Raw genomic sequence first — 69,475 nt, forward strand, 5'->3', positions numbered from 1 at the left:
CTCCACACCATCTCAGATTGTCCCGCCAATCCAGCCCCCTCCTGACTCTTAGAATTGGATAATCTAAAAAAAAACAAAAACAAAAAACAAACAGAAAGGAACACATATCTACATGACTGGGTGTACATTGTCTAGTTTGATTCTCATCAAGTCATAGGTACCAATTAAAGAGGATAAAGCTAGTGTTCCAGGTGGGGTGGTCAGTTGTCTCAAATCACTCAGGTAATGAGGAGCGAATCTTGCGTTCAAACCTAGGTATCCACAATTCCAGGCCAGTGTTCTGTTGCCTTAGGTTCTCTCTACTCCCTCTAGTGCTGACCTTTGTCTGGGAGAATGCAGGGAGGGGGTGCACTCAGGCAGAGGATGCTGCCAAGAAAATACTTGTGTGAGTGTGGATGGCTTCAGTCAGGTCCTCTCTGCTCCTGGTGGGGGTGGAGATGGGGAAACCTGGGGGTGGGAGACTCCACAATGTAGAGCTCCCCTATGCCCCATCCTAAACACATGGTGGGGAGGGTCTCCATTCCTAGGCAGGCCTTCTTTTCAATCCCCGAACTCTGCACCCTTCCATCATTTCATGCTCCCTCAGCAAAAACCTAAGGTGGAGAGAAGAGGTCTCATAAACACTTAAGCCTCCGCATCTGTAACCCTCCTCCAGCCAGTCAAGCCAGCTGTGCAGACTCTGAGCCAGAGTGAGGGAACCAAACAGCCTTCTCAACCAATACCCCTCTAAGTAACAAAGAGGAGAACCCCCTACCCAGTCTGGGCAAGATGCCCCAGGGAGAAGACACTAGTCCAAGTCTCCATCGTCTATCCCTGGAGCCCATCCTGAAGCTTAAGAAAGAAGAGCTAGCAGCCGGGGACCCCAGAAGGGAGGGGGTCAACTCTCTACTCCAGGCGGCTCCCCTCCCTTCCCTCCTCCTGGCTAATAGGTATTTCCTGTTTATGAGGCAGCTAAAGCTGAGCTTTTGGGAAGGGATGAAGATGGAGCCCCTCCCCTCCTAGGGCTGGGTTGGGGAGTCCTTGAAGTGTGACTGAAGGTTGGGAGGCTCCTCCCAGGGGAAGGAGTGTTCCTTACATTGACCATCCATATCATCTCCCATCCAATCCCCCACAGCCCACAGCCTCTGCCTCTCTGGGTTAGGGGGCACTGGAGGGGCCTGTTTCCTGTTCTCATCTCCGAAGCCCTCAAAGGAGAGCAGCTTCCAGGCAGGGGGATCGGAGGCGGTGGGGTTGGGGGGTTGGTACGGAGGTGACGGCGCCAAGGCTGGAGAAAGGGGGGAAGGGAGGAGAGTGTCTTGACTGATGCGTCAGTCTGCAAGGAGGAAGGATGGCCTTGTATTGCCCCTCCGTAATCCAATCTGGTGGTCATTCCGCAGCCCCCTCCCCCCAGCAAAACGCAGATCCCAAGCCCTTAGGCGAAGGAGGGCGGGGACCCCACTTAATTAACCCTTGTAGTTCTAGTCCCAACTGGTTTCGCAGTCAAAGGAGTGGTTAATTTAGGGAGGGGGTGAGTTGAGGGGTTGCTACAAGAATTAAGAGAATGCTTCTTTACCCACCCAGCTTAGGGTAGGGACGCGAAACAAGGGGCCTCCAGAAGAAGGCTGGCATCTCAGCAGGGAGCACGGGCAGGGGGTCTGCAGTCCCTTATCCCTCCCGGAGCGCAGTCCGGGGTGGAGAGAGCTACACCACACTGCCCACCCCGGCTCCGCCTCCCCCAGCCGCGGCTCCCGCTCCGGCTCAGCCAGGATCCCCACCCGGCGGCACCCGGAGGACGGACACCGAGCGCGCGGCTGCGCCTCCAAGCCCTCCCCTTCGCCCTCCCCTTCGCCCTCCCTCTCTGGGGTCTCTGCCTCCGTCTCCTTTTTTAAAAGCTGCGTCACATGCATGCCGTTCCCCGGGCGCTCCCAGCCCCTCGCCGCCCGCCCGCCGCGCGGCGCACGCACGTCGTCGCTTGCTGCGCGCTCTCCTGGGTCACTTTGACACGGCTCTCCCCTCCCACTAGCAGAACAATTAGCATATTAATAAAGCCCAGCCCTGCCCGGCTTGGGCTGGGGAGCCGGCGCCGGCGCGAGGGAGCGCGAGCGCGAGGGCGGAGAGGGGGGCGCTCGGCGACGGCGGCGGGAGCGCACAGACACGCACACGCACACGCGCACACACGGACACACACTCCGCGGACTCACACCCGCGCGCACACACGCAGAGGCCGCTCGCCTTCCTGCCTGGCTTCCTTCCTGTCTGCTCCGCGTCTGACAGGCCCCTCGCCGCAGCCAGCGGCCGCCCGTACTGGGCCGAGGCCGGGCCGGCCGGCGGCGAGCGCAGCGGGGGCCGCGGGCGGCGGCGGCGGCTCATGCCCGGCCTGTCCCCGCGAGGGGCGGGCACCGTGACTCGGCTGGGCCCCCAGCGGCGGGCGATGTGAAGATGTCAGTGGGCTGTGCCTGTCCTGGTGAGTGGGGCGCGCGGCCACTCGGCCCCTTCCTGCCCAACCGTCCCCGCGGACCCCTCACCCCGTGTTTGTCGAGAACTTGTCTGGGGGGTTGTCGATGCATGGGGGAGGCCAGGAGCTGGAAGGGCTACGCTGGGCCTCAGGCCGGCGGGGAGGGTTTTCCCCAACCGTGTAAATGCGCAGCAGTCCAGAAACACGGGGAGGAGACGCTGGGGGTGGCTTATGTGTATGTTTTTTGGGGGGTAGGCTAATTGGAGAGAGGTTTGGGGGGGGCTGAAATTCTCAGAATTCCAGGTTGTTAGCCAATCAGAAGTGACTCTGGACTTTTGACCCCCCCCTTAGGTCACCATAGAGTTGTGATTGGCTGGTTTGGGCTGCCCCCCCTTCCCTGCTGCCCATTGCCTATTACCTATCCTGTGACATCCCCCCCATGCTGTTTCTGAGTACCGTGTTTGCAGGGAGGTATTTAATGGGGCCCATCTTGCCCCCCCTTCAACTTTTCCTGCCTGCTGCCAGGGAAGGTTGACCCTCCTGAGGCACCGATGGTACTCCTAAGAGATGCCAGATAATTGGACCCTTGGGTATCGCATCTCCGCCCTAGTGGGAGGGCAGGCTAGAAAATAGAGTGATTTGTGGAGAGGTAAGCTGGGGGAGCAATACTTGACCCAAAACCGAGAACTTGAGAGAGGACCCAGGCTCAGATCCCTGCCTCCCCAAAACATATCAGCTCTTGCCAGGGATAGCCTAGGTCTGAGTTTTTTTCCTGAGGGGCTGGTAGAGGCGTGGCGGGGGGCATCTACCTCACTGCCAGGAGGAAAGAGAGAAGCCATGCGACTGGAGAGGTAGTCTACAGAGGGCCTCACGGGCACACTGTCTCCATCCCAGGGACTCTGGGTCCTGGAATTGGCCCTCCTGCCCCAGACTGGAGTCAGCTTTCTCCTGGAAGTCAGTGTCCTTGAATGTAGCCCCCTTTGGCTTCACAACTGGACACCCCTCACTCCCCCACAGATCCTCACGGGAAGCTACCAGCGCGGAAGCTTCCTTGAAAATCATGTGACCCAGGCCAAGCTGGGCTGGGCAAACACTTCAGGTGCCTGCTGAGGCTGATATTTAAGGGGCATGGGTCCCAGAAGGAGGAATAAGAGAACCTGAGAATCCTAGAATATCCGAGTATGGGAACCACTGGCTCCTGCTGCAGAGGGTTGGGGAGAAGAGAGGGAAGAGCTTGCCAAGCTGGAATCCTGCCTGGCCCCATCGTCTCTTCTCCTACCAGCTTGGTGTACATGTTTATGTGTGGATTTTCTCCTTTATAATTGCCCCATGCTGGGTACCCCGTTCAGATCCATCATGTTCTTAGCCCACCCCAGGGCCCTGACCCTCCATCACGGCACATGAGCAGAGCAGTTAGACTAAGGATCTGAACAAGCTAGAGGGATGAGTCTTAAATTGTGATTCTTAGTTCCTACAAATAACGGATAAGCTAGTATGTATGTATGGAGGGGTTGTCAGGCTGGAGGTGGATGGGAGGTTGGCCCTGAAGTTGGGGCAGGGTGCCTGGGTCCAGTGGTAGGAGAGAGAAAATCTCTTCTTCTTAGTCTCTGGGAGCAGAATGGGAACAGGAAGAGGGCCCAAGCCCAGGGGTTTGTGGGTGGGTGGAAAGACAACTTCAGTCAGTGCCCCAGAAAGCATGTTCCTTTTGTGTCTGGTGGTCTGACTGAGGGAGAGAGGGCAAAAGACAGGGAAGAGTGGGGAGTCTTTTTCCAGATCGTGAAGAAGTCTTGTAGATTGATGCCACAGAGGATGGATGGAGGTTAGACTTTAAGGAGAACCACATGGGGAGGGCTTCAGAGTAGACTGGAAGTGGGGAATAGTAGCAGTTGGGGTTAGAGAGGGGACCTGACTTGCGACTTGCTTGGATGGGGGAGCACAGGCTTGAACACGAGGGCAGCATGGCAGCATGTAGCAGTCCAGGCCTGAAGACTTCCCCCACCTTGAGCAGCCCTGGGGTGAGGGCTGAGGCGCCCTGGCAGGCCGCCTGCCGCCTGCCTGCCTGCCTGCCTGCCTGTCTGAGTCTCTCCTTTGTGCTCTGCTGTCTCCGGGCTCCTCCTCCTCCCCCAGCCCGGCAGAGACAGCACATGCCCCACACATGTGACTGAGGGAAGCCAGAGCGCACACAGACCCACACACATGCACATGCAGAAACACCACAAGATACACACATACACACGCCCAGCTCCCATAGTGCTTCTGGGGTGAGGACCAGCTTCTGGGGCTGGAATGGCTGGGAGCAGGGAGAGCCTCTGCTAAAGGGCATCACCCTGAGCAATATGCTGAGGGGGCCAGGGCCTGTCTGGGGCAGTATGTGGCTCAGAAGGGTTAAGGCAGGGAGGAGTAGGGGGAGGGGAGGAGGCAGCAGTGGTGGCGGCTGGGAGCCAGGAGAGGAGGATGGCAGAGCGCCAGGCCAACGGGAGGCCGGGCACAGACAAAGGAAGGGGGGCAGGCACACTGGAGGCCTGGGTCAGGGAGCCCCAGGGGCCCGAGCAGGGGGCAGTGCTGGTACCTCATCCTGTGGGCTGGTGCTGGCTACTGTCCTTTGAGTCCCCACCTCCAGGAGGAGTACTTCTCATCATCATCTTTGTCATTCTTTGCTGCTCCCTCCACCTCACCACCAATTCTAAGGCCTTCTAACTCAGACTTGCTCTTTTTAGCTGGACCTGTTCTGGCCCTGTGCAACTAGGTGGATCGGGTCAGAGCAGAGAAAGGAGCAGACTTCCTGGAGAAGGAGAACTAGAAGGCCTGTTTTGAATGGTTTGCCAGTCTTGATACATCTTGGCATTTAAGGGCCCCTCCACCCTACAGCAAGACTGGAGGGCCCTTGTAGTCCCTCCTGTCTGAGGAGACAGGCTGGGTCGGGGTTCTGAGCTCTGGGCTGGAGGCAAAAGCCAGAGCGCATTCCCCCTCCCCATATGGATAGTGATTTGAGGCCTGGCGGGGGAAGGGAGTAGGAATGGCTGCAGTAGGAATTGGCTTATATCTGGTGGATTTAGAAGTGCAGGGTCCAACCCACCCTGGTCATCCTGTCTCAGTGGGTTCTGTTAGGATCTCACTGTTAGGATATTTGGCCCTATGTGCTATGAGGATCTCTTGAGGTACTGCCTGTGAATGCACTTTGGAAAGTTTAAAGGCAGTGGGGGAGAACTGGGACTACCCCAGAGGTAAGCTGTAAATTTGGGAGTCAGTGGGAATGTCTTAAGTCCTGGTGATAGGCTGTATGTTGCAGGGTCTGGCTGAATGTTATAGATTTCAGTATGTTTATAAAAGCTGGGGTTTCTTCTATGGCCAGGCTGTGATGAGGAATGGTATGCAGGTTTCAGAGAGGGTGATTTATATAGGTTAAGTCCTTGCATAATAAATGATCAGGGTGTGTATGTAATAGGCTGTCACAGGTTTAGGGGTTATGACACAGTTTTGGTGTGTGTATTGAGGTCAGGATGCGTGTCGTAGGTCCCAGTGTGTATGGCTTAGACTGTGTGTGTGTGTGTGTGTGTGTGTGTGTGTGTATCCAGGATTTGGGTATATTTAGGATTTGAGATATATCATACGTTGATGGCCAGGTGCGGTGGCTCATGTCTGTAATACTAGCGCTTCGGGAGGCCAAGGTGGGTGGATCACCTGAGGTCAGGCGTTCGAGACCAGCCTGGCCAACATAGCGAAACCCTGTCTCTACTAAAAATACAAAAATTAGCTGGGTGTGGTGGCATGCACCTATAAGCTCAGCTACTCAGGAGGCTGAGGCAAGAGAATCGCTTGAACCCAGGAGGTGGAGGTTGCATTGAGCCAAGATCACGCCACTGCACTCTAGCCTAAGCAACAGAGTGAGATTCCGTCTTGGAAAAAAGATATATCACAGGTTGAAATGTGTATCAGATACTGATTTATGTGAAAGTGAGATGAGTTATTTATGTGGAAGATGTTCACAGAGCCAGGTGCAATATTATTGCACAGTTGGCCGGGCGCGGTGGCTCAAGCCTGTAATCCCAGCACTTTGGGAGGCCGAGACGGGCGGATCACGAGGTCAGGAGATCGAGACCATCCTGGCTAACACGGTGAAACCCCGTCTCTACTAAAAATACAAAAAAACTAGCCGGGTGAGGTGGCGGGCGCCTGTAGTCCCAGCTACTCGGGAGGCTGAGGCAGGAGAATGGCATAAACCTGGGAGACAGAGCTTGCAGTGAGCTGAGATCCGGCCACTGTACTCCAGCCTGGGTGACAGAGCGAGACTCCGTCTCAAAAAAAAAAAAAAAAAAAAAAAAAATTATTGCACAGTTAACTAGTGAATATGTCATGAGATATCCTGTCCTTGGAGTTACGTGTGAATATAGTTGAGGGTAGGGGGAAGGGAGTAGAGAAACAGACACTCAAATTGCAAAGAAGGAAATAGAAGGTTTGCGCTCCCCCTTCCCGTGTGTGTGTGTGTGTGTGTGTGTGTGTGTGTGTGTGTGTGTATGTGTGTGTATGTGTGTGTACACTATGTGTTTTCCTTTTCCTATCGGTCCAAGAGTAAGGTCTGGACCACTACCCAAGTTTTAGAAATACCCCCTCCTGCTACAACAAAATTACCTTAGGAAAAAAAATAGAAATACCTGCTCCCTCGGGATGCCCCTGCTGGATGGGAGAACAGGCCCTATCCACTAACCACACCTTTTTTTTTTTTTTTTTCCTGGGGTGGTGGGGAGGATTCAGCAGCACACTAGGCTCCTTCTGGGGACCCTTGGATGGCCAAGTTGGCTTTCCCTAGCTCTGACAATGCTTATTTCCCTGGCACCCACTTGTCTTCAGTGGTGGTGGGGAAGGGGGCTTCCTGTTAAGGGGGATCTAAGTCAAGGCTTGGAACTTAGCTGGGTTGGGGGCAGGGAAGCCTGGAGTGTCCGCCTCCCTCCAATCAGTGTTTACAGGCTGATGTCAGAATGTGTGTCTGTCAAAAATAACCCCCTGGAGCCTCTCCCCCCAGCTTCTCCCGGATTTCACCAGGGGAGCCCAGGGTGGCATCCCAGGCCTGCCTTCAACCTGAGTGATCACAGGGGCGAGAAGGATTTGGGGGAGGTTTGGGAGGTGCTTTGAAGATCTTGGAGTCTGCAGAGAGGAGCCCGCCCTTCTCCATCTCTGCCAGTGGCTTTAGCCCTCCTGCTCACTCCTGATCACCTCGCCTAGGGCTCAGGGAAGGCGGGCTGCGTTTCGTTCCTGGCCCCCACAGGCTTCTCCTCCATCCAGGTCTCTCCTGGCCCAATCTGATCCGTCCCCTGTCTCTCCCAGTCTCTGTCTCTCTTTTGTTTTTCTCAGCAGTCCCTCCGTCCCAGCCTCCCTCCCTCCCTTGCTCTTCCTCTTTCCTCTCAGGGAGGGGGCGGGGCCGGTGGGGGCAGCTCCACCCTCCGCCCGCCCTGGGGCCTCATTCTGAGAGAGGCTCGGAGAGAGCGAGCGGGGAGGGAGGGAGGCAGGGAGAGAAAGGGAGAAAGGCAGGCAGCCGGCGGGCGCTGCGTGTGTGTCTGAGTGTGCGAGTGTGAGTGAGTGTGAGTGCCGGACCCTGCCTCTCCTGGTGCTCCCAGCAGAGGGGCCCGGTGGCCTGGGGAGGGCGGGCGGGCTGCTCGGAGGCAGAGGCAGCGAGAGGCGGCGGCGGGGAGAGCTGAGGAGGAGGAGGAGGAGAGAGGAAAGAGCGGAGCAGCCATTGTTGAGGGAAACCTTGCAAACAAAGAAGGCTCCGGACTCCCCGCGGTCCCCCGCCCCCCAGGCCGGCCCCCTGGCCCCCGGCGCCCGGCCCAGTGGCCATTGTAACTTTCCCCCGGGGCTGCGGCCGCCGCGGGGCGGGCCGAGGCTGTGCGTGTGAGTCTTTGTGCGGCCGGCGGAGTGGAGCTCCCAGCCGGGCCTGCCTGTCCCACTCGGGACATGAGCTGCTGAAGTTGTCCCCTCCTCAGCCCTCACCCCTGCCAGGACTCCTCTGGGCTTGCAGTCGCTCCCCGCACCTCTCCTGGCCCCCTCAGTTCTCCCAGGTAAGTCTGAGCACCCTGCAAGCCTGTTGGGGGGTGGGCGGAAGGCCCTCAGCCCGGCCCAGGCCTGGTCTGCGGGCTAGGGGAGAGGTGCCCCAGCTCAGAGCCGGAGGGGCGCTCAGGCCTGCTGACCTGTGGCCAGCCCCTAAAGGGAGGGGGCCTGCCCTCTGGTCAGCCTGGTTACCATGGCAATGCCCAGCTGGAGGTGCCCCCCTCAGCCCCGGGATGCAGCTTCCACCCTGAGAAAACTTTACTAGTTCTGGGCTCTTCTCTCCCCCTTCCTAAAGGCTTCCAGATTGCTAGAGGTGGGAGGGGGGCCATGGCTGATTACAGGGCTGGATGACACATCTCCCCACCCACCCACCCCCGTCCCCCCACCTTGCTCCCTCTACTCCTGCTGCTGGGGACAGGCAGCAACAGGGACAGATGGTCTGGGTGATGTCCCTCCCCTTCTCTACTCACTCCCAAGCCCTTGTGCTGGAGCTACTGGGAGTTGAATGGCTCTGGAGAGATGCTGAGTTTGTGTCCATTCGCTGGAGGTGTAAATAGAGGCCGAGAGCTTTGGGCTTTAGCTCCTCAGAGCTATTTACCCAGGCCCAAACAACACCTGTTCATTTTCTAGAGAGAGAAATGGAGGCTCTGAGAGTTTTTTTTACAAAATTGGAGAGAAACCCAGGCATCCTGCCTCCTTTCTCTTCAGGTTCTTGAGCTGACACATTTCAAGTGGCCCCTAAACTGAGGAGGCAGGGGTGGTTAAGTTATGGGAGAAAGGATGGCCTAATTGGAGGATGAGGGCCAGGTCTGAGAATCTACTCTTGGGTTTATTGCCCAGGCCTGGTCTCTGGTGGGCCGTGTGAGCTTGGGCTTCCTGTGTGGCCTTAGTCTGCCTGTCTGTGTAGTGGGGAGACTTAGTGACTGAGTGGGGACTGTCTTTCTGGAGACACAGGCTCAGTCCAGACTGGCATGTGAAGGCTGTGTGTGCTGTTCTTGGAGCATATGGATGTGGAGCTCGTGCATGGGGTGAGGGCCTGTTGTGGGCATCTGAATCTGCCTGGGGCTGCTGGGTTCCAGCCCTTGATAGGCATGTTAGGGCGAGCTGAGGGTGGAAGCCTGCTAGGCAGGATGAGGCACACGTGTGTGCAGGCACACACAGGCTTTGACTCTTGGCACCCTCAGAGACTGTGCAGTCTGGGACCCTCCTTTTGCCTGCATTGTGAGGATGGGGCCCTGGGGAGAGAATAAAATGACACATGTTGGCACAGGGTCTTCTTTTGTCTCTTCCCCCCAAGGAACAAAATAGGTTTTGCGTCTAAGTTGGGGAGGAGATATAGATACAGCCAATCTAGCTACCCTTCCAAATGCAGTCAAGTTTTAGGGACCCAAGGAAGCAAATGTGATTGGAGTCAGATGACTTTTGGGACTGTGCCTCATTTTCCCCTCCTATCTGGTGAGAAGGGGAAACAAAGTTGTAGGGGTACCTGGCTCATACCCAACTATGAATTTAACACTTCTTCCAGTCAGAAAACAGTACTCCAGGAACTGTTTGCTGTTAGGTGAAGTGAGAGAGAGGACATGTGCACATCACGGATACACACTAGCAGGACCCCTGTCTAGTGACCACGTGCCCCTAGACTGAGGAACATAGGCTCCTTCCCAAACCACCTACTTCTCAATTGTAGGTAGAGTGGGATCCAAAGGAGGCTTATCTGCCACCTCCCCCACTCCCAAGTCTCAGAAGAGAAAATGGGTTGAGGCTTTGGGTTTCTGGTTTGGAGACAATACTCTCTACCCTTGGTGGGGGCAGGGGTGGGGGCTGGGCTGATAAGGGAGTGGCCGTTAGTGGGGAGGCAGAAGGCCCAACTGGTTATCTGGTAGGCCGCACCCAACAGGCACCCACCCCCATTTATCTTTCTATCCCTTGCCCTCCTGAGACCCTGAGGGTGGAGGAGGGGCAGAGTTCGAAAATCCCCCCTTTTCCTCCCCCACTTTGGTCTCTAGAGGGCAATAGAGGGGTCCGATGGTAGAAAGTATAGGATGTGGAAATCAGAAGATCCAAGCTCAAGTCCTAGCTTTGAGAGTTACTAGCTTTATGATCTTGGCAAGTTCTTTTGAGCCCTCAGTTGCCTCGTCTGTAAAATGGGAATGTTATGGTCAGCCCTGCTACCTCATAAGGTTGTTGTGATGATTGAATGAAACTCTGTAGATTAGAAGGGAGTTTATCAAAATTAGATTCTAATGATTGGATATTTATTTGTTCTGTGATAATTCTTCCCAGCTTCAATTCCTCTTCTGTCATCTAGGACTCAGCCAAATGAAGAAATGGGATCTTGGGTATGCGCTGGGATTAGGGTGGAATACTCTGTTTCTTAATGAAATAAGATTGGAGCCAGAATTAGAAGGAGAGACAGGTGCTCCCTAGAGTAGCCCCCTCCCCTACTCCACCACTCTCTTGTAAGCAGGCCAGGGAGCTCCATAAGACCATCCCTATCCACACAGTCTAGCAGGCTTATCGGAGAGCTCCCAAGAGGGGGTCAGGGGACTCCTTTTTCTTTTAGGAACAGGGTCTCACTCTGTTGTCCAGGCTGGAGTGCAGTGGTATGATCTCTGCTTACTTCAGTGTCAACCTCCCAGGCTCAAGTGATCCTCCCGCCTCAGCCTCCCAAGTAGCTGGAACTACAGGCGTGCCCCACCATACCCGGCCAACTTTTAAAATTGGTTTTAGAGACGAGGTCTTGCTATGTTGCCCTGGCTGGTACCTGCAGCCTCGACCTCCTGTGCTCAAGCAGTCTTCTTGCCTTGGCCTTCCAAAGTGCTAAGATTACAGATGTGAGCCACCGAGCCCAGCTATGACTCCTTTCTTTCTCTTCTAGGTTGTTCCTCAAAGTCATTCAAGCTGTACTCGCCGAAGGAGCCCCCGAACGGCAACGCCTTCCCCCCCTTCCATCCCGGCACCATGCTAGATCGGGATGTAGGGTAAGTGAGTCTCTTGGCCACTTCCTAACCCTTCTCCAGGTGGGATCCTGCCTGGAAAGGGGAGGGAGTAGCCCCCCACCCCCAATAATTCCTGTCTTCTACCCCCATTCTCATAGCCTCTTACTTTACACAGCCCGACTCCCATGTACCCGCCTACATACTTGGAGCCAGGGATTGGGTAAGTGGAGTCCAGTGGGGAAGAAGGTGCTTTCCACTGGGTGAAGGCCGAGGTAGGGGGTGGGGTGGGGAGGCTCCACTCCTACTGATCTGCCTCCTTCACTTCCTCCAGGAGGCACACACCATATGGCAACCAAACTGACTATAGAATATTCGAGCTTAACAAACGGCTTCAGAACTGGACAGAGGTATTGCCAAGGGAAAAGGAACTGGGAGCAGGAGGGCCATCTGGGCACCCTATGGGATATCTTATGACATGAACACACCTCACCATGCTCCCTAGGAGTGTGACAATCTCTGGTGGGATGCATTCACAACTGAGTTCTTTGAGGATGATGCCATGTTGACCATCACTTTCTGCCTGGAGGATGGACCAAAGAGATATAGTAAGTGACCTCTGGGGTCTTGCTATGGGGGTGTATACCTCCTGTGTAGTTCTAAAGTCTAGAAGTGGGTCTGGGAGTGCCAGGGGATATCTAGCTTGGTAGGGGAGGCATCTGTCTGGCCCCTTTTGCGGTCCCTTTGTCCTGAAGAGTTTGTCCCATCTCTACAGCCATTGGCCGGACCCTGATCCCACGCTACTTCCGCAGCATCTTTGAGGGGGGTGCTACGGAGCTGTACTATGTTCTTAAGCACCCCAAGGAGGCATTCCACAGCAACTTTGTGTCCCTCGACTGTGACCAGGGCAGCATGGTGACCCAGCATGGCAAGCCCATGTTCACCCAGGTCAGCAACCCAGCTGGATGTGGAACACCGTGTCACCTGGGTTTGATTCCCGTCCTCTCTCCCAGTGTATACTCACAGCTGTTCTCCAGGGAGCCATATTGCGAAGTGGCAAAATAAGAAGGGCCGATAGGCATGTTGCAACCGTCAGCAAGCATGTATTATGTTTGTATGGGATAGTTTTCTGGGCCCTAGGGCTACACGAGTGAACAAGAGTGTGCCCTCACATAGCATAGAGCAGATGGGTGTATCACTAGCTACATGGGGAGAGGACGATCTGTTAAGATTTTCTACTGTGTGTGTGTGTCTTGTGTGTCTGTGTGTGTAAGGGCCAGGTATATGGGTGGGGAGTATTGTGACATTTGTGCACCCAGATTTAATGTGCAGGTAACAAAAGTATATGCAATGGTAGAGTTGTAACCAAATGGGAGACTGTAATAGACATACCTTCAGGTATGGTATGTGGGGAGGGGGCAGGGGTCTGACAAGCCTGTCCCCAGGTGTGTGTGGAGGGCCGGTTGTACCTGGAGTTCATGTTTGACGACATGATGCGAATAAAGACGTGGCACTTCAGCATCCGGCAGCACCGAGAGCTCATCCCCCGCAGCATCCTTGCCATGCATGTGAGTCGTGGGCAGGACCCAGGACACAAGAGTGAAGGCAAGCAGGGGGAAGGGTGGAACAAGGTCGGTCATTTCCTGACTGGCCTTAGACAGAGGGTTAGGGTTTCTTCATCTGAACAGCAGGTTTTATAAGAGAGTATCCTCTCTCAGGAGTGTTAAAATGCTCAGATGATAGGGCAGGTGAGCAGAGGCAACCCAGGTGTCAGTGTTCTTGCTTGTCTTTTCTCCCACTCTAGGCCCAAGACCCCCAGATGTTGGATCAGCTCTCCAAAAACATCACCCGGTGTGGGCTGTCCAATTCCACTCTCAACTACCTCCGAGTGAGTCTCTGACCATCCAGTTTCTGCCCCAGTCCATTTAGTCTCGGCTCCATGTCTGTCCCCTGACAAGCCACCTCCTTGTCGACTCCTAGCTCTGTGTGATACTTGAGCCCATGCAAGAGCTCATGTCCCGCCACAAGACCTACAGCCTCAGCCCCCGCGACTGCCTCAAGACCTGCCTTTTCCAGAAGTGGCAGCGCATGGTAGCACCCCCCGGTGAGTGCCTTGCACCTGCTTTTACCAGGATCTCACACTGCTCCCCAAAGCTGTATCTTTATTTCCTTTTGAAGTTTTCCCTGCCCCTTCCTTGTTCCTGGGTCTACAAAATTGGGATCAGGGCAGGCTCATGCTCCTTGGGAGCCACAATTTAGAATAGGGGACCTGGGGCCCTCTCCCATCTGAGTCTCCTTTCCCCGGCACAGCGGAGCCCACACGTCAGCAGCCCAGCAAACGGCGGAAACGGAAAATGTCAGGGGGCAGCACCATGAGCTCGGGGGGCGGTAATACCAACAACAGCAACAGCAAGAAGAAGAGCCCAGCTAGCACCTTCGCCCTCTCCAGCCAGGTACCTGTAAGCATCTCGGCTTTCTTCTCTCTTCTGGGCTGTCCCACTGCTCACCCCTGACCCCTGTCCAAGCCTGAGCTCACTAGCAGGCATAGAAGCAAAGACAGTTTTCTTCATGTACTCTGCCAGCATGGGCTAACTGCTTTTACTGGTGAGAGAGTCCTTGTCAGGCACTTGCATGGGTGTGATCACACAGACTCAGCTGTAGGAAGCTGGGGCATAAAGGAACAGAGACAGCCATGAGGACATACAGACGTTCAGGACAGGCAGCTTGGGGCTCACAGACCATCCAGTGCACATACTCACACTGATAGAAAGACCCGCAGACTGGAGTGTTTGCAGATCCAGAATACATGCCCTTGCACATGCACACACTGCCTTCCCTCGTGTTTGATCTACTCCCTTTCTCTTACATGTGGACAGAAGTTGAGGAGTCCCCTAAAATTTTGGGGAGACGGGCTAGGGAGCTAGGGGAATGGATATGGGCTAAAGGCTTTGATGCTCTGGTGTTCTTCAGTGGGAAGGATTCCAGGAGCTGAGGGTGTCAGGAGTTGGGGTTTTAAATTCGGGTATGAGGAGGGGGTGGGGAGTCTTGAGCTTCCAGGGTGGGTGTTGGGGCTCTGGGGGTATCTGCCGCCCTGGGCCGGGCGAGCCCTTGCCCCGATTATGTTTGGGGACCTCCGCCACTCTCAGGATGTGATGGTGGTGGGGGAGCCCACCCTGATGGGCGGGGAGTTCGGGGACGAGGACGAGAGGCTCATCACCCGGCTGGAGAACACCCAGTTTGACGCAGCCAACGGCATTGACGACGAGGACAGCTTTAACAACTCCCCTGCACTGGGCGCCAACAGCCCCTGGAACAGCAAGCCTCCGTCCAGCCAAGAAAGCAAATCGGAGAACCCCACGTCACAGGCCTCCCAGTAAAAGGCCCTGCCGTGGCCACCCAGTGCTCTGCCTATCTGCCCCACCTCTCGCAGCCCCAGGAAGCAGAAGACAGAATGAAGAGACTGAGCATCTAAAATGGGCAGCCTCCATCCACCTGCTTCAAGGAGGAACTGGACTCACTGGGGCAGGTGCCAAGATTTGCCCCACAGTGGCCCTGGGCTGGGCCTGGCCTTTGCAGAGCCTTTTAGGGGAAGGGGGTACTCATGTGGATGCCTACTTGGAACCTGGGCCTCTGAGACATGTCCTGACCACCCCCCAGGGCATTTGCCTCCATCCTCACTCCAGATTCTGGGTTTCCCATCCCCCTGACTTTACCCCTTTCAAGCCTGGGGTTCTCTGTACCCACAGCCCTTAGGGACTTAAAGTTATGGGACTTGGTTGAATGCCCCTTCCCCTAGGCAGCTGGTAATAGAGGGGTAAAGCTCTGGGCTCCTCCTCCAGCTGCCACTTATCCCAGCTCCAAGTTTTTTAAAAAATAATATTATTAAAAATGTAAGTTAAAAAAAAAATCACTCATGTCCCCCCCTCTTCCCCCTATTAAAAGTCCAGCTACCTCCCTACTCTTAGCAGATGGGGGCCTAGGGTCTAGGTGGGGGTGAGAGGGGGGGAGGGAGGTAGGCATACCATTTTATATGGTGTGAGAGCTTCAGACCAAGGAGACCCTTTGCCATCTCCCACTTTCCTGTGGGGTGACTGCAGTTGGGGAAGGCATGCCATGGGGTAGTGGGACATTGGTGGCCACATCTTGGTGACAGACCCTTGCTGTTGTCTCTGTCTCCCCATTATCTGGACTCTGGCCTGCCCTCCTAGTGCTCGTGACTCCCTCTCTTCCAGCCCCACCCCTATGGTGTGTATATTCCTTACAAGTCCTCCACAAGAGCAGCTGTCTAGGATGTGGGGAGGGGAGGCTCCTTCCCTTAGGGAGCCTGGAGAGAAGGGAGCAGCCTTGTTGCTGTATTTTTGGTTTTGTTTCAGTTGGGCAGGCATGGGATGGGAGAGGGGCTTAGCCACTTTCCTCCAGAATCTTCCTCCCTCAACCCCTCCAACTGCATACGTAATCCTACTCTGTCCTTCACAGAGGGGAAGGGGCCACCGACGACGTCCCAGCTCTAAGCCCACCAGAGAGAAACAGGCCTCTGTCCCCCTGGGTGAAGTAGAGGGTCTTCACCTGCCAGTGTCCCCTGCCACTCCTTCCTCATAGCAGGGAGGAGGAGGAGGAGGAGGAGGCAGCTGGGATCCTCAGCTCTGCCAGGGTGCAGCCAGGAGCAGGGTTTCACGCAGCTGGGCCAGCTCTGTGGCTTTGCTGCCTTTTCCTGTGGCCAGTCCCAGGAAGTGCTAGCACCACCTCTCTCCCCACTCTTCCCTCTGGATTCTGGGGTCCCCCACACCCTATTTCCTCCACTCCAGCTGCCACTTTTGGAAGGGTATTGAGTCAGGAGCTGAGGGAAGGGGTGAGGAAGGTGGACATCCCACCCCAACTGTAATGCCTTTTTTTTTTTTTTTTTTTTTTTTTTTTTTTTTTTTTTTTTTTTTTTGGGCCATTTGAGTCATGTATGGTACCGATCAATAAAGAGACTTTTTGGTTTGAGAGTGTCCTGGTTGGTCATTGATGCCTAATAATGACTCAGTCCAAGGCAGTCTTTTCCCCATCCTTACAGTTCCTAAGACTGTATGAATTGGATCCCTTCACTCTCACCTCACATTTCTCCTCACTGTTTTGAAGTTGTTTCCCTGAATTATACCTCTCCTTCACCCAAGACCCTAAAGTTTGTTCCCATATGTCCCAGCCTGGCCCCATCTCCCTCTAAGTTGAGGGAGAATTGACTTTCTCAGTCTCCTCTCCACCTCTCACCCCAGGACTGTTGCTTCTCACCCCTAGCTGTCATGGGGCAGCCAGACAGGTGGCCCTCGTGGGGCAGATTCCTAGGATAGACTGCCCTGGATTATGCTGTTGAGGGAGGGGTGAGAGAGGGGACTTGGCCTAGGAGGGGGCTTGGGTTAGAGGGTCTTGAGGTACTTAGAGTACCTTGGAGACTCCTACCCCTACCCAGCCCCCAGCCTACTAGCCCAGCTAATGTTGGTTGGTTGGTTGGTTTGTTTATTTTGAGATGGAGTCTTGCTCTGTTGCCCAGGCTGGAGTGCAGTGGCATGATCTCAGCTCACTGCAACCTCCACCTCCTGGGTTCAAGTAATTCTACCTCATCCTTCCAAGTAGCTGGGATTACAGGTGCCCGCCACTATGCCTGGCTAATTTGTATATATTTTTTTAGTAGAGATAGGGTTTCACCATGTTGGCCAGGCTGGTCTCGAACTCTTGACCTCAGGTGATCCACCCACCTCAGCCGCCCAAAGTACTGGGATTATAGGCATGATCTGCTGCACCCGGTCACCAGCTGAGGTCTAAATTAGTCTCCCTGGTGGTAAGGTCCCTGGGTGAGGGATTAAGAGAGTAGCAGGATTGTCTGTCTCCTTGCTGACTTTGGGTGGGGACGTTGAGGGAGGAAGACAGTTCTGTTGCTAGTGGGTAGCCTGAAGCTCTATGGGAGGATGGGAGGATAAATAGGGTACTTTTCAGACTCTTTGCCAGGTAGTTAACTCTCCAAGTCCCCTCCTCTTCATTAAAGACTGGGAAGATAAGGAGACCCCGCTGTGGATTGGAGATGGGGTCTTAGTGCCCATAAAGCTCTCTATCCAGTGTCCCTCTTTGTCATCCCAGGCAGGAGAAGCTGAGGCCTCAAACTATTCCCCTTCTAAGGTCTCTCTCGACCTGAAATAAAGCCCGATAGACCTGCACCTCTACCCTTACCTCCCTAGCTGGTAGGAAGACACCAGAGGAAGGGACTGTATGACCCATCCAATCCCTCTCCAATCTATAGTTACTTGGCCCTGCCCTGCTGCCAGCCCAGCTTCTCACAGCCCAGTGCCTCAGGACCCCAAGGAATGCTATTGAACCCCACCCCCAACTCTTCCTTTGTAGATTTGGCCAGCCTGAAGGACATTTACCGGCTAGCTGCCACCAGCAACTCACCGTGAGATTGCCAGGTAACATCTACAGTGGGTCTGTGTCTGGCACTGGGTGTACATCTAGCCCGTCAGCCTGAGTGTGTGTCTGTGTGTATGTATGTGCTACTGAGCTGGGGAGGGCCTGGATCTGTTTATATGTGCAGGTAAGGGAGTGTGTACATGTGTTTGTATGTGGGCATGTATATGCATATGTTTATGTATGTGTTGGTGAATTAATTCATTCAAATAGTATTCATTGAACCCTCTTTAGGTACTAGGCCCATTCTAGGTGCTGGTGATATGATATTGAACAAAGCAGAGAATATGTGACTGCTGAGTGAGTGAAGGCTATAAATCCATAAATGAGGATGTGTTGAATGTGTGGCTTAGCAGTGCGACTGTGTTGAGTTATGGGGCTGCTGGGACAGTTGTTGTGTGACTTGGGCATTTGTAGGTTCACGTCTTGTATGTATGTGTACAGAGGGAGGTAGTCAAGGGAAAAGGTAGATTGCCAGGCCTGGACCCCATCCTGCTTGGGGGCAGGGGTAGGTCAGAGAAGCAGGAGAACACACTGTTAGAACTCAGGAAACACAGTGGCCAGCAACTTCCTCTGGAGCCCCATATCTGGCTTCTCCCCATTTGCCCCCAGCAGCCCCTGGTGAAGAGGAATTACTGGGGTAGGGGAAGAGAGAGACCCTCCAAAGCCCTCATGCCCTCTGTTTTCAGGTACATGTGTGGTCCCAGTCCCAAGCCTTAGCACATTGCTGAAGAGCTTTGTGCTGCTGAGCTGGGGAGGGCCTGGATCTGTTTATATGTGCAGGTAAGGGAGCATATACATGTGTTTGTGTATATGTCTGTTGGTGAATTAATTCATTCAGATAGTCTGACCATGTACCCCAACCAGGGCCTCTGAATCCACAGAGGTCTGAACCCAACCCCAAACCTCTGTCCCTCCTGGTCTTACAGCTCCTTCCTCATTTTTCCTGACCTGGTCTGATCTGATTCAGCCAGAGAGCTCCATCCCTTTTCCTAGGACCCTACTGTAGTCTAGTGCAACCTCCAACTCCTCTTTTATACCCTTAGCCCAGTCCAGCCTGACTTCTTTTTTTTTTTTTTTTTTTCTTTTTTTAGGATAGAGTCTTGTTGTATTGTCCAGGCTAGAGTGCAGTGGCATGATGTTGTCTCACTGCAACCTCTGCCTCCTAGGTTCAAATGATTCTCATGCCTCCCAAGTAGCTGGGACTATAGGCACATGACACCATGCCCCGCTAATTTTTCTTTTTTTTTTTTTTTTTTTTTTGTATTTCTGGTAGAGATGTGGTTTCACCATGTCAGGAGTTCAAGACTAGCCTTGGCAATGTAGTGAGACTTCATCTCTACCTTTTTTTTTTTTTTGAGATGGAATCTCGTTCTGTCGCCCAGGCTGGAGTGCAGTGGCAAGATCTCGGCTCACTGCAGCCTCCGCCTCCTGGGTTCAAGTGATTCTCCTGCCTCAGTCTCCGTAGTAGCTGAGACTACAGGTGCACACCACCACGTCCAGCTAATTTTTGTAATTTTAGTAGAGATGGGTTTTCACCTTGTTGGCCAGGCCGGTCTTGAACTCCTGACCTCAAGTGATCTGTCTGCCGTGGCCTCTGCAAAGTGCTAAGATTACAGACGTGAGCCCCTCCACCCAACCGAGACCTCATCTCTAAAATATTTTAATATATTTTTTTTGAGACGGAGTCTTGCTCTGTCTCCCAGGCTGGAGTGCAGTGGCCGGATCTCAGCTCACTGCAAGCTCCGCTTCCCGGGTTTACGCCATTCTCCTGCCTCAGCCCCCCGAGTAGCTGGGACTACAGGCGCCCGCCACCTCGCCCAGCTAGTTTTTTGTATTTTTTAGTAGAGACGGGGTTTCACCGTGTTCGCCAGGATGGTCTCGATCTCCTGACCTCGTGATCCGCCCGTCTCGGCCTCCCAAAGTGCTGGGATTATAGGCTTGAGCCACCGCGCCCGGCCTCATCTCTAAAATAAATAAATAAGCTGGATATGGTGGTGCATCTATAGTCCCAGCTACTTGGGAGGCTGAGGTGAGAGAATCACTCGAGCCTGGGAAGTTGAGACAACGGTGAGCTGTGATTGCAACACTGCACTCCAGCCCAGGTGACACAGCAAGACCTTCTGTCTCAAAAAACAAAAAAACAAACAAACAAAAAACCAGGTGCAGTGGTTCTGAACACCTGTAATCCCAACACTTTGGGAGGCCGAGGCAGGTTGATCACCTGAGGTCAGGAGTTCGAGAACAGCCTGGCCAACGTGATGAAGCCCTGTCTCTACCAAAAATACAAAAATTAGCTGGGTGTGATGGCATGCACCTGAAGTCCCAGCTACTGGGAAGGCCAAGGCATGAGAATCGCTTGAACCTGGGAGACAGAGGTTGCAGTGAGCAGAGATTGCCGCCACTGCACTCCAGCCTGGGCGACAAAGTGACACTTTGTCTCAAAAAAAAAAAAAAAAAAAAATATATATATATATATATATACACACACACAGAGAGAGAGAGAGAGAGAGAGAGAGTGTCAGCAGCTCCCTAGTTTCATGATGGACTTCAAAGGTACTGGTTTAAGCTGGGCATAGTGGTCCATGCCTGTAGTCCCAGCTACTTGGCGGGTGGCAGGCTGAAGCAAGAGGATTGTGTGAGGCCAGGAACTTGAGGCCACAGTGTGCTATGATAGCACCAAGGAATCGCCACTGCACTTCAGCCTGGGCAACATAACAAGACCTTAGTCCCAGCTCCCGAGTACCCAGAATGTTTATAACGACTATGACTATCATTCATGTGGCCACAGCCCCATTCACTCAGGGCCCAGCTCTGGGGCTCCTCCTAACCCCCACCCTAAGGTCATAGATGAAATGGATGGGAGACTACATGCCCAACAGTTCTAAGCTGGGGAGTCTGGGAAGCTGAATGGGAATGGAAGCTGACTCACTTCCAGATTCCTTCTTCAGCCTCAGGATAGACTCATTTTCCCACTGATTCCAGGACCTATTTCCAGAGGAAGCTAAACCCTGGATTACTTCCCTCTTTGCTGCCCCACCTATATGCCACCAGCTCACCTCTACAAGAGGAGGACCTAGGGCCAGTCCCTGGAGAAAAGTCCCAAAGGAGCTTGGGGGAGAAGATTCTTCTCCCCATCACCCCCAACAACTGAGGCTGCCTGGAGGAGGAGGTAGGCTACTTTTTCTCCCTTTCCTTTAATGGACTTCAGATGCACAGAACTAAATTAATCATAACCTTGGTTCATGACACACACTTATCATTGCTCCATGCACAGTGCACATTTATTTACTTATAAGACTATCATGGCCAGGCACGGTGGCTCACGCCTGTAATCCCAACACTTTGGGAGGCCGAGGCGGGTGAATCACCTGAGGTCAGGAGTTTGAGACCAGCCTGGCCAACATGGTGAAACCCTGTCTCTACAAAAAATAAAAAATAAAAAAAATTAGCTGGGCATGGTGGTGCATGCCTGTAATTCCAGCTACTTGGGAGGCTGAGCCAGGAGAATCACTTGAGCCCGGGAGGTGGAGGTTGCTGTGAGCAGAGACTGCACCATTGCACTGCAGCCTGGGTGACAGAGTGAGACTCCGTTTAAAAAAAAAAAAAAAAAAGACTGTAAAGAACTAATCAACATGAAAGCTAGGATCTTGGCAATAACTTAAATCTAGCTACCATCTCTCAGGATATCCGTCATTCTCTTGTTTTCCTTATATACACACACATATATATTTTATAAGACAGAGCTTCACTGTGTTGCTCAGAATGTAGTGCTGTAGCTATTCACAGACCCTATCATAGTGCACTGCAACCTCAAGCTCCTAGACTCAAGCAGTCCTCCTGCTTCAGCCTCCCAAGTAGCTGAGACTACATGTGCAGCTGGGACTGTAGGTGGCACCACTATACCTGGCTCCTTTTACATACTTACCAGCTGTATGTATTCCTGAAAATTCGTAAGAATTTTTAGCCAGAGCAGTGACTCACACCTGTAATCCCAGCACTTTAGGAGGTTGAGGCAGGTGGATCACCTGAGGTCAGGAGTTCAAGACCAGCTTGACCAACATGGTGAAACCCTGTCTCTACTAAAAATACAAAAATTAGCCAGGTGTGGTGGTGGGCGCCTGTAGTCCCAGCTACTCTGGAGGCTGAGGCAGGAGAATGGCATAAACCCGGGAGGCGGAGCTTGCAGTGAGCTGAGATCCGGCCACTGCAGTCCAGCCTGGGCGACAGAGCGAGACTCCGTCTCAAAAAAAAAAAAAAAAAAAAAAAAATTTTTAAAGTTTAGTTATTTTTTGCATTATTATAAGGGAGTATTGCTGTATGCAATTTTTGGTGGCTTATTTACTTATATTGTATTAACAAGATTTATATTGTTACGTATTGCTTATAGTTTACTCATTTTGAGAACTCTATAATATTCCATTTTGTGACTCTACCCAGTTATTCATTCCCTTGTCACTGGATATTTGGGTTGTTTCTAGGTTTTGGCTATTGTGAAGAATATTTCCATAATTTTACTTCCGTCTTCTACTGTAAATGTGCAGTTTTTCCTGGTTATATGTTTAGTAGTATTCTCTGCAAACTCATGTGTTCACCTCTGAAGCCCAAGCTTGAGTGCTTTTACTATGGCAGTTCTAGGGTTAACTCAAATTAAAATTTTAACATTTATTGAGTCCCTGCTATATAAACTCTACTCAGCTCATTCATCCATTCAGCAAAATGAAGCTAAATTTAGTGAGCATCTACAAAATGCCTGGAGCTGGAGACAGAACAGTGAATAAGACAATATGGCATATTGTACAGTTGGGTGGAGAAATAGATATTACAACAAGTGGGGCCGGGCATGGTGGCTCACATCTGTTATCCCAGCACTTTGGGAGGATCACTTGAGGTCAGGAGTTCGAGACCAGCCTGGCTAATATGGTGAACACTATCTTTATGAAAAAGAAAAATTAGCCAGGTGTGGTGGCACACGCCTGTAATCCCAGCTACTCTGGAGGCTGAGGCATGAGACTACTTGAACCTTGGAGGCAGAATTTGCAGTGAGCAGCGATCACACCAATGCACTTCAGCCTGGGCAACAGAGCAAGACTCCATCTCAAAAATAAAAAAATAAAATAAACAAATGGCCACATACATACATATACACATATGCAATGACAAATTTTTTTTTTTGAGACAGGCTGTCACTCTGTTGCCCAGGCTGTGGTGCAGTAGTGCAATCATGGTTCACACCAGCCTTAACCTCCAGGGCTCAATCAGTTCTCCTATCTCAGCTTCCAGAGTAGCTGGGACCACATGCATGCACCACCACGCCTGGCTAATTTTTGTATGTTTTTGTAGAGATGGGGTTTCGCCACATTCCCCAGGTTGGTCTCAAATTCCTGGGCTCAAGCTATCCTCCCGCCTTGGCTTCCTAAAGTGCTGGGATTACAGGGGAGAGCCACTATATCCAGCTGACGATTTATGATATAACCAAATAATATGGAATAAACATATAACAGGGAGACTTTATTTAATCTGGTGTATTAAGAAAGACCTCTCTGAGGGAATATTTCAGCGGAGACTTAGTCAAGTAAAGAGTATGGGGAATAGGATTTCAGGTACAGGAAACACACTCTGATGCTGGGGAGTGCTTGCTGGGTTAGATGAGAAGAAGACCAGGTGCAGTGGCTCATCCCTGTAATCCCAGCACTTTGGGAGACTGAGGCAGGTGTATCACTTGGGGTCAGGAGTTCAAGACCAGCCTGGTCAATATGGTGAAACCCTGTCTCTACTAAAAATACAAAAAAAAAAAAAAAAAAATTAGCCAGGTGTGGTGTGCATGCCTGTAGTCCTAGCTACTCGTGAGGCTGAAGCACAAGAATCGCTTGAACCTGGGAGGCAGAGGTTGTAGTGAGTCAGGATCATGCCACAAACTCCAGCCTGGGCAACTAAGCGGGACTCCATCTCAAAAAAAAAAAAACAAAACAAAAAACAGTCTGGGCAAGGTGCCTCACGCCTGTAATCCCAGCACTTTTGGAGGCTGAGGCGGGCAGATCACCTGAGGTCAGGAGTTTAAGACCAACCTGGCCAACATGGCGAAACCCCATCTCTACTAAAAAATATAAAAATTAGCCATGCGTGGTGGTGGGCACCTGCAGTCCCAGCTACTCGGGAGGCTGAGGCAGGAGAATCGCTTGAACCATCAGGTGAGATCATGCCACTGCCTGGCGAAAGAGTGAGACTCCATCTCAAAAAAAAAAAGGCCGGGTGTGGCGGCTCACGCCTGTAATCCCAACACTTTGGGAGGCCGAGGCGGGCGGATCATGAGGTCAAGAGATCGAGACCATCCTGGCTAACACGGTGAAACCCCGTCTGTACTAAAAATACAAAAAATTAGCCAGCCGTGGTGGCGGGCACCTGTAGTCCCAGCTACTCGGGAGGCTGAGGCAGGAGAATTGCTTGAACCCGGGAGTCGGAGGTTGCAGTGAGCAGAGATCGTGCCACAGCACTCCAGCCTGGGAGACACAGCAGCACTCTGTCTTAAAACAACAACAACAACAAACAAAAAAAACCTGACCATACTGTGTGATGTAGGTACTGGGGGGATTAGTTCCAGAATGGATATCAACACCCATGGATGCTTAAGTCCCTTATATGAAATGGTGTAGTCTTTGCAAATAACCTATGCATATCCTCCCACATACTTAAATCATCTCAAGATTACTTATAATACTTAATACAGTGTAAATGCTATATAAATAATTGTTATATTGTATTGCTTAGGGATTAATGGCAAGGAAAAATCTCTGTACATATTCAGTACAGATGCAACCATCCTTTTGGGGGGATTTTTTTTCTTATATTTTTCTATAATGATGTTGACATCATATTTTTGGAATATTTTCCATCCATGGTCAGTTGAATCCACAAATGCAGAACCTGAAAATATGGAGGACCAATTAGCTCCCATTTTATTTATTTTTGTTTGTTTATTTATTATTATTATTTTTTATTATTTTATTTTATTTTATTTTTTTATTTATTTAGATGGAGTCTCACTCTGTCGCCTAGGCTGGAGTGCAGTGGGGCGATCTCGGCTCACTGCAAGCTCTGCCTCCTGGGTTCACATCATTCTCCTGCCTCAGCCTCCTGAGTAGCTGGGACTACAGGCGCCCCCCATCACGCCCGGCTAATTTTTTTTTTGTATTTTTAGTAGACATGGGGTTTCACCGTGTTAGCCAGGATGGTCTCGATCTCCTGACCTCATGATTTGCCTGTCTCGGCCTCCCAAAGTGCTGGGATTACAGGCTTGAGCCACCACACCTGGCCTATTTTTTATTTTTATTTATTTATTTTGTGAGACAGGGTCTCATTGTCACCTGGGCTGGAGTGCAATGATGCTATCATATCTCACCTCAGCCATGAACTCCTGGGTTCAAAGGATTCTCACACCTCAGCCTTTCAAATAGCTGGGACTAAAGGCATACACTACTATGCCCAGCTGTCTCCCATCCTATTTACATAGGAGGAAACTAAGGAACAGAGAGGTCAAGCAGCTTGCCCAAGGTCACAGAGCCAGCAAGGATTTTGAATTTCTTTTTTTTTTTTGAGACAGAGTCTTGCTTGTCGCCCAGGCTGGAGTGCAGTGGCCGGATCTCAGCTCACTGCAAGCTCCGCCTCCCGGATTTAGGCCATTCTCCTGCCTCAGCCTCTGGAGTAGCTGGGACTACAGGCGCTCGCCACCACGCCCGGCTAGTTTTTTTTGTATTTTTTTAGTAGAGACGGGGTTTCACCGTGTTAGCCAGGATGGTCTCGATCTCCTGACCTCGTGATCCGCCCATCGGCCTCCCAAAGTGCTGGGATTACAGGCTTGAGCCACCGCGCCCGGCCAGGATTTTGAATTTCATCCAAATGTAATGGGTTGTCACCAAAGGATCTAATGCAGGTCATGTTTAAGAGCTGGTCCCGGGCCTGGCCAGGGTGGGTTTCACGCCTCTGTAATCCCAACACTTTGGGAGGCCGAGCATGGATCACGAGGTCAGGAGATCGAGACCATCCGCCACGCGTGTGAAACCCGCCTCTACTAAAAATGCAAAAAATTAGCCGGCGAAGGGCGGCTTCTGTAGTCCCAGCTACCGGGAGGCTGGAGGCAGGAATGGCTGGAACCCGGGAGGCGGAGCTTGCAGTGAGCCGAGATCGAGCCACTGCACTCCAGCCTGGGCGACTAAGCGAGACTCTGTCTCAAAAAAAAAAAAAGAAAAAAGAGCTGGTCCCTGCCTTCCAGAAAAAAGAGAAAGGGCCGGGTGTGGTGGCTCATGCCTGTACTCTCAGCACTTTGGGAGGCCGAGGTGGGTGGATCACCTGAGGTCAGGAGTTCAAGACCAGCCTGGCCAACAAAGTTTAGACTTAATTTTATAGAGAATGGAAAACCACTAAAAATTTTTCAACAGAGAAGTGACCTACTCAGATCTGTTATTATTATTATTTTTTAATACGATTAGTTTGATGTGGTGTGTAGAACTGGAGAAGGGAAACTAATTAGGAGGCTATGAGGTCCATGCTGCTAGCAATGTAGAAAACCCAAACTAAACCACACAAAAAGATCCTAACGTAAAAATTTTTTTTTTTTTTTTTTTTTTTTTTTTGAGATGGAGTCTCGCTCTGTCGCCCGGGCTGGGGTGCAGTGGCCGGATCTCAGCTCACTGCAAGCTCTGCCTCCCGGGTTCACGCCATTCTCCTGCCTCAGCCTCCGGAGTAGCTGGGACTACAGGCGACCACCACCTCGCCCGGCTAGTTTTTTGTATTTTTTTAGTAGAGACGGGGTTTCACCGTGTTAGCCGGGATGGTCTCGATCTCCTGACCTTGTGATCTGCCCGTCTCGGCTTCCCAAAGTGCTGGGATTGCAGGCTTGAGCCACTGCGCCCGGTCCCTAACTTATAAAATAAAACAAATACAAGATTAAAGAATTAGGCAGAGCATGGTGGCTCATGCCTGTAATCCCAGTGCTTTGGGAGGCTGAGGTGGGTGGATCACCTGAGGTCAGGAGTTCAAGCCTGGCCAATGTGGTGAAACCCTGTCTCTACTAAAAATACAAAAAAAAAAACCAGGTGTGGTAGTGGGCACCTGTAATCCCAGCTACGGGAGGCTGAGGCAAGAGAATTGCTTGACCTGGGAGGCTGAGGTTGCAGTAAACTGAGATAGCACCACTGCACTCCAGCCTGGGTGACAGAGAATACTCCATCAAAAAAGAAAAAAAAAAAAAAAAGAAAAGAAAAAAGAAAAAAAAAAAAAAAAAAAAGAATTAAATGTAAGTAAATAAAGTTAGAAGAAAATGAGATTAAATAGTATTCATCAGCCTTGTAGGAATATGTGTGTGGGTGATAAACTTGCAAGCTTAAATACTATAAAGAAATCAAAAAGGAAAAGAGTAAATTTTGTCCTAATTAAAACCAAAAAAAAGGAAAGAATGACCAGTTTGACTACATACAAATTTACAACTTTGGTGTATATGTGTATAAGTAAAAACTAAACCAAACTTCTTTTTTTTTTTTTTTTTTTTTTTTGAGACAGAGTCTTGCTTGTCGCCCAGGCTGGAGTGCAGTGGCCGGATCTCAGCTCACTGCAAGCTCCGCCTCCTGGGTTTATGCCATTCTCCTGCCTCAGCCTCCCGAGCAGCTGGGACTACAGGCGCCCGCCACCTCGCCCGGCTAGTTTTTGTATTTTTAGTAGAGACGGGGTTTCACTGTGTTAGCCAGGATGGTCTCGAACTCCTGACCTCGTGATCCGCCCATCTCGGCCTCCCAAAGTGCTGGGATTACAGGCTTGAGCCACCGCACCCGGCCAAAAACTAAACCAAACTTCTAAACAGAACAAACAAGAAAGCAATATGCTGAGAAATATATTTGCAGCAAATATGATAAAGAGTTAAAATCTTTTTATGTAAGTAGGGTAGAGTGTGGGACACCTGTAGTCCAAGCTACTGGGGAGGGTGAGGCAGGAGGATCCCTTTATAAAGCTTCGGAGTTTGAGCCCAGCCTGGGCAGCATAGCAAGACCCTGACCCTAAAAATAAATAATTTTTGTATAATTAATTTATGCAAAACAGATTTTTTTGTTTTTTAAAAGGCCCCTCAATAAATAAATGGGAGCCAGGCACAGTGGGGTCATGCCTGTAGTCCCAGCCTTTTGAGAGGCCAAGGAAGGTGGATCACGTGAAGTCAGGAGTTCAGGACCAACCTGGCCAACATGATGAAACCCTGTCTCTAGTAAAAATAGAAAAAATTAGCCAGGCATGGTGGTACACACCTGTAATCCCAGCTACTTGGGAGGCTGAGGCAGGAGAATCGCTTGAACCCAGGAGGCGGAGGTTGCACTGAGCTGAGATCACGTTACTACACTCCAGCCTGGGCAGCAAAGTGAGACTCCATCTCAACAACAACAACAACAACAAAATACAAAAATTAGCCAGACGTGGTGGTAGGCGCCTGTAATCCCAGCTACTTGAGGGCTGAGACAGGAGATCGCTTGAACCAGGGACAGAGGTTGCAGTGAGCTGAGATTGTGCCACTGCATTTCAGCCTGGGCAATGGTGTGAGACTCTGTCTCAAAAAAATAAATAAAAAACAAAAATGATGGCTGGGTGTGGTGGCTCACGCCTGTAATCCCAGCACTTTGGGAGGCTGAGGCGGGTGGATTACCTGAGGTCAGGAGTTCCAGACCAGCCTGGCCAACATGGTGAAACCCCGTCTCTACTAAAAATATAAAAACTAGCCGGGCATGGCCGGGCGTGGTGGCTCACGCCTGTAATCCCAACACTTTGGGAGGCCAAGACAGGTGGATCACAAGGTCAGGACATCGAGACCATCCTGGCTAACGCAGTGAAACCCCATCTCTACTAAAAATACAAAAAATTAGCTGGGCGTGGTGGCAGGCGCCTGTAATCCCAGCTACTCGGGAGGCTGAGGCAGGAGAATGGCATGAATCTGGGAGGCGGAGCTTGCAGTGAGCCGAGATGGCGCCACTGCATTCCAGCCTGGACAGAGTGAGACTCTGTCTTGAAAAGAAAAACAACAACAAAAAAAACCCGAACAAAAACTAGCCAGGCATGGTGGTGGGCGCCTGTAATCCCAGCTACTCGGGAGGCCAAGGCAGGAGAATTGCTTGAACCTAGGAGACAGAGGTTGTAGTGAGTTGACACGGTGCCATTGCACTCCAGCCTCGGCGACAGAGTGAGACTCCATCTCAAAAAAGTAAAATAAAAATAAAAATGACTATTCGGCTGGGCTGGGCAGCTCACGCCTGTAATCCTAGTACTTTGGGGAGTCTGAGGTAGTAGGATTACTTGAGGCCAAGAGCTGGGGTCCAGCCTGGGCAACATAGTAAGACTCTGTCTCTACAAAAAAAAATACAACTATTAGCTAAGCATGGGGGTACAAGCATGTAGTAATCAGCTGCTCTGGAGGCTGAGGTGGGAGGATGCCTTGAGCCCAGGAGGTCAAGGTTGCAGTGAGCCAAGGTCAGGCAAATGCACTCCAGCCTGGGCAACAGAGTGAGACCTTGTCAATCAATAAAGTATACAGTTCAACAGCTTTTAGCATATTCGTAATTTGTGCAACCATCGCCACAATTGACTTTAAAACATTTTCATCACTTCCGAAAGAACACCCGTATCCATTGGCAGTCACTCCACATTTTCCCCACTCTCTCAGCCCTAGGTAATTGCTAATCTATGTCTGTAAGACATTTCATATACATGGAATCATACAATATATGACCTTTTGTGACTGGCCTCTATCACTTAGCATGAAGTTTTCAAGACTCATCCATGTTGTAGCATGTACCAGAATTTCTTTTCTTTTTTCTTTTTTTTTTAAGGGGCAAGGTCTCACTATGTTGCCTAGGCTGGACTCAAACTCCTGGCACATGCCACTGTGCCTGGCTTAATTTTTTTATTGCTCAATAATATTACATTATATGGATATACTACATTTTAGTTATCCTTTCATCAATTGATGGACATTTGGGTTATTTCCACTTTTTTGCTGTTATGAAATAGGCTGCTAGGTCAGGTGCAGTGGCTAGTGCCTGTAATCCCAGCTCTTTGGAAGGCTGAGACAGGCAGATTACTTGAGACCAGCCTGGGCAACATGGTGAAACTTTCTACAAACAATACAAAAAATTAGCTGGTGTGGTGGTATGTGCCAGTACTACCAGCTACTCAAGAGGCTGAGGTGGGAGGATAACTTGAGCCTGGGAGGTGGAGGTTGCAATGAGCTGAGATTGCACCACTGCACTCCAGCCTGGGTGACAGACTGAGACCCTGTCTCAACAACAACGGAAAAAGAAAAGAAATATGCAGCTATGAATGTTCATATACACATATTTGTATCGACATATGTTTTCATTTCTCTTGGGTCTTTGGGGTAGAATTGCTGGGTCATATGGTAACTCTATGTTTAACCACCTGAGAAAGTACTAGACTGTTTTCCAAAGCAACTGTGCCAATTCGTATTACCATTGGCAATGTGTGGAGGTTCTAATTTCTCTGTATCCTCATCAACGCTTGTTATTGTCTATCTTTTTGATTATAGCTATTTTAGAGTATGGGAAGTAGTATCTCATTGTGGCTTTGATTTGCATTTTCCTGACAATTACTGATGTGGAGCATCTTTTTATGTGCTTGTATCAGTCATTTATCTATCTTCTTTGGAGAAATGTCTGTTCATATCTTTTGCCCGTTTTTAAATTGAATTGTCTTTTTATTATTCAGTTTTTAAAGTTATTTATGTATTCTAGATACAAGTCCTTTATCAGGTATATGATTTGCAAATATTTTCTCTGTTCTGTGGGTCCTTTTCACTTTCTTGATTGTTTCCTTTAAAGCACTAAAGTTTTTAACTTTGATGAAGCCCAAATTATTACCTATTTTTTCTTTTGTTGCTTGTGATTTTGGTGTACTTAGTCAACTTCATACTGAAGTATAACTTACAGAAAAGTGCACATATCATAAATGTACAACATGACAAATTTTCTCAAATCAAACACACTGTGTAACCAATGCTGAAGTCAAGAAACAGAACATTACCAATACCCCAGTAGTCCTCCTCATGTCTCTTCCCCATCACTTTTTCCCTACAAGGGTAGTCATTATCTTGATTTCATTATTATTATTTTTTTGAGACAGACAGGGTCTCACTGTCTCACCCAGCCTGGATGCAATGGCACGGCTCACTGCAGCCTTTACTTCCCCAAGCTCAAGTGATCCTCCCTCCTTGGCATCCTGAGTAGCTGAGACTACAGGCAAGTGCTACAATGCCTAGCTAATTTTTAAACTTTTGTAGAGATGGAGTTTTGCCATGTTGCCCAAGCTGCTCAAGAGATCCACCTACTTTGGCCTCCCAAAGTGTTGGGATTACAGGTGTGAACAGCATGCCCACCTTTTTTCTTTTTCTTTTTCTTTCTTTTTTTTTTTTTTTTTTGAGACAGTCTCACTCTGTTGCCCAGGCTGGAGTGCAGTGGTGTGATCTCAGCTCACTGCAACCTCCGTCTCCAAGTTCAAGCAATTCTCTGCCTCAGCCTTCGGTAGCTGGGATTACAGGCACCCGCCACCACGCCCAGCTAATTTTTGTATTTTTGCTAGAGACGGGGATTCACCATGTTGGCCAGGCTGGTCACGAACTCCTGACCTCAAGTGATCTGCCCACCTCGGCCTCCCAAAGTGCTGGGATTACAGGCATGAGTCACCACACCTGGCCCTGTCTTCATTTTTAACACCACGATTGGTTTTGCCTGTTTTTGAACTACAGAAATGGAATAATACTAAAGAGGCAAAGATTCTCAATAATTTTACCCCCCAGGCTGGGAAGGATGTGAAGAGACTAGAACCTCATAAATCTTGAGTAGCCAATCTCTTAGAAAAGCAATTTATGCTGAGTGTGGGGACACATGCCTGTAATCCCCTCTGCTCAGGAGGCTGAGAAGGGAGGATTGCTTGACCCCAGAAGTTAAAGACTAGCCTGGGCAACACAGTGAGACACCATCTTGAAAGAAAGAGGGAAGGAAGGAAAGAAAGAAGGAAAAAAGGAAGAAAGAAAGGCAACTTGTATAAATATGTATGTGCAACCTTTGACCCACTAATTCAATTTCTGGGAATCACAGCATTACTCCCCCACTGCCCCCACTTTTTTTTTTAATGCAGTTACTCCTCTTGCAGCACTATTTTTAATATAGAAAATCTGGAAACTCCAGAAAGAGATGGATAGGAGAATGGCTCAGTAAACTGTGGGATATCCTAACAATGGACTGTTATCAATTTGGCAGTCATCAAAATGATGTTTACCAAGAGGCTTAAAAAATATGAAAAAAACACTTATGATAAATGTTAACTGAAAAAATAAGAAAAATATCATACAGGACCGGGCATGGTGGCTCATGCCTGTAATCCCAGCACTTTGGGAGGCCAAGGCAGGTGGATCACGAGGTGCAGAGATTGAGACCATCCTGGCTAACATGGTGAAACACTGTTTCTACTAAAAATACAAAAAATTAGCCCGGCGTGGTGGCACGCACCTGTACTCCCAGCTATTCAGGAGGCTCAGGCAAGAGAATGGCTTGAACCCAGGAGGTGAAGTTTGAGGTGAGCTGAGATTACACAACTGCACTCAAGCCTGGGCGACAGAGTGAGAATCTGTCTCAATAAATAAATAAATAAATAAATACAGTAAATATCATTTTTTATTTTACTGTTTTTTTCTTCATCAGAGTCTTTTTCTGTCATGTAGGCTGGAGTGCAGTGGCACAATCACAGTTTACTACAGCCTTGACCTCCCAGGCTCAATCAATCCTCTTGCCTCAGCCTCCGTAGTAGCTGGAACTACAGGTGTATGCCACCACACTTGGCTAATATATGTAAAATAGAGATGGGATCTCATTATGTTGCCCAGGCTGGCCTTGAACTCCTGGGCTCAAGCGATCCTCCTGCCTTGGCCTCCCAAAGTGCTGGGATTACAGGCATGAGCCACCACTCCTGGCCCATGCCGTCTTTATAGTAACAAATATAACCATAAAAGAGAAAGAATCCTGATAGGGCCGGCCGTGGTGGTTCATGCCTGTAATCCAGCACTTTGAGAGGCTGAGGTGGGTGGATCACTTGAGATCCAGAGTTCGAGACCAGCCTGGCCAACAAGGTGAAACCTCACCTCTACTAAAAATACATAAATTAGCTGGGCGTGGTGGCATGAACCTGTAATCCCAGCTACTTGGGAGGCTGAGGTAGGAGAATCACTTGAACCTGGGAGGCAGAGGTTGCAGTGAGCCAAGATAGGGCCACTGCATTCCTGCCTGACGACAGAGCGAGACTCCAACTCCATCTAAAAAAAAAAGAATCCTGATGGGAAATAAAAAAGACCTGAATTAGGACATTTGTGTTGGGCCTGGGGAAGGAAAGAGAGGAATGGATACAATTCTATTCCTCACTGAGTCATGGGTGGTGAGTGGTGGGAAGGATGGAAGGCAATGCTGATGTTTGAAGGAACTGGAAGGACGCCAGTGCCATGAACTCAAATGGGGATCCCTGGAGGAATCACAGCACAGTGGTTCAGAAGACAGGCCCCTGCAATAGACACCCCTATTTTGAATCCTTGACCAACTGGGATTATAGATGGCTAACCCTGAGCAAGTTATTTAACCTCTTTGACCTTACTTCCTCCTGTCTAAAGTGGAGATAATAATAGCATTTGTTTTAGAGGGTTGTTAGGAGGATGAACTGATATAGAGAATTTAGAAAGTATCTGGCACAGAATAAACTTTTGATAAAAATTAGGTATTGTGATACACCCAGCAGCCCTGGGAGATCTGGGGCTAGGACTTCTCTGTCCCCAGCCACCTATCAGACAAAAAAAAAGTTCCTCTACCTTTCCTGGGTAAGCCAGTTCACTGCCAGGAGATGGCCCCAGGGGATGTTCTAAAACCCACAGGAGTCAGAATAGATGGAAGCCTGAAGTGGGACATGTGGCAGGACTGGAGGTAGGAAGAATCAGGAATGGGATGGAGTTATGAATCAGGAAATTGCAAGTTTGGTAGGCCAGGCTAGCGGTAAAGCAGAGAGGCCCTGGAGCACTCCATTGAAGCCCTCCTTTTCCATGTCAGTATATCAAGATACAACCTGGTATGAAGGTGGGGTGCAGGAAGGGCTGTCCTTCTTTGCCTAATAGATGCTGGCTCATTGGGTACATTCTGCCTCCTCCACCTGGACCTAGACTTACTGAGAGCATAAACCACAAGGAGAGGACTGGGTACAGTGGCTCACGCCTATAATCCCAGCACTTTGGGAGGCTGAGGTGAGGGGATCACTTGAGCCCAGGAGTTTGAGACCAGCCTAGGCAATATAGTGAGACTTCATCTCCACTTAAAAAAATTAATAACAATAATAAAATGTGGTAAATGACTAGGTCATCATCTCTTCTATCATTCATTCCCACATCTTCCAACATGGTCTTGATAGTCACAGATTGTTTGGCAATTTCCACCTCAACTTCAAATATCTCTCCGTCAGAACTCTGCACCTTAATTGAAGGCACAGTGTTTGGTCCCAAGGAGACTGGCCAGCTTGAGGTGGCATCAGCGCAGAAGAGAAAGGCAGAGGACAAGGCTACTTGAAGACCAGTTTTTCTAACTCTATTTTACACAGGAGGAAATGGAGTCTCAGAGGTTAAATGACTGAGAAAGGTCACAAAATAAGTAAAGCAGAATTATAATGTACAAAGAGATTAGGTTCTAAAGTCAATACATAGGTCAAAAATGGAATATTTTCAAAATAAACCATGGACATTTCTTAAATCATCCATAAAATAAAGTAGAGCTGGCCTCTCAATAAGTTCAACTCTGTCTGGTTTTTGTCCATCATTGGAACAAACTGCTGGTTTCAGTGGTTGAGCACCAGATTTGAAGTTGGCTTGCATTAAGTGTCCATGTTGTGTAAAAAATACTCAAATCACTAAACTCACACTTAGTGTCTCTGAGATGCTGTCTCCCTTCTTACCCTGCCAGCTGTTTACAACAAAATTGCCTTTTACTGAATGCACATAGCTATCCTGGCCCTAAGTTAAATGTGCCAGTGATGTGACTCCATTGTGGTTAAAGTGAGATTTAAACCTAAAAGCTGTGCCTCCCTCCCAAGCATTTGTTTTTCTAGCTAGAGAGTCCTGACTGTGTCAGTGTGGGCTTCAAACTGCTATTTACTGAGCCTGCTTTGGGTTGCTCCCCACAACCCCTACCCCTAGCCACTCCCTCAAACCATCCTTATGGGGCCAGTCCTTGCTGAGGCCCTTCTTGACGACTTACTCCAATTTAGCTTGAACAAGCATCCCAGTGTGAATTTTTTTTTTTTTTTTTTTTGTCATGGAGTCTCACTCTGTCGCCCAGGCTGGAGTGCAATAGCTCAGTCTAGGCTCACTGCAACCTCTGCCTCCTGGGTTCAAGCGATTCTCCTGCCTCAGCCTCCCGAGTAGCTGGGACTACAGGCGCCCACCACCACACCTGGCTAATTATTTTGTATTTTTAGTAGAGACAGGATTTCACCAGTTTGACCAGGCTGGTCTCAAACACCTGACCTCAAGTGATCTGCCCGCCTTGGCCTCCCAAAGGGCTGGGATTACAGGCATGAGCCACCGTGCCCAGCCTACCATGAACTTTTGAGGCCCATGGAGGACAATCCTATCTGTTGATCCTCGGTGAGGGCTAAAGTCTGGGGGAGACAGGATAAAGATGAACCATCGGAGAGCACCACCGTTAGTCCCACTAGTCCCACTGAAGACTAGTTCTACCTCACCCAGCAGGTTGGATTGGATTTTTCTGATGGGCTTCCATCCAAAGATAGTGTTTGTATATTAGGAGTAAGGGAAAGTTTGAGAGGAGAGGTTTCCTGCCCAGAAATAACCCCCTAGGGAGAAGGGATAGAGAAATGAGATTGAGTGGGCTGGGGTCTGGTGCCTGGGACTATGAAGCCTAGAATCTGACATTCCTGCGGGTGTGAACCTAGGCGTTCTGGGAGACTGGGATTCTGGAATGGGGGTATGAGTAGAGCTGAGCTGGGGGCACAGAGGGAAATTCCCAGGGGTGGAGGAAGAGTCAAGTCCCCCTCTACACCTAGAGGATGAACTTAAGGAAGGGGTGAACGTCATATGTGTTGTTCCTGAGGAAGAGGCCACTGTAGAAAATGGCCCCCATTTTGGGGGAATGGGGGAAACAGCTCCCCGATTGCTTATAAAGCAGCGGGTGTTCCAGTCTGGTGAGATAAAACAGGAGGGAGGGGCTTAGGGAACTCAAGGCTGGGTCAGAATGGGGAGAAGAGTAGAGTCAGGAGAGGAGAATGGGGTAAGGGACAAGTGGAGGGCAGGAAGTTAGGAGAGGATGATGGAAGTGAAGGAGTCAAGGATGGGAGAGAGGAAAATGGAAGAGGGATCAGGGCAGATGAGAGAGGAGGCAGAGTATGGGCAGGGTTGGGTTTGGGGAACTCTGGGTAATGAAAGGGAATGGTTCTCAGAGGAATGGGGCAAAAATAGCCCAAGGGGGGAACAAGTCTCACAAGGTGTGGAGGGGTTACGGGTTAGGATCTTCCTGAGGAGACCAAAGGTGGCTCCTGGCCTGAGGGATCAGTTTTCAGAGAGGAGGGGTGGGCCCTGGGTAGGGGAAGGCTAACCTATAGCAGGAGCCCAGTCATGACCAGCAGGAAGCAAGCAGGAAATGGGCTGAGGGAACACACAGCCCCTGCAGAACCTGCATAGGTGGCAGCCAGACAGCTGAGGCTGGACAGGAAGAGCAGCAGAGCAAAGGCCAGCCGCAGTACCTCACGTCTATAATCCCAGCACTTTGAAAGGTGAAGCAGGAGGATCTCTCAAGCCCAGTAATTCAAGACAGCCTAGGCAACATAGTGAGACCTCGTCTTTACAAAAAAAAAAAAATGTTTTAATAAGCAGGGCACGGGCCGGGCGCGGTGGCTCACGCCTGTAATCCCAGCACTTTGGGAGGCCGAGGCAGGTGGATCACCGGAGGCCAGGAGTTCAAGACTAGCCTGACCAACATGGTGAAACCCCATCTCTACTAAAAATACAAAAATTAGCCAGGCATGTTGGTGTGCGTCTGTAATCGCATCTACCCAGGAGGCTGACGCAGGAGAATCACTGGAACCCAGGAGGCGGAGGCTGCAGTGAGCCAAAATCATGCCACTGCATTCCACCCTGCGAGACAGAGCAAGACTCCATCTCAATAAATAAATAAATAAGTAAACAGGGCACAGTGGTGCATGCCTGTAGTCCCGGCTACTCTAGAGGCTGAGGTGGGGGAATTGCTTGAGCCCAGGAGGTCAAGGCTGCAGTGAGCCTTGATCACACCCTGCACTCCAACCTGGGCAACAGAATCATACTTGTCTCAAAACAAAAAAAAAACAAAAAACACCAGCCAGGCACAGTGGCTCACGCCTGTAATCCCAGCACTTTGGGAGGCCGGAGCGGGCAGATCACGAGGTCAAGAGATTGAGACCATCCTAGCCAACATGGTGAAACCCCATCTCTACTAAAAATACAAAAAAAAAAATTAGCTGGGCATGGTGGCGGGCACCTGTAGTCACAGCTACTCGGGAGGCTGAGGCAGGAGAATGGCGTCAACTCCAGAGGTGGAGCTTGCAGTAAGCCGAGATTGCGCCACTGCACTCCAGCCTGGGCGACAGAATGAGACTCCGTCTCAAAAAAAATAAAACTAAATTAAAAAATAAAAAAGAGAGCACCAGAGGAACGATGAAGGCAAACACCAGGCACATCAGCACATCAGGTAGTCAGCCTTATCTTTCAAGACCTGGGAGCGGTGCAGTGGGGAATGTTGTCTTGGGCTTCAGTTAGACATCTGGGTAATTGCTCATATGTCCTCCTTCTTGGGTGTGCAGGGTAAGAGGGGAAGTGGGGCTGGGCGCGGTGGCTCAAGCCTGTAATCCCAGCACTTTGGGAGGCCGAGACGGGCGGATCACGAGGTCAGGAGATTGAGACCATCCTGGCTAACACGGTGAAACCCCATCTGTACTAAAAAATACAAAAAAAACTAGCCGGGCGAGGTGGCGGGCGCCTGTAGTCCCAGCTACTCAGGAGGCTGAGGCAGGAGAATGGCATAAACCCGGGAGGCGGAGCTTGCAGTGAGCTGAGATCCGGCCACTGCACTCCAGTCTGGGGGACAGAGCTAGACTCTGTCTCCAAAAAAAAAAAAGGGGAAGTGACAGCAGTGGTCTCTAGAGGCCAGACCTGTAAACAGAGCTCTCTTTATCTTCATATAGATGTTCCACCTGTTGTTCTTGTTTTGGTTTTGTTTGCAGGGGTGGGGTCTCATCATGTTGCCCAAGCTGGTCTTGCACTACTGTCCTCAAAGGATTTTCCTGTCTTGGCCTCCCAAAGTGCTGGGATTACAGGTGTGAGCCACCACACCCAGTCTCACTTTGGTTTTTTTGTTATTGTTTTTTTTTTTTTTTGAGACGGAGTCTAGCTCTGTCGCCCAGGCTGGAGTGCAGTGGCACGATCTTGGCTCACTGCAAGCTCTGCCCCCGGGGTTCACACCATTCTCCTGCCTCAGCCTCCTGAGTAGCTGGGACTACAGGCACCCGCCACCGCGCCCGGCTAATTTTTTGTATTTTTAGTAGAGACGGGGTTTCACTGTGTTAGCCAGGATGGTCTCGATCTCCTGACCTTGTGATCCGCCCGCTTTGGCCTCCCAAAGTGCTAGGATTACAGGCGTGAGCCACTGCGCCCGGCCTGTTATTGTTTTTGAAACGGGGTCTCACTCTGTTGCCAGGCAGGAGTCCAGTGGCATATTCACAGCTCATTGCAGCCTCGACCTTCTGAGCTCAAGTGATCTTCCTACCTCAGCCTCCCAAGTAGCTGGGTCTACAGGCATATGCCACCACACCTGGCTAATTTTTGTATTTTTTTGTAGAGACGGGGTTTTGCCGTGTTGCCCAGGCTGGTCTGCAACTCCTAGGCTCAAGAGATCCTCCCTCCTCAACCTACAAAAGTGCTGGGATTACAGGCGTGAGCCATTGCAACCGGCCCTTTGCACACCACAAGGACAGCCCTCCTCCTCCTGAGGATAATGAGAACAAAGAAAAAATAACAGATGATGTCTCTGTTTGGGACCAGGAATTCCTGAAAGTTGACCAAGGAACACTTTTTGAACATATTCTGGCTGCAAACTCCTGAGACATCAAAGGTTTGCTTGGTATTACATGTAAGACTATTGCCAATACTATCAAGGGGAAAGCTCCTGAGGAGATTTGTGAGAACTTCAACATCAAAAATGGCTTTACTGAAGAGCAGGAAGCCCAGGCACACAGAGAACCAGTGATGTGAAGAGAAGCCAGATGTTGCGCCTGACTCTGTAGCACTGCAAGGATTGTTTCAAATACGAGTTGCATTGCTGTTTATAATCATGAATATTCAACAAACAGTAGACAAATGCAACCACAAATCAATTATACCGGCAGAATACTGTCCTCACTGCATGTATAGTTTGAGTACAGATTCCAAACCTATGGCTGAGTTTCTTCCAGTATGATAGAAAGTTCCTGTTTTCTTTGCTATGCATAAAACTGAAATGTGGGTTCTCTAAGGAAAGTGGCATTTTGGGCTTTCCCCCATTTTTGTAAAGTGATGACTGCCTAGTTTATTGTCCAGTTAACTTTAGTGACCTTTTTAAAAGTTGGCATTGTAGGCTGGGCACGGTGGCTCATGCCTGTAATACCAGCACTTTGGGAGGTCAAGGCGGGCGGATCACCTACGGTCAGGAGTTTGAGACCAGCCTGGCTAACATGATGAAACCCCATTTCTACTAAAAATACAAAAAAGTAGCCGGGCACAGTGGCATACACCTGTAAGCCCAGCTACTTGGGAGGCTAAGGCAGGAGAATTGCTTGAACCTGGGAGGTGGAGGTTGCAGTGAGCCAAGATCATACCATTGTACTCCAGCTTGGGCAACAAAAGCGAAACTCCATCTCAAAAAAAAAAAAAAAAAAAAAAAAAGTTGGCATTGTAAGTAAAACAACTTGCAAAACATTTTCTGAAATAGAATTAACAAAATATTATCTTTTTTTTTTGAGATGGAGTCTTGCTCTGTCGCCCAAGCTGGAGTGCCATGGCGCAATCTCGGCTCACTGCAAGCTCCGCCTCCTGGGTTCACGCCATTCTCCTGCCTCAACCTCCTAAGTAGCTGGGACTACAGGCGCCCGCCACTACGCCTGGCTAATTTTTTGTATTTTTTTAGTAGAGACGGGGCTTCACCGCATTAGCCAGGATGGTCTCGATCTCCTGACCTTGTGATCTGCCTGCCTCGGCCTCCCAAAGTGCTGGGATTACAGTCATGAGCCACGGCACCTGGCCTTTTTTTTTTTTTTTTTTTTTTTGAGACAGGGACTCATTCTGTCACTCAGGCTGAAGTGTAATGGCGCCATCTTGGCTCACTGCAACCTCGACCTCCTGGGCTCAAGTGATCCTCCCACCTCGGCCTCCCCAGTAGCTGGGACTATGGGTGCATACTACCATAACTGGCTAAATTTTGTAATTTTTGTTCAGATAGGGTTTTGCTATGTTTCCCAGGCTGGTCTTGAACTCCTGGGCTCAAGTGATCTGCCCACTTCGACCTCCCAAAGTGCTAAGGTGACAGGTGTGAGCCACCACACCTAGTCAGAAAATATTATGTTTTTTTGTTTTTTTTTTTTTTTGAGACGGAGTCTCGCTCTGTCGCCCAGGCTGGAGTGCAGTGGCCGGATCTCAGCTCACTGCAAGCTCCGCCTCCCGGGTTTACGCCATTCTCCTTTCTCAGCCTCCTGAGTAGCTGGGACTACAGGCGCCCGCCACCTTGCCTGGCTAGTTTTTTGTATTTTTTAGTAGAGACGGGGTTTCACCGTGTTAGCCAGGATGGTCTCGATCTCCTGACCTCGTGATCCGCCCGTCTCGGCCTCCCAAAGTGCTGGGATTACAGGCTTGAGCCACCGCGCCTGGCCAGAAAATATTATCTTTACTCATGAGTTAGAAACTGGAAAAAGGGTACTTGAAACAATTGATCTGAGTGGGGTTACTGGGATATCTTCCAGCCTCCTAGAGTCAAGGAGTATTACTGATATTCATTAACCTGTATGTAGCAGGGCTTCCTTAATTGCATCTGAGGACTTAAAAAAAAATCCTCTTAGCTTTAAATATATTGCTGAGAGAGACTCAGTTACTACACAGTTTGTGGGTTTTTTTTTTTTTTTTGGAGAAACGGACTTGGAAAATTTGTTAGCTTTTCAATTAAAAAAGACACTTACCCCACCCCACAAAAAAAAAAGAAAGGCCACATGTGGTGACCCATGCCTATAATCCCGGCACTTTGGGAGGCTGAGGTGGAAGGATCATTTGAGGCCAGATGTTTGAGAGCATCCTGGGCAACGTGATAAGATCCTGTTTCTACACAAAATGAAAATTAACTTGGCATAGTGGCAAGTGCTTATAGTCCCAGCTACTTGGGAGACTGAAGCAGGAGAATTGCTTGAGCCTAGGAGTTCAAGGTTGCAGTGAGCTATGATCACACCACTGCACCATAGCCTGGGTGACAGAGCAAGAACCTGTCTCTAAAATAACAAACTAAAATAACAATAAAGAAACTGATTTTAGCGACCCCTAAAAATCCTATTAGTGCCTCCAAGTGATATGTAATTATATGTATAAGCTTACAAATAATTTTCTCCACACTTATTCTCTCTTTTAATCCTTAAGACTGTCCTGTAAAGTACAATTATTATCTTTCATTTTTTGTGGCTGAGGAAATTGAGGCTCAGATGTCACTGAACCAAAATGGATTAATTTGCCCATGTGCAATGGAAAGCCAAACACCAAAGCATCAAGTTTTGTTTTTTGTTTTTTTTTTTTTTGAGACGGAGTCTCGCTGTGTCGCCCAGGCTGGAGTGCAGTGGTGCGATCTCGGCTCACTGCAAGCTCCGCCTCCCGGGTTCACGCCATTCTCCTGCCTCAGCCTCCTGAGTAGCTGGGACTACAGGCGCCCACCACCGCGCCCGGCTAATTTTTTGTATTTTTAGTAGAGACGGGGTTTCACTGTGGTCTCGATCTCCTGACCTTGTGATCCGCCCGCCTCGGCCTCCCAAAGTGCTGGGATTACAGGCTTGAGCCACCGCGCCCGGCCAGCATCAAGTTTTTGCAGTGAGAAAAGTTTATTGCAAGTCAGCTGGCAAGGAGACAGGAAGAAACTCTCAAATCTGTCTCCCTGAGCTGGGGGATGGGTCAGGTTTTATAAACGTAGGATAAGAAGGTGAGAATTGATTGGATCTTTCAATGAGGTGATACCAGGAGGCAGGATCTGACTGGATCCTGCCATGGGGTGATGCCAGGGCTCCATCTTACTGAATCTTGGATCCCACCATGAGGTTCACCTCTTAATTCAGTCCCTGCTCCTTGATCTGAGCACTTAGGTTCCGCCATTGGCTGCATGCTTGGATCATCTGCTCATGCTCAGGTTACATGATCTTCAACCTGGGGGTCCATGGTAACTGAAAAACAACTAACAACTTTGTTACATAAAAGTTGGACCAGGCTAGGTGTGGTGGGAGTGGTGGCTCCCGCCTGTAATCTCAGAACTTTGGGAGGCCAAGGCAAATGGATTGCTTGAGCCCAGGAGTTCCAGACTAGCCTGGGCAACGTGGCGAAACTCTGTCTTTACAAAAACTGGCCAGGTGTGGTGGTGTGCACCTGTAGTCCCGGCTACTTGGGGGGCTGAGGCAGGAGGATCGCTTGAGATGTGAAAGTCAAGGCTGCAGTGAGCAGTGATCGCACCACTGCACTCCAGCCTGGGGGACAAGTGAGACCCCTGTCTCATAAAAAATAAAGTTGACCAGGCACAGTGGCTGACGCCTGTAATCCCAAAACTTTGGGAGGCCGAGGCAGGCGGATCACAAGGTCAGGAGATCTAGACCATCCTGGCTAACATAGTGAAACCCCATTCTCTACTAAAACATACAAAAAATTAGCCAAGCGTGGTGGCGGGCACCTGTAGTCCCAGCTACTTGGGAGGCTTAGGCAGGAGAATGGTGTGAACCCGGGAGGCAGAACTTGCAGCGAGCCAAGATTCTGCCACTATACTCCAGCCTGGGTGACAGAGCAAGACTCCATCTCAAAAATAAAAAATAAATAAATAAATAAATAAATAAAGTTGAACAAGATTGGTCTGATGTGGTTATACAGAGAGGTTAAGAAAATTACCTAAGGTTACACAGCCAATAGGTGGTGAAGGAGGGATTAAATTCTCATGAATTCTTATCCAGTGAGCCTTCGGGTACACTACTAACAGTTCAGAATGCAATCCAAACAGGTCAGCAGCATGCAGAAATGCCCCAGGCCTGAGGGGGCAGTTGAGTTTCCTTCAGGAAGCAAAGACAGCCATAAAAATGGAAGGATATAATTTTACTTACACTTCCTTTGCTTTCTAACTTGCTTGTAATGCTCTCGGTCCTTTGGTCACACATCTGCTTTCCACAAGTCCAAAGTTAAAATTATGCAGCTAGGCCGGGCGCAGTGGCTCATACCTGTAATCCCAGCACTTTGGGAGGCCAAGGTGGGTGTATTACCTAAGGTCAGGAGTTCGAGACCAGCCTGACCAACATGGAGAAACCCCGTCTCTACTGAAAATACAAAATTAGCTGGGCATGGTGGCACATGCCTATAATCCCAGCTACTCAGGATGCTGAGGCAGGAGTCTTGCTTGAACCCAGGAGGTGGAAGTTGCGGTGAGCTGAGATCGTGCCATTGCACTCCAGCCTGGGCAACAAGAGTAAAACTCTGTCTCAAAAAAAAAAAAAAAAAAAAGGCCGGGCGTGGTGGCTCAAGCCTGTAATCCCAGCACTTTGGGAGGCCGAGACAGGTGGATCACGAGGTCAGGAGATCGAGACCATCCTGGCTAACACGGTGAAACCCCGTCTCTACTAAAGTATACAAAAAACTAGCCGGGCGAGGTGGCGGGCGCCTGTGGTCCCAGCTACTCGGGAGGCTGAGGCAGGAGAATGGCGTAAACCCGGGAGGCGGAGCTTGCAAGTGAGCTGAGATCCGGCCACTGCACTCCAGCCCAGACGACAGAGCGAGACTCCTTCTCAAAAAAAAAAAAATTTCTGCAGCTATGGCAGTCCAGCCATGGCTGGAGTCCTATTCTGCAGCTGAGAGGAGTCTATGGGGAAAGGTTCTGGCCTGAAGCCTGCAGACCCGTCTTCTTTCTAGTCCCAGCTCTCTTATCTGCTAGCCAAGGAGCCAGTGTGCTGTTTGTAGCTTAGTTTTCTCATCTGTCATCTGAGCATCATAACCCCTGCCCTGTGGGCTTCAGGGATAGGAGGATCAGATGAAGTGACTGACAGGGAGGTGCTTTGAGGTATGAAGTGCTCTTCAGTGTGTTGTGGGGGAGGATGGAAGTTATCTGGCAGAGCAGTGCCTCCTTAGGCTGGGGTCGAAGCCAAGTCATCTTTCCACTGTCAATGCCAGGATCTATATTCCGTTTATTGTTCTTGACTCCTTTCCTGGCAACCAAAGCTTTGAAAAGGTTCTGCAGAGCATCAGGGACCTTGCCCTTCAGCTCACTATGGAGAGGGACCAGCTGGACCAAGAGCTTCAGACACAGGGCAGCAACATCCAGGTTACCCTGGGCAAGTAAGGGAGCTTGGCCAGGAAGTGCAAATTCATAGCCTAAAGCTCAACCTCAGTCTGAGCCTGGTGAAGGCCCTCCTGAGACTCTCAGCCCTTCCCTGGCATCCTGAGTCTGACCCACAAAAGACAGCCTCAAGATATAATATCCATCCCTCCTTAGGGAACTGCAGTGATGAGGGAGACCTCACTCTTGCCCAGTGGATGCATTTCCTTGGGCTGCTATAACAAATTACCACAAACTTGGTTTATAGCAACAGAAATTTTCTTACAGTTCTGGAGGCCAGAAGTCCCAAACCAAGGTGTCAGTAGTGCAGGTTTGTTCGGGAGGCTCCAGGAGAGAATTCGCCTCATGCCACTTTCCCAGCTTCCAGTGGCTGTCAGCAATCCTTGGTGTTTTTGGCTTGTAGACCCATCACTCCAGTCTCTGCCTCTGCCTTCACATGACTTTCTCCTTCTGTGTCTCTGTGTTTTCTTCTTTTCTGTCTTATTACAAATATTCATTATTGGAGCTGGGTACAGTGGCTCACACCTGTAATCCCAGCAGTTTGGGAGGCTGAGGTAGGCAGATCACTTGAGGTCAGGAGTTCAAGACCAGCCTGGCCAACAAGGTGAAACCCCATTTCTACTAAAAATACAAAAATTAGGCCGGGTGCGGTGGCTCACACCTGTAATCCCAGCACTTTGGGAGTCCCAGGAGGGCGGATCACCAGGTCAGCAGATCGAGACCAGCCTGGCCAACATTGTGAAACCCCATCTCTACTAAAAATATAAAAATTAGCTGGGTGTGGTGGCGTGTGCCTGTAATTCCCACATTCCAGCTACTCGGGAGGCTGAGGCAGGAAAATCGCTTGAACTCAGGAGGCGAAGTTTGCAGTAAGCAGAGATCGCGCCACTGCACTCCAGCCCGGTGACAGAGTGAGACCCCGTCTAAAAAAAAAAAAAATTAGCTGGATGTGGTGGCGGGTGCCTGTAATCCCACCTACTTGGGAGACTGAGGCAGGAGAATTGCTTGACCCTGGGAGGCAGAGGTTGCAGTAAGCCAAGATCGTGCCACTGCACTCCATCCTAGCTGACAGAGCAAGACTCCGTCTCCAAAAAGAAGAAATTTTTTTAAAAAAGAAAAAAAAAAGAAATACTCATTACTGGATTTAGGGCTCATCTTAATCTAGAATGATCTCTTCTTGAGATCCTCACCTTAATTACATCTCCAAGTACCCTTATTCCAAATAAGGTCACATTCTGAGGTTCTAGGTGGATACCTTTTGGGAGTCACAACTTGATTTGTAACAAGGAGCCTCCAGTTTGATGGGAGAGACCTAACCCCACTCTTGGAGAGTCCCCTAGTCTTAGAGGAGAAATCTGCCCCTACTTTAAGAAGCCTTTGTATGACAGGGAAGACCTTGATTTGCAGCCTGGTCCTCAGGAGCCTTTAAATTGAGATAGGGCTGAGTGTAGTGGCTCATGCCTGTAATCTCAGTGGAGGATTGCTTGAGCTCAGGAGTTGGAGACCTGCCTGGGCAACATGGTGAAACACTATCTCTATTAAAAAAAAAAAAAGAGAGAGACAGGCCCACAAATGTTGATGATAAGGAACGGTCAGCACTGGCAACATCCAGACCACTATTCTCTATAGAACAATGTGAGGACATTCATGTCAGAATTTGGAGGGGGTCTGCCTTGACAATGCAAGTAAAGCAAGCCAGACATCTGGTCCTAATCTTTGCCCATAATTTTTTTTTTTTGATGGGGGATGTCGCCCAGGCTGGAGTGCATTGAAGTGATCTCGGCTCATTGCAACCTCTGCCTCCCTGGTTCAAGTGATTCTCCTGCCTCAGCCTCCCAAGTAGCTGGGACTACAGGTACTTGCCACCACACCCGGCTAATTTTTTGTATTTTTAATAGAGACAGGGTTTCACTGTGTTAGCCAGGATGGTCTCGATCTCCTGACCTCGTGATCTCCCTGGCTCAGCCTCCCAAAGTGCTGAGATTACATGTGTGAGCCACTGCACCCAGCCTTGCCCATCTTTTTGTTGTTGTTGTCGTTGTTTTTAAATTTTTTTTACTTTCCTCAGCTTCCAGATGTAAAAGAACAGATATCATTGTTGAATACCTTTTTGAAAATGAACCTCCATGTGATCGACAATAAAATGGGACTGTTCTCTGGGATGGGCGGTGTCCCAATATGGGCGGGGAAGTCATCAGGGTTAAACCCCCAGGAAGATCCTTTTGTCAATTCAAGCTAGCTCCCTGAATACTGTTTTCTCCTATCTTACAAGGATAAGGCCAGTCAGCTGGGTTCCTTTTCTTTCCACTCTGGAGATTCCCCTCCCCTCCCCTTCCCTTTTCTTTCTTTCTTCTTTTTTTTTTTTATTTAAAAAAATTTTTTTTGAGGCAGGGTCTCTCTCTGTCACCCAGGCTGGAGTGCGGTGGTGCAATCACAGCTCACTGTAGCCTTGACCTCCTGGGCTCTAGCAATCCACCTCAGCCTCCGGAGCAGCTGGGACTATAGGTGTGCACCACCACACCCAGCTAATTTGTTTTCACTTTTCGTAGAGACAAGGTCTCACTATGTTGCCCAGGCTGGTCTTGAACTCCTGAGCATAAGTGATCCTCCCGCCTCGACCTCCCAAAGTGCTGAGATTACAAGTGTGAGCCACCGTGCCCAACGACTCTGGAATTTTTTTTCCTTAACTGGGAGCCGAGACAGAGTCTCACTCTGTCACCCAGGTTGGAGTGCTGTGGCTGGATCTCAGCTCACTGCAAGCTCCGCCTCCTGGGTTTATGCCATTCTCTTGCCTCAGCCTCCTGAGTAGCTGGGACTACAGGCGCCTGCCACCGCGCCCGGCTAGTTTTTTGTATTTTTTAGTAGAGACGGGGTTTCACCGTGTTAGCCAGGATGGTCTCGATCTCCTGACCTCGTGATGCGCCCGTCTCGGCCTCCCAAAGTGCTGGGATTACAGGCTTGAGCCACCGTGCCCGGCCAGACTCTGGATTTTTTTCCTGAACTGGGAGCCATATAATATCATATCCAAATTGATAATCTGCACCCTCTTTCTTCCTTCCTACAAGCTGCAAGAGCCTCAGCCTGCTTACTGTCTACTTACTCAATCCCTGCAACTCCTCACTCCTCTAGATTGGAAGCTGAAGGCGGGTGCCATCTCCTCAACTCTCCCCACACTTACTTGCCTCCCTGTTCACATCTCCCTAAAGACAACTACATGGTACTTTTTCCTCTGAAGGATTTTACAGTTGATCATTGTGGGGAAAGAGACCCAAGGTTACCAAGTCACTAGTCTGGGGGAAGGTGTGAAAATTTAAGAAATCCAGGAAACTTCTGGCAGCCCTGGTCTCTGGAATGAAAGGGCAGCCAGTAGCGTGGCTTTCTCCTCTCCTCTTAGTCCTGGCTTGAAGACATCAAGCAGGGCAACTGTTCATGTCCCCCTTGCCTCAGGCATGACTGCATTTGAGCTTCTTCCAGTTGGTTATTTATTTATTTATTTATTTTTCTTGAGACCGAATCTTGCTCTGTCGCCTAGGCTGGAGTGCAGAAGCGCGATCTCGGCTCACTGCAATCTCTGCCTCTCGGGTTCAAGTGATTTTCCTGGCTCAGCCTCCTGAGTAGTTGGGATTACAGGCACCCGCCACCACACCTGGCCAATTTTCATATTTTTAGTAGAGACGGGGTTTCATCGTGTCGGTCAGGCTGGTCTCAAACTCCTGACCTCAGGTGATCTGCCCGCCTCGGCCTCCCAAAGTGCTGGGATTACAGGCGTGAGCACCGTGCCCCGTCCTAATTGGTTATTCTCACCTCTGTATTTCCTCAGCCCCATGCAGGAACAGACTCCTTAAGGAAATATTTCTAGGAGAGCCGCAAAGACTAAAGGGTCTCAGTCCAAGGAGGTCTTAGTAGGGCTGACCTCCAATCTCCCTTTTCCTGTAATCCGTCCCATGGAGTTGGGGTTAGAGAAAATTGCAATATTATCAGGGGACCTATAGTCTGTCTATGGTAGCCCAAAAATAGTGAGCAGAAAGGCACAGATGTTGTGGTAGGCATGGGATGGGGGTATCTTCCGAGCTCCAGATCCCACTTTTACATTACCATCCCATTTCTACCATCTGCCCCCATCAATGTGAATACCCAGCTGGAAGACATTGGGATGTCAACAGAGTTGATGAAACACAAGATTTGCTGAATTCAAATTTTAAGAAATTTGGCCAGGTGTGGTGGCTCACTCCTGTAATCCCAGCACTTTGGGAAGCCAATGCAGATGGATCACGAGGTCATGAGATGGAGACCATCTTGGCCAACATGGTGAAACCCCGTCTGTACTAAAATACAAAGAAAGTTAGCCGAGTATGCTGGCACGCGCCTGTAGTCCCAGCTACTAGGGAGGCTGAGGCAGGGGAATTGCTTGAACCCAGGAGGTGGAAGTTGCAGTGAGCCCAAGATCATGCCACTGCACTCCAGCCTGGTGACAAAGCGAGACTCCATCTCTAAAAAAAAAAAAAGAAAAAAAAAATTTGGGCCAGATGTGGTGGTTCACGCCTGTAATTCCAGCATTTTGGGAGGCTGAGGCAGGTGGCTCACCTGAGATCAGGTGTTCGAGATCAGCCTGGCCAACATAGAGAAAACCTGTCTCTACTGAAAATACAAAAATTAGCCAGGCGTGGTGGCTGTGTGTCTGTAATTCCAATACCCGGGAGGCTGAGGCAGGAGAATCACTTAGTGGGAGGAGGTTGCAGTGAGCTGAGATAAAACACCACTGCACTTTGCTTACAGGTGACAAGGAGCAAGATTCCATTTCAAAAAAAATTTGGTGTACTGATAGACTCTGTGGATTCAACTATTAATATGCAAGTGCGGTATGGTGGCTCAAGCCTGTAATCCAGCACTGGGGGAGGCCGAGATTGAATCGAGGTCAGAGTCCCGAGAGACCATCACTGGCTAACATGGTGAAACCCGTCTCTACTAAAAATACAAAAAAATAGCCGGGCCGAGGGGTGTGAGAGCCATGATCCCAGCTACTCAGACTGGCGGAATGCGTGAACCAGGCCCGGAGGAGCTGCAGTGGTAGTCAGCGCCCTGCACTCAGCCGGCGACAGAACTCAGTCTCCATCTGGGATTCATAATCCCTCCCTTTGAGGGTGTGGGGATCTGAAGGCACTGACAGGACAGATGTGAGGAAAAGGATGACAGGGAAGCGACGGGGTATGGTGGGCAATTGAAGCTGGGGGACAGAGTTGGGAGGCACAGGGCTGACTTGCAACTGACTGAGATCTGCTGCTCTTTTCTTTTATTTTTTTCTTTTTATTTTCTTTTTATTTTATTTTTTGAGTCGGAGTCTGACTCTGTTGCCCATGCTGGAGTGCAGTCTGTGTAGTCTCGGGTCACTGCAACCTCTCCTTCCAGGTTCAAGCGATTCTCCTGCCTCAGCCTCCCAAGTAGCTGGGATTACAGGCACACGCCACCATGCCCAGCTAATTTTTGTATTTTTAGTAGAGATGGGGTTTCACTGTTTTAGCCACGATGGTGTTGATCTCCTGACCTTGTGATCTCCCCGCCTCAGCCTCTCAAAGTGCTGGGATTACAGGCATGAGCCACCACCCCCAGGCAGACTTTTCTTTTTTTAATAGATGAGGTCTTGCTCTATCACTCAGGCTGGAGTAGCAAGATCGTAGCTCTCTGCAGCCTCAAACTCCTAGGCTCAAGGAATCCTTCCGCCTTAGCCTCTTGGTAGCTAGGATTACACTGCTCCCAGACCTTTTGTTTTATTGATGACTCCTCAGCTGTCCCTGCCTCCTTGACCCCTTCGAGCTTAGCTTCCAAAAAACTATTCACAAGAGAAAAATGGATGGACCACAAGTTCTCTTCTGGTGTTCCCTCATGCCAAACACTGAGGCCTCTTCTCCTTGTGGGTCTGACTGCTGATATTAAGGGGAAGAGGGACAGGCTAACAGAGTGAGAAACATGGGGTCAAGAGCCCATTCCCAGCTCCAGTTAGACTTGCCATGAAAACAAAACCACGCCCCTTCAAGGTTTTCTGGGGCCACATGGGCAGGTGCTGCATTCTACAAAGAGAAGCTGTATCCTTTATTAGAGAAGCCACAGAGGTTTAGGAAATCCAGTGTTCCCTCCCTGCCTCCCTCCCTCCCTCCTCTCTCTCTCTTTCTTTCTTTCTGGCAGGGTCCTGCTCTGTCACCCAGGCTGCAGTGGCATGATCTTGGCTCACTGCAGCCTCAACCTGCCAGGCCCAAGTGATTCTCCTACCTCAACCTCCCAAGTAGCTGGGACTACAGGTGCATACCACCACACCTGGCTGATTTTTGTATTTTTTGTGGAGACGGGGTCTCACTATGTTGCCCGGGCTGGTCTTGAACTCCTGACCTCAAGCGATCTGCCCGCCTCAGCCTCCCAAAGTGCTGGGATTACAGGCGTGAGTCACCATGCCTGATCCTTGCTCTCTTTCTGACTCCCCTTTTCTGGTTTGATGCTTCCTGGCTATTCACTTCCAACCTTCCACTTTGGAGCCATTTCCATCTCCTCCTCCCAAGCAACCATTTTTTTTTTTTTTCTTTTGAGACGGAGTCTCGCTCTGTCGCCAGGCTGGAGTGCCGTGGTGTGATCTCGGCTCACTGCAGGCTCTGCCTCCTGGGTTCACGCCATTTTCCTGCCTCAGCCTCCCAAGTAGCTGGGACTACAAGTGCCCGCCAACACACCCAGCTAATTTTTTTATTTTTAGTAGAGACAGGGTTTCACTGTGTTAGCCAGGATGGTCTCGATCTCCTGACCTCGTGATCCACCTGCCTCGGCCTCCCAAAGTGCTGGGATTACAGGCATGAGCCACCGCACCCGGCTGCAACTCTTTCTTTATTCCCAATAAAAGCCACATTATGTCCTTCCCTTTCCCAACATTCGCAGGGGAGACCTACTCACTAGGGAATTCACTATGGTCTGACCAGTATGGTGGGGGGAGGAAGTGGTTGCTGATGTGTCCGTCCCCACTCCCTAGGCTCCCTGTAAATCCCATACCCCACACTGACACTTCACTATCCCAAAGAAGCTGTGAGAATAACGAGCTTATCTAGTCAGTCATAAGCAGTCAGTTGATTTCCCATCTGGACAACTATCTCAGTGATACCTAGATCAGCATCCCCCCTGCCTCGTCCTAGGAACTGACCTAGGATCTCTGTGTCCCCCTGACCCAATACGTCCCTTCAGTCTACCCTTCCTTCCCTTCCTCTACTGTGGCTCCCAATAGCCTTCCCACCCCCAGCATCAGAGCTCTGTAGGAAAGGCCTGCCCCTCAATTCTGAGGCTCCAGGCTGTTCCTAGAGCTTACCTGGGGCTGCTAGAGATGAGGTCAATGCCCACCTTCCCCACTTTTCTCCAGAATAAAACAAAAATAATAGAATTTGAGATGACTGCATATTACCTTGGAATCCAAATGATTGCCAAAGCCTGAGGACCTGAAATCTATGTAAAGCCTGAATAGTTTGCTCCTCCAGGGCCTCCAGGAGGCCCAGGATGAGATGGGTCTTCCTCTTTCTTGGTGGAGGTCACCATTCCCCTTTCCTCAGCCCATCACAGCTCCTTCTCTTTTCCTGTATTCTCTAGATAATGGAAACTTCTGGAAGATCAGATCTAGCTCAGCTGCCCCATTGGCTTTATGCATTGGCCATAATTCTGGTGACAGGCCCCAAAGGACCTTCTCTCTGTGCCTTCCTTCATCCTCCCAGCATTCATACCTGAGAGCTTCCTCTTTTCCCCAGAGTGAGCAAATTTCCCTGCGTCTCCCTCCTAGGCCCCTCTCCCCATTCCCATCTGTCATCTCTCCTTTTCATTGTCTGCATCCAGTCCAGCCCCATCTTCTTCCTCATCTCTCTGATTCTGTCTCTCCTTGCCTTTGTTCTTGCTCCTGTCCTGTCTTGCTCTTGTGCAGAGACCTTCAGAGGCAGGCCCAGGCCCTCTGTTTGGGGATTACAGGAGAAAGCACTCTAAGTCTTCTGTCCACCACTGGGAGTGACTCTGGGCACTCAGTCCTGACCTCACAGCCTGATTCATCCCCTCTCCCCACCTAAATTTTTATTTACAGTAGAAACAGGGACCCATGCAGTAATAGTGTAAGCAAAGTTTATAATTCTCATGGTCTGTGAGCCTTGAAATTGTGATTCTGGGAAATATTTTTATTGGCGGGGGGCTCACCTCTATTTCATATTTCGTGCATCAAGTGAGACTTTGTTTTGAAAGTACCAGCATCTTCCTGTACTTCAAGTTCATATAAAATGTGAACTTGTTATGCCCTCCCAGGAAACTCTGCTGTGTGCCCTCAACTTCCTCCCCAGTTAGACCAAATTATCTAAGTGAGGTTGGTAGCTGGAACAGACTTCCAATCCTGGAGATGAAGAATCCTGCCAGCCCAGGCCCCCTTTCTTCTGGGTGATACCGTCCTAGTACAAGTCCAGGGCCCTTTCTCTTCTCCAAGATTCTGTTCCTTGAATCTCTCCTTCTCTCTTCTCCTCTCTTGCTCTAAGAGACGCTCCATTTACTACATCCAGAGGCTTCCTCAGTCCTTAGTTGAGAAATGGGCAAGTGTGCATGTTTGAGGGCAATGGGTGGAGTTGGCAGTGACAAGAGTAACCACCAGGGGGAGCCTGTGCCTAAGAAGAGACTGAGGTGGTATGGTGGAGACACTCAGGACTTTTCTCCCTTCATTCCAGGGCAGTAAGGCTGCCAAGCATTCCAGCCCAGGGTGGCTCCTTATAGACCTGGGAATCTAGAGCTCCCTCCTCCCCACTTTCTGGCTCTCCTTCTCCTTTCCCGATTACCCGGGTCAGTGTGAACCAAACTGCTACATCTGTACAGTGTGAACACTTCCTAAGGACAGGTTAGGAAGAACATGGCCCCTGGAGGGCCTTATTTATTTTTATTTTTATTTCTTAGACAGGGTCTCACTCTGTTACCCAGACTGGAGTGCAGTAGTGTGATCACAGCTCACTGTAGCCTTGACCTCCTGGGCTCAAGCAATCCTCCCACCTCAACCTCCCTAGAAGCTGGGATGACAGGTGTGTGCCAACGTATCTGGCTAATTTTTTGTTTTTTGTAGAGACAAGGTTTTGCCATGTTGCCCAGGCTGGTTTTGAACTCCTGGGCTCAATCTATTTGCCTGCCTCAGCCTCCCAAAGTGCTGGGATTATAGGTGTGAGCCACAGTGCCCAGCCTGGATGACCATATTCAACGTAGGGATCAATCTTCCAGACCTTTGACCTCAACCCACAATTTCCACTAGCCCCTGTCACCAGTCTCTTCCCTGGAACCTCATTGACTCAGGCTTTCTTTCTTTCTTTTTTTTTTTTTTGAGATGGAGTCTTGCTCTGTCGCCCAGGCTGGAGTGCAGTGGCGCGATCTTGGCTCACTGCAAGCTCCGCCTCCCGGGTTCACGCCATTCTCCCGCCTCAGACTCCCCAGCAGCTGGGACTACAGGCGCCTGCCACCACACCTGGCTATTTTTTGTTGTATTTTTTGTAGAGACGGGGTTTCACCGTGTTAGCCAGGATGGTCTCGATCTCCTGACCTTGTGATCTGCCCGCCTCGGCCTCCCAAAGTGCTGGGATTACAGGCATGAGCCACCACACCTGGCTACTCAGACTTTCCTATCCCTTCTCAAACTCTCCTGGTTTGGGGATTGGGGGCACTGGGTAATACCAGTCATGTCCATTCCTTTCACCTCCACCTCAACTCCCAAGATGGTCCCAACTCAGTGGCTTCTCCACCCTTGCCACTGTCCTTGGCTGGGTTCTGCCTTCAGATCCACCTGACTTACTGCCATCAATTTCAGGGGTGGATCAACCAAAGAGTCAGTCTGGCTTATGAAAAGAAAGGAAGAGAGGCAGATAATCTCTACAGGCCAGAGCTTAATCCCTTCTTTTCACTCCAGGTCATAGGGCCTTGTCAGTTCCTGCATTCGCAATAATAATTAGGCCGGTTGCAGTGGCTCACACCTGTAATCCCAGCACTTTGGGAGGCCGAGGTAGGCAGATCACCTGAGGTCAGGAGTTCAAGACCAGCCTGACCAACATGGAGAAACCCCGTCTCTACTAAAAATACAAAATTAACCAGGCATGGTTGTGCATGACTGTAATCCCAACTACTTGGGAGGCTGAGGCAGGAGAATCGCTTGAACCCAGGAGGCAGAGGTTGTGATGAGCCAAGATCACACCATTGCACTCCAGCCTGGGTAACAAGAGTGAAACTCTGTCTCAATAATAATAATAATAATTATTATTATTATTATTATTAAACTTACTATGAGCCTGGCATTGTGATACATGCTGAGGATACCAAAATACAAATAACCATGGTCTGTGCCTTCAAGGAACTTGTATGCTAATCAAGGAAATGAACAAATAACTAGGCAATCACAGTATTAAAAAAGAGTGGCTAGAGAGGAGACTGGAGAGGCAGGGCCAGACACAAAGGAAGAGATGGCTTTCTTAGGAGTTTGGCCTTTACCCTGATTATTGGAGTAGGTGCTGAACTCGATCAGATTTGCTGTAGTATATAATACTCTCGGCAACCAAGGTTAGATTTGAGGAGACAGGGATACCAATTAGAAAGCCATTATAGGCCAGGTGCAGTGGCTCATGCCTGTAATCCCCGCACTTTGGGAGGCCGAGGCGGGTGGATCATGAGGTCAGGAGTTCAAGACCAGCCTGGGCAACATAGTGAAAATCCATCTCTACTAAAAAATACAAAAATTAACCGAGCATGGTGGTGCACACCTATAGTCCCAGCCACTCAGGAGGAAGGAGGATCGCTTGAACCTGGGAGGCGGAGGTTGCAGTAAGCTGAGATTGAGCCACTGCACTCCAACCTGGGTGACAGAGCAAGACTCCATCTCAAAAAAAAAAAAAAAAAAAAAAAGAAAAGAAAAGAAAGGCCGGGCGCAGTGGCTCACGCCTGTAATCCCAGCACTTTGGGAGGCCAGGGCGAGCGGATCATGAGGTCAGGAGATCGAGACCATTCTGGCTAACATGTGAAACCCCGTCTCTACTAAAAATACAAAAAAAAAAAAATTAGGCGTGGTGGTGGGCACCTGTGGTCCCAGCTACTTAGGAAGCTGAGGCAGGAGAATGGCGTGAAACTGAGAGGTGGAGCTTGCAGTGAGCTGAGATCGTGCCACTGCACTCCGGCCTGGGCAACAGAGCAAGACTCTGTCTCAAAATAATAATAATAATACCACTAAAATTTAAAAAAGAAAAGGAAAAGGGAGGCTTGGGTCCCTGAGGCCACATAGGCAGTTGAAGGAACCTTGCGCGCTGCTTCCTCACCTTCACCCAAGATGCTTGCTGGGACTACTGTGTAGCACTCCTTGTGCCTAGCTTTACTGCCATGTGAACCTGACAGAGCTCCTGAGGTGAGGCACACCTACGGAAACGCTCCTGCCCACTGGCTTAGGATCCTCCCCTCACCTTCCCAGGGACTTCAGACACCCCTACTCCAGTCCTGTCCTGGGACCTTGGATCTGAGACCTTGTCCACCACCCAAAACCTTCAGCAGCTGGGTGAGGTGGCATGTTCCTAAAATCCCAGCTACTTGAGAGACTGAGGTGGGAGGACTGATTGAGTCCAGGAGTTCAAGTCCAGCCTGGGCAACATAGCAAGAAATTTTCTCAAGAAAAAAAAAAAAAAGGCCGGGCGCGGTGGCTCAAGCCTGTAATCCCAGCACTTTGGGAGGCCGAGGCGGGTGGATCACAAGGTCAGGAGATCAAGACCATCCTGGCTACCATGGTGAAACCCCGTCTCTACTAAAAATATAAAAAACTAGCCGGGCGTGGTGGCGGGCGCCTGTAGTCCCAGCTACTCGGAGGCTGAGGCAGGAGAATAGCGTGAACCCGGGAGGCGGAGCTTGCAGTGAGCCGAGATCGCGCCACTGCACTCCAGCCTGCGCCACACAGCAAGACTGGCCTTTAAAAAAAAAAAAAAGGCCGGGCGCCGTGGCTCAAGCCTGTAATCCCAGCACTTTGGGAGGCCGAGACGGTGGATTCACGAGGTCAGGAGATCGAGACCACCTGGCTAACACGGTGAAACCCCCGCCTCTACTTAAAAATACAAAAAAAGGCCGGGCGCTGGTGGCTCAAGCCTGCAATCCTGTGCACTTGGGAGGCCGACGGGCGGATCACGAGGTCAGAGATCGAGACCATCCGGCTAACACGATGAAACCCCGCTCTACTAAAAATACAAAACTAGTCAAGGGCGGGCGGGCGCCTGTGGTCCCAGCTACCGGGAGGCTGAGGCAGGAGAATGGCGTGAACCCGGGAGGCGGAGGCTTGCAGTGAGCTGAGATCCCGCCACCGGGCATTCAGCTCAAGCGACAGAGCCAGACTCAGTCTCAAAAAAAAAAAAAAAAAAAAAATTAAAAAAATACAAAATAGCCGGGCGGCTGGTGGAGCGGGCCAGTCCCAAACCACCGGGAGGCTGAGGCAGGAGAACGTGATGGAACCGGGAGGCGTGAGCTGGCGCGAGCCGAGATCGGGCTGACTGCACTCCAGCCTGGGAGGCAGAGCCAGCCCGTCTCAAAAAAAAAAAAAAAAAAAAAAAAAAGAAAAAAAAAGAAAAAAAAAAAAAGAAAAGAAAAGAAAAGGAGGGCAGCAACCAACCCAGGTGACAATGGCCTGTGTCTGTAGTTCCAGCTACTTGGGAGGCTGAGGCAGGATGATTGCTTGAGCCCATAAGCCACTGTACTCCAGGATGGGCAACATAGCAAGATCCTGTCTCTTAAAAACAGAAGCAAAAGGCTGGGCGCAGTGGCTCACACCTGTAATCCCAGCACTTTGGGAGGCTGAGATGGACGGATCACCTGAGGTCAGGAGTTTGAGACCAGCCTGACCAACATGGAGAAACCCCATCTCTACTAAAAATACAAAATTAGCCGGGCATGGTGGTGCATGTCTGTTATCCCAGCTACTCAGGAGGCTGAGGCAGGAGAATTGCTTGAACCCAGGAGGTGGAGGTTGCAGTGAGCCGAGATCGCACCATTGCACTCCAGCCTGGAAAACAAGAACGAAGCTTCATCTCAAAAAAAAGTAAAAATGAAGCCCATCAATGCCAGAATTTACCCCTTTCTCAGGTACCCAAGGCCAAGGACTTTGGCTTAAGATCTCCACCCTCCTATTCAGAGACCTCTGTCTGATAGCCCGCTCAGGAACTCCATTAAAACGCACGGCCGGGTGCGGTGGCTCACGCCTGTAATGCCAGCACTTTGGGAGGCTGAGGTGGGCAGATCACGAGGTCAGGAGATGGAGACCATCCTGGCTAACACGGTGAAACCCCGTCTCTACTAATAAAATACAAAAAAATTAGCTGGGCACGGTGGCGGGCACCTGTAGTCCCAGCTACTCGGGAGTCTGAGGCAGGAGAATGGCATCAACCTGGGAGGCGGAGCTTGCAGTGAGCCGAGGTTGCGCCACTTGCACTCCAGCAAGACTCCGTCTCAAACAAAAAAAAAGAAAAACTCAGTCACACAATGATCCCTGAGCTGTTCCCAAAGTCCTGAGATGCAGTTTGGGATCACTTGCACCTTCCACATTGAAAGGAAGAATAAGGCTAATGTGATCAAGCACCAAGCCTGTAAAAGCAGGTAAAAGTCACCATCTGAGTCCACCTGCTCTGCTCAGAGCTGCTGGGGTGGGTGGCCTTCATCTGGAGGCCCTACTAGTGGGTGGTCCCAGGGAACTTCCTTGAGCCATACAGTCTTAAGGAAAAACCTGGCTTCTTTCCCTTACCCATGCCCCCAGGAGCCCAATGAGTAGAATTCCTTCTCTTCCGGGCACAGAAGGAGGACCAAGCCAAATCTCAGGCTTGGGAGATTTGAGAAGAAGCAACAATGATTAAGCAGGATCATAAACAAGAAGCAGCTTCCCATTGAGGAGCCATGATGAGCCTAGTTTCAAGACCAAGAAGAGGAACTCCTTCCAGACCAGGAAGGGGCTGAGGTGGAGGCCTAGATTGGGACTGTCCCTAGCCCTGGGCCTCTGGGAAGAACAGCAGCTTGACTCCAAGTATTGGTAGGCAGTCTGGCTTGAGGGCAAGGACAAGGGCCATCCAAGCTCTGGAGGAGGCTAAGATGGTACCTCAGGACTTGGCCATGTAGATGAGCCACCTCATGGCCTCTATGAGGCTGAAGAGTTAACACCAGCCATGGATAAGACTAAGTAGCTACTTCTCTCCTCTGAGAGACAGGAACTGTCCCTAGTCTCATTAGTCCTAGCCTGAGTCCACCTTAAACCCAGGTTAAGGCTACCAGCATCTAAGCTGCAGGTCCCCGCTGAGGACAAAGCTAAGCGGCAGCCCTAAGCTTGGCCCCAACCCTAGACAAGGAGTATCTGGGACTGGGGATGATGCTGAGTAGCTGCATCCAGGGTCCTACCCTAAGCTAGAACCAGGGGTCTATCCTAGGCTAGGCTGAGGGGTTACTTGGGTATAAGTGAGCATAGGGCAAAGGCCTCTTCAGAGGTGAGCCTGTTGAATAAATCCAGACAAGCAGAGATCTGTGTTGCAGATGCTCTTATTTCTTGACTTGGGGGAGTCAGCAGAAATATGGGGCTCTCCAGGTAGCTCTGCTCCCAGTGAATTTTGTTACTGAGCCAGAGAGCTCTCAGGCAGCTCTCCTGTCTGTGGCAAGTCTTCCCCTAAACTAAGGGCTGCTCCAGAAATCCTGGTGGAGACAAGCAAGGACCCAGGACCCAGCAAAGTTCCTACTCCAGAGCAGAGAAGTCCTGGGGAAAGGAAGGGTGGAGCTCTGTAGTCCTCCTCCTCTCAGCAGGCCACAGAAGCCAGCTTGAAGCCAGGGATGGACAGCACATTCAAGCCCAAGCAGGTGGGAGCTACTGGGCTGTTTCAGTGAGGTGGCTTCAATCTTTGAGCTGCTACTTTCTAGCCAAATGAACTTGGTCAAGTCATTTAATTTTTCTAAACTTCTATTTCCTGTAAAATGAGAATAACATCAGTACTTTCCCCACTGGGGTTATGAGAAGCATTAAATGAGGGATTATATAAAGATGAGTAGAATGCCTGGCATGTATTAAATGCTCATAAATGTTAACTATTTTCATGATTGGAAGTGGGGACTTTAGCCAAAAGATCCAGGTCCAACCAGTCCCTCTATAACCTGCATCCTCTGAGACCCGTAGCTGTTTAAAAACACACAACTGTGTATATACTAAACTATGTATATATTTCACACACATATCTTAAAAATAGCTCCAGATGACAGAAGAATATTGCATACACAGGTCCACCATGGGCCCCTCCAAGTCCCACGCACCCTTCCCTGATCACTGTGTCCCAGAAATGATTTCCTGTGTCAGTGACACAGAGGACCTGTCCAAGCAAGCCTCCAGGTCCTGAGTGTTCTGATGCCTGAAGGGTAGTCATAGGTCCCGAGGTGGAGTCGGGGGTGGAGTGCTAGGGTCCCATAGGATGTCTTCATATGGGCTTAGAACTGGGCCTGAGGGCCATCCTTGAGTCCCAGTCTGCTCCAGCAGGGCTTTGAGTAAGCCCACAGTGAGAGGGGGCTCTGCTCCAGGCTCAGGAAATGGGGTAGGGGGCCCCACCTCATCTGGGAGGTATGTCCTCAGTAGAAGCAGGAGCTCAGCTGGAGCCAGTTCTGGTGGGCACAGGCGGCAAAGGAGGGGAAGGTGAGCATCAAGCCGGCGGTGCTGGGCAAACTCGGCCAGCAGCAGTTTGAAGATTTCACTTCGAAGCAAGGGACTGGAGGGGCCGAGGGCCAGGCCTGCATCCAGAGCCCGATCCCATTGCTCCTTTTGCACCAGCTGCCCGACAGCTTGGAGCACAGCTTTGGGCCGCCCACTGCTCAAGAGCAGCTCTAGCTCCAGAGCCTCAGGCCTGGTCCCCTCCTCACCTAGCACTGCCAGGGCTCGGCGATACAGGGGCAGTCCCGGGCCCCCTGCCCCCCAGCCCGGCCCACCCTGCTGCTGAGCCAGCTCCACAAAAGATGGCAGCCATCGAGGCTCCAGCCGGCACAGACATTGGCAGAGGAGTTCAAAGGGGGGCAGTATCCCATTGGGGGGTTCCTTTACAGCAGTTATTCCCCCTAACACTTTCTTCCACACATCAGGGGGTGCTTGGGACCTCAGCTTGCCATTCCCATCTGGCTGGAGCTGCAGGGCCCTGAGGGTGGCACCCCAGGCTGCTGTAGGAAGGGCCTGGAAAACAGTGTTGAGCTGGGCCAGCTGGTCTCCTATCAACTCGGTCCTCAGCAGGCGTGCCACTTCCTGCTCTGCCAGCTCAGTCCAACCAGCCTCCTCATCATCGCCAGCCACCAGCTGGGCCTTCAGCTGCTCTAAGCCTCGGTAATCCCGAAGCTCGGTCCTCAACATGGTCAGCAGTGTAGATGGGGGCAGGTGGCCCTGGAGGATGGAGGCCAGGGCCTGAGGTGCCCGGAATGTGCTGCTGTGTCTCAGTTCTTCTGGAGTGAGCTGGGCACCCCGCAGGCTCCGCCGCTGGTAGTACCCGCAAGCCTCCTCAAACACCAGATCCTTGGCTGAAGGCAGCTCAACACCCTGTGGGGCTTCCCAGCCCACACAAAACAGACCCAAGGCTGAAAGCAGACGAAGACTCCCTCGGGTCTCCAGTTCTTCCTCATCCTCCATGCCGGGGGCTGGCGGTTCCAGCAGATGTACCCTGTCTGTACTTAGGACCTTCCTCTCCAGCAGCTGCCCACTGCCCATGTCCAGCAGTTCCAATGTGGAGCCCAGCACACAGGCCAGAGTGCCCTGAAATGTGCCTAGGGCTGCAGACCCCCGCGGGCCTACAGGTGCCTCCTGCAGGATGCCCACTGCCCGGGTACCACCGTGGGACTGCACTAGGCTCACAGTGCCCCCAAAGTCAAGCAACAGCAGGCCGTGGGGAGTTGGGGCCCACGTGTGTACAGCCAGTGGCTCTCTGAGGGACAGCAACCCAGGAAGACCTCGGAGCAAGGTCCGGAAGTCCCACGTGTCCCCTCGTCCAGGATTCAGACTCTTACTGTAGGAGAGGCCAAGCCGTGGGGCAGCCACCATCACTTTGCCCTTGCCTGGGCTCCAGATGAGTAGAACGTGGGCCACGCCAGGCCAGGTGGTGGCAGTGGGCACCAGGAAGAGGTGTCTGCAGGAGGCCAGCAGCCCGAAAGCGGGGCAGTGGTGCAGCAGGACGTGCGTGCGGCCCAGGCTGGTGCTAGCTTCCCCGCAGGGCTCCAGGGTCCGGACGCACACACAGTGGCTGAAAGCAGTTGCTGGCGGCCCTAACGGGCCCTCGGACCCGGCTTGGCGCTCCTCGCACCACACCAGGCGGCCTCGGAGCGCCGCCACTGCCACCACGCGGGCTCCCCCGCCCGGACACAGCTCGGTGCTCTGCAGCAGTCGCCAGCCAGGCCCCACGCCCGCGCCCCACACCTCGGTCAGGCCACTCTCCCACACCAGCACCAGCGCCGGCCGCGCTGGCCACGGCAGGAAGAAGGCGTCCAGCGGGGAGGGCTGGCCTACCGGCCAGGCCCGCTCCAGCTCCGCGCCGGGCCCTCGAGCCGCGACCAGCAGCTGCGGGGCTACCGTCCCCAGGGGTCGCAGGAGCAGCAGGTGGCGGCCGTCCGGGCTGCCGCGGACTCGTACCGCTGGGTCCCCGGCCAGCAGCTCCCGGAGCCGCGCCGCGCCGCCGAAGGCACTCAGGTCCGAGAGCAGCCGCAGAGTCCCCGAGCGCTTCATGGCGCCGCCGCGCGTGAGCGCGCCCAGGCTTTGCCCAGGTCCAGCCGCCCGGCAGGACGAGGCCCGATTCTCGAGGGAGCCAAGCAGGGCCAAGACTTCCGTCTCCCGTGGATGAGGTGAGCAGAGGCCGGGCTAAGCGTCGACTCCGCCCCGCCCCGCCAGGCCGGCTCCGGGATGGCTCCTGCAGTCGCCCGGCCAGCACTACACGCTCGCCGGGGGAGGAGCCACGGGAGCGCCCTAGGGGCTCAGCGCCTGCACCGCGCCAGCCCGGGGACGCTCTCGGCGTAGGGGGAGGCCCTTCCCCAGACCCCAGGACGCCGCCCAGTGGCCCGGAGTCCGACGCAGGAATAGGGATTCCAGCCCCCTGAGCCCCTCTCCGAAGGATTTCACCCCAGTTTACTCATTCAGGAAATTTTTGTTGAGCACATGCTTTGTGCCAGGCTCTGAGTAGACAGCCCTAAACAAAATAGAAAACCTCAACCTCATGGAGATGACAATCTAGTGGAAATAGTAATAAACATGTGGTGCGGTGGCTCCCTCCTATAATCTTAGCACTTTGGGAGGCTGAGGTGGGAGGATTGCTTGAGGCCAGGCGTTCGAGACCAGCCTGAGCAACATAGGGAGACCTTGTCTCTATGAAAATTTAAAAAAAGAAAGAGAGAAAAACAGAAAGAAAGAAAAGAAAACCACTTCCATATCACTATGTGACAGCCCTCTCTATCCCCTAATCCCTTCTACAGATAAGGAGGATGAAGCACAGAGAGATTAAGTAACTTGACTAAGATCAAGCAGGTAGTAAGTGGTGGAGGTGGGATTCCAACCACAGGCACTCTGGCTCCAGAGTCAGTGCACCAAATCACTTTATCATATCAACAACTCATCACCCAAACCAAAACAGAGAAACATACTTTAGAAGCAGTAAAACCTACAGATTTGTATGTAGGGCTCCTTCCACATCTTGACCGCCTCTTCAGGTGAGCAGTTTTCCTTCTCTCTCCAAGGCCAATCCCTCTTTATGAGCCCTGCCTCTCCTCCCTGGCCCCTACCTTCCTTGAGAACTTGCATCCATTTCTGTTTCACTGGCCTCATTCCGTCCTCTTGCCATCAACATAGAAATACCCTCTCATCTCTCCTGTGTTGGAATTCGTTCTTTCATCCTCATCTCCCCACTTCCACCTCCATCACTTCCTCCCCCTTTCCTTTCTCTGTCAAGTTTCATGCAAGGATGCTACATTTGCCACCTCCACTTTATTTCCTTCTATCAACCCACTATTTCCCTGAAGTAGCTTTTGCTGAGTTCTTCAAGGACATTTTTACTTGACAACCTTCTCGTTGAAAGTCCCTCCTGTGTTGGCCGGGCGCGGTGGCTCAAGCCTGTAATCCCAGCACTTTGGGAGGCCGAGACGGGCGGATCACGAGGTCAGGAGATCGAGACCATCCTGGCTAACACAGTGAAACCCCATCTCTACTAAAAATACAAAAACTTAGCCGGGCGAGGTGGCAGGTGCCTGTAGTCCCAGCTACTCGGGAGGCTGAGGCAGGAGAATGGCGTAAACCCGGGAGGCGGAGCTTGCAGTGAGCTGAGATCTGGCCACTGCACTCCAGCCTGGGTAACAGAGCGAGACTCCGTCTCAAAAAAAAAAAAAAAAAAAAAAGAAAGTCCCTCCTGTGGTTTCCACTGCATCTTTCCTGGCTGGTTTTCCTTTTTTTTTTTTTTTTTTTTTTTTTTTTAAGATAGCACTACCTTCAGAGTTTTATTTGCCTTTGGTTCATCTTCCTCCATCCTTTATTTATTGATTGATTGATTGACTGATTGATTGAGACAGAGTCTCACTCTGCCGCCCAGGTTGGAGTGCAGTGGTGCCATCTTGGCTCACTGCAACCTCTGTCTCCTGGGTTCAAGCGATTCTCCTGCCCAGCCTCCCGAGTAGCTGGGATTACAGGCACCTGCCACCACGCCCAGCTAATTTTTTTTTTTTTTGAGATGGAGTCTCACTGTGTCACCCAGGTTGGAGTGCAGCAGCACGGTCTTGGAAATTTTTGTATTTTTAGTAGAGACAGGGTTTCACCTTGTTGGATAGGATGGTCTTGATATCTTGACCTTGTGATTCACACTCCTCGGCCTCCCAAAGTGCTGGGATTACAGGCATGAGCCACTGTGCCTGGCCTATTTATTTATTGAAACAGAGTCTTGCTCCATTGCCCAGGCTGAAGTGCAGTGGCACAATCTTGGCTCACTGCAGCCTCCATCTCCCAGGTTCAAGTGATTCTCCTGCCTAAGTCTCCCTCCCTGGTAGCTGGGATTTCAGAAGTGCACCACCACGCCCAGCTACTTTTTGTATTTTTAGTAGAGATCGGGTTTTGCTATGTTGGTTGACCAGGCTGGTCGCGAACTCCAGGCCTCAAGTGATCTGCCTGCCTTAGCCTTCCCAAATATTAGAATTACAAGCGTGAGCCACTGCACCTGGCCTCTCCATCACCCTTTAAATGTGCTCTTCCTCCTATATCCTGATTCCACCTTGAGCCCCTTTCTTTTTTTCTTTTGCCTACAGCCCAGACGTCTCTGCTAAGCTCCAAAAAAAAAAAAAGAGTATCCAAATGTCTACTAAATATTTATTTCTGCCTGAATGGCTCATCTCACAGACATTTCAATCTCAACATGTCCTAAACATCATCTTCCTGCCCCAAACTGTTCCTGCTTCAATTGCTCTTAGTTGACATAGATTTCTTTTGTTTTTGTATCATATCCTCATATTTAGAGTAGAACCTGACACAAAGAAAGTCTCCAACAGATGTTTGGTGAAGGAATCATTACATTTTCATGGGCACACGTTTGTGTGTATGATATCACTTAGAAAACTTTTCCTTAAAAATTACAGAAGTAGGCCAGGCATGGTGGCTCAAGCATGCAGTTCCAGCTACACAGGAGGCTGAGGCGAGAGGATTGCTTGAGGCCAGGACTTGGAGTCTGCAGTGTGCAATGACTGTGCCTGTGAATAGCCACTGCACTACAGCCTGGGCAACATGGCAAGCATCCTGTCTCTTAAAAAAAAAAACAACAATAACAACAAAAAAAAAACCTTACAGAAAGAGACCATGGCTGTCTTAAGCAAAAATGAAGTTATTTAGAAGAACATAGCAGACTCACAGAATCTTCAGGAGAAAGGAAGAACAGGTGTGGCAAATGGTCGTGAACCAAGACACTCACTGAAGACTAAGAATTAGGAAGCACAACTGTTTTTTTGTTTTGTTTTGTTTTGTTTTTTGAGATAGAGTCTTGCTGTCTCCCCAGGCTGGAGTGCAGTGTCACAATCTTGGCTCACTGAAACCTCTGCCTCCTGAGACCAAGCAATTCTTCCACCTCAGCCTCCTGAGTAGCTTGTATCACAGGTGCACACCACCACGCCCAGCTAATTTTTGTATTTTTTGTAGAGATGGGGTTTTGCCACGTTGGCCAAGCTGGTCTCAAACTCCTGGCCTCTGGTGATCCACCCGCCTTGGCCTCCCAAAGTGCTGGGATTACAGGCGTGAGCCACCGTGCCTGGCCACAATTGTTTTTTAGCAGGAACAATTTGTTCAAGATACCATGATCTCTGGTGCTATACAAGCTGATCACTGCGCTGGAAGATAGCACCTGTTATTAATAAATCCTGATTATACCTTCTACGGGGGTTCACTTCATTATACCTTTCTTTTGCCCCTGCCCACTTTTTTATATTCTTTTAGGGTACAACTTTGATTTTTTTAAAAAAACTGCAAATTGGCCGGGTGCGGTGGCTCGTGCCTGTAGTCCCAGCATTTTGGGAGGCCGAGGCAGGCAGATCACCTGAGTTCGGGAGTTCGATACCAGCCTGACCAGTACGGAGAAACCCTGTCTCTACTAAAAATACAAAATTAGCCCGGCGTGGTGGTGCATGCCTGTAATCCTAGCTACTCAGGAGACTGAGGCAGGATAATCACTTGAACCCAGGAGCCGGAGGTTGTGGTGAGCTGAAATCGCGCCATTGCACTCCAGCCTGGACAAGAGCGAAACTGCGTCTCAATAAAACAAACAAACAAACAAAAAACACTGCTCATCATGTCTTTCTTTCTTTTTCTTTTCTTTCTTTCTTTCTTTCTTTTTTTTTTTTTTTTTTTGAGATGGAGTTTTGCTCTGTCACCCAGGCTAGAGTGCAATGGCGCGATGTCAGCTCACTGCAACCTCCGCCTCCGGATCCAAGGGATTCTCCTGCCTCAGCCTCCCAAGTAACTGGGATTTCAGGCGCCCACCACCATGCCTGGCTAATTTTTGTACTTTTAGTAGAGATGAGGTTTCACCATCTTGGCCAGGCTGGTCTCGAACTCCTGACCTCAGGTGATCCACCCACCTTGGCCTCCCAAAGTGCTGGGATTACAGGTGTAAGCCACTGTGCCCGGCCAATCATGTCTTATACTATTGTGTAAGTAGACAAGAAAAATAAAACTCTACCAAGGAAGAACCTGAACTTCTGTGTTAAGAGGTGTTTCCTAATAGATCTGGGTTCAAATGCTTCTCCACTTCTTACTAACTTTACATCTCTCTCTCTCTTTTGTTTTTTGAGGTGGGCTCTTGCTTTGTTGCCCAGGCTAGAGTGCAGTGCCACTATCTCTACTCACTGCAAACTCCGCCTCCTGGGTTCAAATGATTCTCCTGCCTCAGCCTCCCGAGTACAGGCACCTGACACCATGCCCGGCTAATTTTTGTATACGTATACTTTTTTAGTAGAGAGAGGATTTCCCCATGTTGGCCAGGCTGGTCTCAAACTCCTGACCTCAAGTAATCCACCAGTCTTGGCCTCCTGAAGTGCTAGGATTACAGGCATGAGCCACTGTGCCCAGCCTGTTAGCATCTCTCTCTCTCTCTCTCTCTTTTTTTTTTTGACAGGGAGTCTCATTGTCACCCAGGCTGGAATGCAGTGGCGCGATTTGGGCTCACTGCAACCTCTGCCTCCCGGGTTCAAGCCATTCTCCTGCCTCAGCCTCCTGAGTATCTGGGACTACAGTTGCATGCCACCACACCTGGCTAATTTTTTGTATTTTTAGTAGAGACGGTTTTTCACCATGATAGCCAGGATGGGCTCAATCTCCTGACCTGGTGATCCACCCGCCCCAGCCTCCCATGGTGCTAGGATTACAGGTATGAGCCACCGCACCCGGCCCACATCTCTTGATCAAGAACTAAAGTGCTGGGTGCGGTGGCTCACGTCTGTAATCCCAGCACTTTGGGAGGCTGAGGTGGGTGGATCATGAGGTCAGGAGATCGAGACCATCCTGGCTAACACAGTGAAACTCCGTCTCTACTAAAAATACAAAAAAATTAGCCAGGCGTGGTGGTGGGCGCCTGTAGTCCCAGCTACTCAGGAGGCTGAGGCAGGAGAATGGCGTGAACCTGGGGGGCGGAGCTTGCAGTGAGCTGAAATTGTGCCACTGCACTCCAGCCTGGCCAACATAGCAAGACTCCGTCTCAAAAAAAAAAAAAAAAAAAAAAAAAGAACTAAAGCCCTTGAAAGCTGCACCTAGTGATGCTGAATAACCTAAACAATATGGCATAGGGTTTTTATTATGCCCATTTTCCAGATGAGGAAACTAAGTCTCAGAGAGCTCAAGTAATTGCTCAGTCATAGAGTTAGTGGGTAGCAGATCTGGGATCCCTTTTCATAGTTTTCCAGAGGTAGTGCTCTTACCTACTCAGTATATGGCCTTCTATGTTTATTCTAGTCTGCATCTGTATGAAATTGACTTCCCTGGCATAGATATGGGCAATGTATTGTGTTGCTCCATTCTCATACCTTCTTTCTTTTTCTCCTCTCCTCTAACCTTTGACTCAATCTTCACCTTTCTCAGAAAGCCTCTGGAGATTGACATGACATTTTCCCTTCTCTGAATTTTCAAGGCGTTTACAACTTGAACCTTTGTACTCCAGCCTGTATTCATTGAGATTTAAAACATTTAATTGTATATATCTCTATCTCTGTACCTGTACTTTGTTACAATATACTCTCAGGATCGTTATTTTTCTTTTTACTGCTCCCAGGATTGGATATTCAGTAGGTGCCAAGGAGAAAAATGTTGTTTATTTTATTTTATTTGAGACAGGGTCTCACTCAGTTGCCCAGGCTGGAGTGCAGTGGTTCACTGTAGCCTCTACCTCCCAGGCTCAAGCGATCCTCCAACCTCAGCCTCCCAAGTAGCTGGGACTACAGGTGCACTCAGCTAATTTTTTAAATTTTTAGTAGAGATGAGATCTCATTATATTTCCCAAGCTGGTCTCAAACTTCTGAGCTCAAGCGGTCCTCCTGCCTTGACCTCCCAAAGTGCTGAGATTACAGGCATGAGCCATGGCAGCATGCCAGAAAAATAATTTTGTTAAAAAGAAATCAGGTGGCTGGGCACGGTGGCTCATGCCTGTAATCCCAGCACTTTGGGAGGTCGAGGCGGGCAGATCACTTGAGGTCAGGAGATTGAGACCACCCTGGCTAACACAGTGAAACCCCGTCTCTACTAAAAACACAAAAAATTATCTGGGCGTGGTGGTGGGCGCCTGTAGTCCCAGCTACTCGGAAGGCTGAGGCAGGAGAATGGCTTGAACCCAGGAGGCAGAGGTTGCAGTGAGCCGAGATTGGGACACTGCACTCTAGCCTGGGCGACAGAGCCAGACTCCCTCTCAAGAAAAAGAAAAAAAAAAAATCAGGCACACCCGGGCGTGGTGGCTCATGTCTGTAATCCCAGCACTTTGGGAGGCCGAGATGGGTAGATTAGCTGAGGTCAGGAGTTCGGGACCAGCCTGACCAACATGGAGTAACTCCGTCTCTACTAAAAATACAATAATTAACTGGGTGTGGTGGCGCATGCCTATAATGCCAGCTACTTGGGAGGCTGAGGCAGGAGAATCGCTTGAACCCAGGAGGCGGAGGTTGCAGTGAGCCAAGATGGCGCCATTGCACTTCAGCTTGGGCAATAGACTGAGACTCTGTCTCAAAAAAAAAAAAAAAAAAAAAAAAATCGGGTATGGAATAGGGTTCTTTCAGCTGAACACAGTCTTCTAACTGGTATTCAAGAACTGCTGGGGTTCACTTAATGATACCTTTCTCTTGCCTGTGCCCACTCTTTTATATTCTTTTTTTTTTTTTTTTTTTTTTTTTTTTTTTTTTTTTTTATT

The 69,475-nt window shown here is 50.3% G+C and overlaps 2 protein-coding genes across 10 annotated transcripts; one reads left to right on the plus strand and one right to left on the minus strand.

Moving 5' to 3' along the window:
* The first annotated feature begins 2,161 nt into the window (after positions 1–2,161).
* Positions 2,162–21,211, plus strand: LDB1 (LIM domain binding 1). 9 transcript variants are annotated; one of them, XR_004176914.1, is made up of 13 exons: positions 2,301–2,443; positions 11,355–11,457; positions 11,591–11,635; positions 11,747–11,822; positions 11,918–12,020; positions 12,188–12,360; positions 12,858–12,980; positions 13,217–13,300; positions 13,393–13,516; positions 13,723–13,871; positions 17,788–17,852; positions 18,540–18,633; positions 20,836–21,201. XR_004176914.1 is itself a non-coding variant. In XM_003904169.4 (11 exons), the coding sequence occupies exons 1-11, from the start codon at positions 2,419–2,421 to the stop codon at positions 14,787–14,789; spliced, it is 1,236 nt and encodes a 411-aa protein (XP_003904218.1). In that variant the 5' UTR covers positions 2,162–2,418; the 3' UTR covers positions 14,790–15,370. The 9 variants fall into 9 exon arrangements, 5 of the variants coding, with proteins under 5 accessions (XP_003904218.1, XP_009213499.1, XP_031507981.1 ...); XR_004176916.1 differs by having other exon boundaries at positions 13,723–13,865; positions 20,836–21,200; XR_004176913.1 differs by having other exon boundaries at positions 17,788–18,633; positions 20,836–21,211.
* A 38,542-nt stretch (positions 21,212–59,753) lies between these two features.
* Positions 59,754–62,586, minus strand: HPS6 (HPS6 biogenesis of lysosomal organelles complex 2 subunit 3). The gene has a single exon (XM_003904168.4). It carries the CDS (start codon positions 62,296–62,298, stop codon positions 59,971–59,973), a length of 2,328 nt encoding a protein of 775 aa, XP_003904217.3. The 5' UTR covers positions 62,299–62,586; the 3' UTR covers positions 59,754–59,970.
* Between the last annotated feature and the right edge of the window lie 6,889 nt (positions 62,587–69,475).

The sequence above is a fragment of the Papio anubis genome, chromosome 11 (genome assembly GCF_008728515.1).
Source record: "Papio anubis isolate 15944 chromosome 11, Panubis1.0, whole genome shotgun sequence".
In the NCBI taxonomy this organism is placed as follows: domain Eukaryota; kingdom Metazoa; phylum Chordata; class Mammalia; order Primates; family Cercopithecidae; genus Papio; species Papio anubis.

Bases quoted from the DNA above. Each gene is read 5' to 3' on its own strand.
- LDB1 (XM_003904169.4), top strand. From the start codon at position 2,419: ATGTCAGTGGGCTGTGCCTGTCCTG. The intron at 11,458-11,590 runs GTAAGTGAGTCT...TACTTTACACAG, and splicing joins ATGCTAGATCGGGATGTAGG to CCCGACTCCCATGTACCCGC. The intron at 11,823-11,917 runs GTATTGCCAAGG...CATGCTCCCTAG, and splicing joins GGCTTCAGAACTGGACAGAG to GAGTGTGACAATCTCTGGTG.
- HPS6 (XM_003904168.4), bottom strand. From the start codon at position 62,298: ATGAAGCGCTCGGGGACTCTGCGGCTGCTCTCGGACCTGAGTGCCTTC.